General features: G+C 37.6%; 2 long non-coding RNA genes and 1 pseudogene across 2 annotated transcripts; 2 read left to right on the plus strand and 1 right to left on the minus strand.

Annotated features, from left to right (window-relative positions):
• Positions 1 to 11116: 11116 nt before the first annotated feature.
• LOC145736531 (uncharacterized) lies at positions 11117 to 18423 on the plus strand. The gene is made up of 2 exons (XR_014179994.1): positions 11117 to 11415; positions 18108 to 18423. It is a non-coding gene; the product is annotated as an uncharacterized LOC145736531 (long non-coding RNA).
• A 4215-nt stretch (positions 18424 to 22638) lies between these two features.
• Positions 22639 to 24168, minus strand: LOC145736659 (uncharacterized; annotated as a pseudogene).
• A 26790-nt stretch (positions 24169 to 50958) lies between these two features.
• On the plus strand, positions 50959 to 52037 carry LOC145736490 (uncharacterized). The gene is made up of 2 exons (XR_014179974.1): positions 50959 to 51446; positions 51503 to 52037. It is a non-coding gene; the product is annotated as an uncharacterized LOC145736490 (long non-coding RNA).
• The last annotated feature ends 20052 nt before the right edge of the window (positions 52038 to 72089 follow it).

Consider the following 72089-nt stretch of genomic DNA (forward strand, 5'->3'; position numbering starts at 1 on the left):
CAACAAGGAACAACAATGCATACAGGGAGTATGGAACGATAAAATCTTTTCGAAAAAAAATGATTTTTTTTCCAGTTTTTAATAACTTTCGACCAAATTGGTAGACTTACTTAAGCTTCAGGGTACTAAAGACACACCCGTCAAGTTATAGACTTGCAGTTCCAAAATAAAATGGTCTAACATGGGCTTAAAAATTTAACACGTAAAATCCTATGTTGCGCGTTAAACAAAACGCACTGTATAACAACAGGCAATAGTTACTTAACTTTTTACCTTTTAATACTAAATACATTTAGTTTAAGAAGTGCGGCTTAGCATTTCGCTTATGTCAGAAGCTTCAATTCTTTTCTATATTTATAAATTCTTAATAGTTATTAAGGACCTAAAAAAATTATATTTTTAAGTCTAACCTGATTTTTTGTTAAATTAACTTCCAGGTTCTGATGTTGGTGGATTATTAGATTTTGGTGTAAAAGTAGGACTCCCTTGAGAGTTACATTTTCTTTTGGCTGTAATTTTAGTTTCATTCTGTTAAAATAAAATTCTGTTTAACATGAAATACTAAACTTATACAGGGTGTCCCACGACGAAAGACATCGATTGATATTGGAAAAAGTATAAATAGGAGGGATTTCAAAAATTTGGCAGGATACTGATGTGGGCATGCCCGATCTAACTAAAATATTTTCAAGATGGTTGCACTTCCGTTTATACCGGAAGTCGATCACAACTTTCTTATTTAAAATAGAACACCCTATATATTATTACATATTTGGATTCCTCACAAAATTCTGACCAACTTTTGTGTACAATGCCGTATGTCTATCTGTAGCCGTTTTCGAAATATTTGATGTTTTTCCAAAAAAGTGACAGTTGCAACGCTCAACATATTTTTGTACTTTGTCAAAACCGTATTTCATTTTGCAATTAAACTTTGGGTTATTGTAAATAAAGGATCGTTTTATTAAACTGAGGGTGCGTAATGACTCATTTGTATACAGGGTCGTTAAAAAAAAATTATAAACCTGCCACTAAAAAAAATAAAAAATTTCAAGTTTTTTAAATAGAAACCCACATTTTTTATGACGGAATCATTTTGAGCATTAAAAATTACTATACGTTTCAATTTACTTGCCTATACCTAAATCCAACCCATTTAGTTTTATTTGAGAATAAAGATTTTTTATTATTAAAACTCTAGATTTCTTCAAAATTTCTCTCTCAAATTACGTGTGGATTTATGTCACACCAGTAGTGTGAATTATGTCTATTGAACATTTGGCCTCGTCGCTCTAAATAATATTATTCAAAAATAATTCTTCTCCATAGTGACTAGTCAGCAAAAACTCACTAAAAAACACTCTCTTCGGAAAGTCAACCCCTTTTAAGTGTTGCACTAATTTAAATGAAAAAGGGTGAAATTTATTGTTGCGAAGCGAACTTTTGATTATTAGTTAGGATTTCTTTAGTTATTCGTTGTTACCACTGTATGTTACGTTGCTTTGTTTACGTTCTATTCATCACATTCTTTTGTCTGTGTTCTAGAAAATTCTGGCTCCGTTGCTTATATAGAGAGAGATTTATGTTATAGCTTAATGAGTGTGAGAGAGAAAGTCAATTTCATGAATATTTGGGAACTTTCTAGAAACCATGGAAGCCTATATAAGCAGCTGAACCAGGCTTGGTTAGTTAGTTGCTGAGTTGATGGTTGTAGTGAAGTCGAAGTTGTCAGATAACTAGGTTAGAAGTCAGTGTCAGTTTATTGTTTGTAAACAATATACAGTGTTGTACAAGAAGTGTGTTATTAAGGAGTACGACGGTACAGTTGGTGTCAGAAGTGGGATGGGAGAATCGAAGAAGAGATCGAGAGGAAGACAGAATAAGCCGACAAAAGCAGAAGGTGTGTTGAATGCCTGTGAGTACACGACAACAAAGCGCCAAAATGGATGAAGGAATGAAACAACTTATGGAGATGATTCAAGCTATGAAAGCAAGCCAAATAAGTCAAGAGCAGTTCGAGGAGTTAAAAGCAAGTCAGGACCAAAAGTTCGAAGAAATGAAAGCAAGCCAAGACCAAATTAAAGATCAGTTTAATATAAAAGGAGAAATGGACAACAGGATGGAAATTTTGGAAGAAAAGGTAAATGAGAGGATAAGCGGTATGGAGGAGACCGTTCAGACCTTGCGAGAGGAATTTGACAAACTACAGGAAAAGTCTTCAAAGCCCACCGTAGTCGCGAGTTCTAGTGTCTGCTGAAATATTAAGCCACCAGTTTTCGACGGTAAGACCTCATGGCAGGTTTACAAAAAACTGTTTGAGGCTGCTGCAGAGGCCAACAATTGGACATCAAGTGACAAAGCCACTGCCTTGATTTTGTCACTCTGAGAAGAAGCACTGGAGGTTTTGCAGACTTTGGACGAGAGCCAGTACAAAAACTACGACGACTTAATCCAACATTTGGAGATGAGATTTGGAAATAAGCACCTAGAAGAAGTATACGAAGCTCAGTTGTCTAGTAGGACCCAAAGAAGCACGGAAACACTTCAACAGTATGAAGCCGACATTGCTCGATTAGTTTGTCTGGCCTATCCAACGGCCTCTCACGACATTAGAGAGCGAATGGCAGTACGGGCTTTTGTACGAGGTCTTAAAGATTGTGACACAGAGCAAGCAATACGATTAGCGAGATGCCAAACATTGCATGATGCTCTTACCTACGCTTTGGAGTTTGAGGCGGTCAAGCAAGTATCACGAGGACATACTCGAGTGCGTCAAGTCAGAAGCCTTACACCGGAACCGAGAAACCGATATTCCAATTCAGATCACACAATCACTCAGTCAGACTTGAATCGTCAGCTGGAGACATTTCGAAAAGAACTAATGGGAGCGTTAAATAGAAGAACCGAAACGCTCAAACCACCACGTTTACTCGGTCATTGGAATGATGGAACTGTGGAGAAAAGGGGCACATTCAATCGCAGTGCCGCAAACCTAGAAGAATGCAGAACCAGGAAAACGAAGAGTAGCCAGTTTTCCGGGGCAAAAGCTGGCTACGCAACACTGTCAAGCCCCACCAACCATAATTAAAGTAGCCCGTCTTCAGCACAAAAACACCAGCTTAATAGTGACCGGTAAGATTTGCGGCCGGGATTGTCAAATGGTTGTTGATACCGGTTCTTGCCATACTATCGTAAGGCCGGACATGGTGAAACACTGCAGGATTAGCGCCACTGGTACAAAGTTTATATTGGAAACTGCCGCTGGTGAGTCAATGCCTGTTCTGGGAATCCATGAAGCTGAAGTGAAGCTTGGGCGACATGTCTTCAACCATACCGTTTTTGTGGCCAACATAACTGATGACGTCTTAATGGGCTTAGATCTTATGGAGCAACACAAGTTCCAGCTGGATTTGGAGAATAGACTGATCAAGACTGGACAAGACGAGATTGTTATGATGACACCCGAACAAGATATGCGTGTGAGGAAAGTCACGTTGCAGGAAGATGTCAACTTACCTGCAAGATCAGAGACCATCGTTAAAGTTAATTTGGACAGAAAAACGGAATTGAGCAAACTTCAGCTGATAGAACCGAGTTATGAAGAGGAAGATGATGCTGTGAAGAAGGGAGTTCTTGTAGCCCGCACCCTAGTCCAGCAGAAAAACGGCCAAGCATACGTAAAAGTCGCCAATTTGAAAGAATGTGGTCAAAGATTAAAAAAAGGCGATATAATAGCCAAATCCGAACCAGTACTTATGGTGACTAAGGAGTCGCACGAAACAAAACCAAACCCCGACAGTGACCTTCCTGAGTGTTTGGTGCACTTAATGAAAAAGACGAGCTCAATTTTGACTGATCAAGAAAAACAGACTTTTGGCCGTTTGCTTCACGACTACAAGGACGTGTTCGCCTTAAATGAAACGGATTTGGGAAGAACTCATTTAGTGAGGCATAAAATTGAAACAGGGGATTATTTGCCCATTAAGCAAAGACCCAGACGACTCCCATTGGCTAAGCAGGCAGAAGTGGAAAATCTTATACAGGACATGGCGGATCGCAGCGTCATTGAGCCATCCACCAGCCCTTGGAGTTCTCCTGTGGTACTTGTTACTAAGAAAGATGGGTCGTTAAGATTCTGCGTGGACTATAGAAAACTAAATGAAGTTACTAAGAAAGACAGTTATCCCTTGCCCAGAATAGATGACACCATAGACACTCTGGCTAACGCAAAGTGGTTTTCCACCTTGGATCTAAAAAGTGGATACTGGCAAGTGGAGATGGATCAACGGGACAAAGAGAAAACTGCCTTCTCAACTGGAAATGGCTTGTGGCATTTTAACGTCATGCCTTTTGGACTTTGCAATGCTCCGGCAACCTTCGAAAGATTAATGGAAACTGTTCTACGAGGATTGACTTGGAAAACCTGTCTTGTTTATTTAGACGACATCATTATTATGGGCAAAACATTTGAAGAACACCTGCAAAACGTTGAAGAAATCTTCAAGAAGTTCAGAGGGGCAAACCTGAAATTAAATCCGAAGAAGTGCAGCTTTTTCCAAGAAGAAGTCGAATACTTGGGACACGTTATATCGTCAAAAGGAGTAAAAACCGACCCGAAGAAAACTGAAGCTGTAAAAAATTGGCCTGTTCCGAAAGACAAGCACGAATTAAGAAGTTTTCTGGGATTGTGTTTCTATTACAGAAGGTTTGTTCGTGGATTTGCTGATATAGCCAGACCCCTACACAAATTGACGGAGAATAACCAGCCCTTCGAATGGACTACAACATGTCAGGAAGCCAAGGAAGAACTGAAAGTAACCCTTTGTTCTCCACCAGTTTTGGCTTTTCCACGACCTGGGGAAGAGTTTATTGTGGACGCAGATGCTAGTAATATTGGTTTAGGCGGAGTTTTATCTCAAATCCAAGATAGTGAAGAACGAGTGACCGCCTATTTCAGCAAATCACTATCAAAGCCAGAGAGAAATTATTGCGTAACCAAGAAGGAGCTGTTAGCCGTAGTGAAAACAGTCGAGCAGTTTCACAAATACCTGTACGGACAACGATTCAGACTAAGGACGGACCATGCCTCTCTGAAATGGCTATTTCAATTCAAAAATCCAGAAGGACAAATAGCTCGATGGTTGCAAAGACTTCAAGAATATGACTTCCAGATTGAACACAGAAAGGGACGTTTGCACGGAAACGCGGACGCAGTGTCACGAAGACCTTGTGTGGAAGGTTGCAATCACTGTAAACGCCTGGAGATAGCTGAATTTGGAAAGCCTTGTCGAAGGATCGCTCTGAAAAATGACATCGCATGGGATCGGGAAAACTTGGCTGCCGATCAACGAGAAGACCCCGATTTAGGACAGATAATTAACTGGAAAGAGCGTGGAGAAAGACCAAATTGGGAGGAGATTTCCGCTAAGTCTCCAACATTAAAGGGATATTGGGCATTATGAGAGTCCCTTATTATTGATGGAGATTTACTAAAAAGAAAATGGGAAAGTCCGGATGGGAAAGAAGAATGGCTACAGGTAGTTCTGTCAAGAAACCGAGTTAGTGACGTACTGAAAGAAGCCCATAGTGGAATTGGTGGAGGGCACTTTGGCATCAACAAAACGTTAAATAAAGTTAGGGAAAGGTTCTATTTTCTACAAAGCCGCTCAGATGTAGAAGATTGGTGTCGGCGTTGCGCAGACTGTTTCAGTAGCAAGGGTCCCAAAACTCGGAGCCGATGATGTATGAAGCAATATAATGTCGGAGCTCCGTTTGAGAGGATTGCCGTTGATGTAGCAAGGACAGTCGTCGATAACAATCAGACAGATTGGGATCAGCACATTCCGTTGTTCCTGATGGCTTATCGATCGGCAGTACATGATTCCACTGGCAAAACACCACAGTGTTGTCTTTGGAAGGGAGCTTCGTTTGCCAATGGATCTTCTTTTTGGACGACCGGAAGAACCCCCATCCTCTTGTGATAGCTATTCAGAAAAATTGGCGCAACGCTTGCACGTGATCCATGAGGAAGTCCGGCAGAAGTTGAAATTTGCAAGCGACCGACTAAAGACAAGATATGACATAAGGGCCAACAGCAGCGGATTCCAAGCCGGTGATCAGGTCTGGTTATACAATCCTGCTCGAAAGAAAGGAAAGTCACCGAAGCTACAGAGGTCATGGGAGGGACCCTACGACGTTATAAAGCGTCTGAACGACGTCGTCTACAGAATACAGCGAGGACATCGGGCGAAAATGAAAATAGTTCACCTGGATCGACTTGCACCTTACCGACCACCCAAAGCTGGTGAAGTTGATGATCGGGACGATCAACTCTAGGAGGGGGGCAGTGTTGCGAAGCGAACTTTTGATTATTAGTTAGGATTACTTTAGTTATTTGTTGTTACCCCTGTATGTTACGTAGCTTTGATTACGTTCTACATTCTTTTGTCTGTGTTCTAGAAAATCCTGGCTCCGTTGCTTATATAGAGAGAGATTTATGTTATAGCTTAATGAGTGTGAGAGAGAAAGTCAATTTCATGAATATTTGGGAACTTTCTAGAAACCATGGAAGCCTATATAAGCAGCTGAACCAGGCCTGGTTAGTTAGTTGTTGAGTTGATGGTTGTAGTAAAGTCGAAGTTGTCAGATAACGAGGTTAAAAGTCAGTTTCAGTTTATTGTTTGTAAACAATATACAGTGTTGTACAAGAAGTGTGTTATTAAGGAGTACGACGGTACAATAATAAGATAATATTATAGAAAATATCAGTAAATAATGTGCGTCCTCTTTTTGTATATTATCTTAGTATTATTTGTCAGACCTGACAATTTTGAAATAAGTGTGTTGTAAAGGTATCTATTTCTTTTCTCTTTATGTGTGGTTTTACATAATATAATAAAATAGAGTGTATAACAATAAGAATATACCGGTAAATAATCTTTGAATGAGTCAGCTGTATGGCGACTTTCCAATTTGCGGTTTCAAGAACTACAGTTCTGAGTGCTCTTTTATGAACAAAATGTCTGTTACTGTTATGTAGCCCTGCGTAGAAACCTAGGTCCAGTGTTCTGTTATAGTAATATGATTAACAGAATTAAATATTTTCGTCATACGAGCAGTCAATTCGTCATATAAGGATATGACTGACTGATTTTATATTTTGAGGTTTGTGATCCTCGATTGTCCACACAACAGTCACAAAAACATTTAGCCAATAAGATATATAGCCATTAAGCTGTTTGATTTTTCAATATGTTTGTTCATTTCAAGATAGCCAAATAATACAGAGCCAAAAAGATGTTTAATAAATCGGTTAGGTTGTAGCGCTTTTCTTACGGATTTCCTCGGTTACGTTGCCTCGGGCGCCACCTTCGTTATTTATAGTGGCTGAAGGTCCACTTTACGGTGCCGGGGTAGGCTTTAGACAGCTGGAGACAGTTCCATGGGGTTCGGGAAATAAATTAAATTAAAACAACTGTTTTCACTAAATGTACTGTATTGCTGCTCTCTGAACTTACAGCATATACTTACGGTAACGGTTACCTAATGTATCGAAAGCTACACTGTTCGGTGGTTCGGGGAAAGCGTGTAACGGTAAAGAAAACTAGCTACGGACCCTTTACTACTTGTTTAGCCTGACTACTGAAAGTTATGACTGTCTAAGACACGGTGTAAGTACGGCGGCACGGTACGGTTTTGTAGAACTGGCTGCTCGGCGCCGGCGTTTGCTCCAAAATCCCAAAGAGCCCCAATTACGTGACCAGCGGTGTTCGCACTCGACCTAATATCTCTATGTCCCTCCGATTCCCCGGGGTTCGAGAAACAGAGCCTCTGTTGCACACTGTTTCCCCAGAATCATGCAACAGAGGTTTCAAGTCTCGTAACGTTGCCAGTCACCCAGCCGCTAATCCCTCTAGTAAGTAAACGAGCTACAGGATTTACATTTCCCGCTTGCTACACCGTTTCCCCGGTGTCAAACAAACAGGAACAGAACCAGAAAGATTACCTAACTGTTTTCAAAAGAAAGTTACTGTAGCCGGCGCCGTCTTACCAGAAATACCCCCAAACGGAAAACCACGGAAAGATATTGAAAATGCCCCAATTTACGGGTTTTAAAATAACTACAGTTAACGGTACGGTTTTAAAACAGCAAACAGAACAAATACCGGCCGGACGATATATGCCTATTTTTTACCTACAGATACGCGGAGATAAGAGATATCCACGGCACGGAACGGCTAGGCTAGTTGGTTTCAATCTTTTAGCGATCGAAGAAACCCCGTTTTCCGGTGCGCGACCGTCTTTTATATAGAAAACCAACGGTGGGGGCTGTTAGTGGCGGTACGGTAGAACGCAACCGAACGTAGTCGGATGACGTCTTTGGTTGGATTGCACCAATTTAGATTTGGAAGTAAACAAACTAATAATATAGAATACATTATTTTGCAAGAAAAACATTAGAAATTGAGATGTTGAGAACAGGATAGTATTTATTTGATTACCATATGTGATCAGTCACTGGATTAGCATAGGTTCATCTAGCATTTTTTTTTATTTTAGTTAAAAAATAACCATTGCGATGTAACCACATTATTGATACTTTATGTGATCGGCCAGTGGATTAGCATAAGTTCACATGAGCATTTTTTTGGTTATTACATTTAAAAAATAACACCTATCTTAAATACGATATGAAATTACTTTGGTGCGGGCAGTCATAAACTAGTCAAGTTAAATAATAACAGTTTTAACAAGGATTTTATAAAAATAGTATTAGAGCTCACATAAGCATTATCATCTATTTTCAATTACTCAGAACAGATCAAACATATTATTTTTCACAATTTGTGCAACTATATTTAGTTGATCTATTCTTTTTTTGGTCACAGTAACTACAACGGCCTCTTTTTAGAACAGTGTCTGTAGTTGTTGCTGGTTGTGTGGGCCTTTCATAGTCAATAATTTCCTTTATTCGTAATGAAGTACTTGCGGCAAACAACTAAGCTCAGACCTTTGATGTAGATGATTATTGACTAGCTGCAATGCTAGGTTTCGAAGAAATTCCCTTCTTCTGATGGAGTGTGGACTGTTACATTTGTTATACCTTACCGCATAAGGCCCATCCGGCTGCTTCCCGACATAAACTTCCAAATTAGAGGTAAAATAACATTTAGAGTCTACTAAAGCAAATATCTTTATTCTATATTTGTTTGGTTTGTTGGGAATATATTGCCTAAACGAGCATCGTCCTCTAAAAACCTCTAATTTTACATCCACCGTAACGTAGTGAAAGGGTGAGTACGCATTTTTGCAGTTTGTGACAAATGCATCAAATACGTCTCTAATAGGTTGCCTATTTCTTTCTTTCATTACTGGTTTCAGCATTATCAAACCTCAGATGTTGAAGAATGATCTAGAATCTGTTTACTGACATTACCAGGCGAAAAAGTTCTACGGCCGTTCCTTGCATACTCTCTCGCTTACATGCAAGCGACTTGATTTTAGAACTCCAGCCATGTATGTACAGCAAACCAAATAATGCTTTAACCTCAGATTTACTTGTAAGAGCAGCATCTATTTCTCGAGAATAATTTGTAGCTGTTTTTCTAATGTCTTCGTTTTTGGTTGTTCGTTTTATGACGACAGGGTGGTCCAGTTTTAAATGTCAATAATTCACCATTCGATAGCCCATCAAAAAAAATAAGTTGACATGCATTATGTAATTTTTGTAAAAAATGCTTCCTAAAAAAGATACAGTCTCCCAAATTTCAGTTTAAAAAAGTTTTTTGGTCATAATTGTCAGACCGTTGGAGCGATTTTGATCAAATTTGGAACAAGCACTATTGAAATTAATACTCATTATGTGATGGTAATGACGTTTATCAAAATTGTTCAGTTGCGTAGATACAGGGAAATGATTTTCATTTTCCCGTCTTATTTTCTACTGTCACTGGACATTTTTCAAAAATTACACTAATTTTTTAATTTATGGTTCAAGTTCAAAAATGAAGTATTTCTTGTAACATTGTAATTTGAAACTTCGTCTACGAGATAATTCAGTTATTACGTTTAAAAACCCAAAAAAAAACTGATATCTGGCCGGGCAAAAATTGTATAGTTTGTTTTATAATCAATGAACTGTCAGTGGTTCGTTCTTCAAAAAATAAGCAGACATGCATGTTTTCCTTTTTTAAAAGAACTCGGTCCCAGGAAGATACAGCCTTCCAAAATTCAGCTTCAAAAATCGTTTTTTTTTTTGTAACCGTAGAAGCAATTTAGATCAACTTTGGTTCAAGTATTTATAAAGCTAATACTCATTATTGAACGAAAGTAACTTTGGTCTAAGCTGTCCATGTAGATACAAAATAATTGGTTCACTTATTTTGAGCTACATTAATTTTTATACCTCTGGACTTCAAAGGGATCATAATTGATTATAATGAAGGGTTTTTTGTAGGTGGCTTTAACACCCGGTAATAAGCATCAGTTTCAAGTCCCTGTACCAAATTTGATCGGTTTTTACTTTCAACGGTCTGAGACTATAACAAAAGACAACGATTTTTCAGAAATTTAGAGGGCTGTATTTCTCCTAGGATGAGGTCTTTTATAAAATGACAAAAAACATAACAACTCATTTTTTGAAGAAGAATCCACTTCTTGTAGATTTATTTTTATAAAATAAAATTTTACAATTTTTTGCTGCCCGGATATGACCCTTTGATGAATTTTGAATAAAAATTTTACAGCAGATACATCATCTCTCTAAAACACTGTCATTTTTGTGAAATATCCAGTCAGCGTATGAAATATAGTGGAAAAATTAATCTTTCGGTATCTACGCCACTTAACAAGCTTGACAAAACTTCATTCACATCACATAATGAGCATTACATTCATAAGTACTTGTTCAAAATTTGATCAAAATTGCTCCAACGGTCTGACAGTTATAGCAAAAAACGATTTTTTAAACTAAATTTTGGAGAACTGTATCTTTCTTAGGAGCAAAATGACATAATGTATGGTATGTCAACTTATTTTTTGATGGTACTATCGAATAGTGGATTATTGACATTTAAAACTGGACCACCATGTATATGTAAAATTTATTCTGGTATAATTAATTGATGCTAATGTGGAAGGGTAGACAGAGCGTTTCAGGTTTTATCTGAGGAATGTTGTTAATATAAACAAATTTTGGTTCCAACAAATAGACTGTTCAGTTTGAGCCTGCTGAATTTCAAGGCTACTGACAATATGGCCAAAATGTTTAATTAAAACCCCTTTGTAAAATATAACCCTTCAAAATAAATTATTTAAAACAAATAAAAATTAATATGACGTCATATTTTGCTGCCTGCATGGTCAAAATTTTGTTGTCACTTTTATGTGTTTTTGTGTGCTGCTTTTTGTCGATAGGTAAGTCTATTTATAAAAACCTTTTTATAGTTTTTTTATTGAAATGTACAACCTTCTAGCTATTGTTCACCCGTAATCTTGTGTTGAAGAAGGATTTAAATAAAGTCCAAAACGTTAACATTAAAAAAAAATTGACTTGAATGCTGTTTCATGAACTGAATGAAGTAAACTGGCCTGAAAAGTTGACCAAGAAAACATAACGAAATATTACATATAATTGGTCAAAGAAATTCAAGTTTAAAAAATTTATTTTTTTTTGCTCTTTTTAACTAATTAGTCTTTATTATACTACTTATAGTCGGTTCACGACCTTGGCTCTACTCTATGCTTTGAATTTTGAACTTTTGCCCCCTGTATATTTTTAACAACGATTTTTATTTGAGGTTATAGGAAAATATTTCTTTCAATTTCATTACCGTGTTGCCAACTAACAATGAGATGTTCGATAATACAAGTGTCTTCCTCTTAGAGTTAAACAAGATTCATAAATTAATATATATTAAGTAACTTGTTTTATTTTGTGTGTATGATAGACATCTATTACTTATTAATTAATCCGTACTAAAATTGTTCTTTAATCTGTTGGTTTTTATACAGCCAAATAATGACAATTCTTTACTTAAATGTGACAACGTTCAGTGTTTTGAACTCTTTGAATAATAAACCAAAAAATTTCTTCCTCGGCGTTTTAAAAATTGTTGTCGTTTCATTATACAGGAAAAAATCTATTTATAGGATAGATATCCAAAAAGATCGTGAGCAGTCTATATGCAGTATATTTCATTTTCTTCTAAGCTAACAATTTATACTACTTAAGAAATGTAGACACCGCTAATAAAACACAACATGTTAAATACACATATTTCACAGGTTTAGATTCAAAGCTTATCTTTCTAACCGCGTTTTTGGTGTTTTATACAATACAACATACATTCTTATACTTATACAGGGTGTTTCAGGTTTTAATACGCAAACTTAAACCGTGCAATCTATGTCTAAAAATAACTATTGTTTGTAAAGTAAACTATATTCCAAAGATGCTCTGTTAAAGAAATACAGGATGTTAAAATTCTCTACCAATTTGCATTATAAAATTCAGATGTTTATTTCTGAAAATAAAATTAAAAAAAATTGTTTGAACGGTTACAGATACGGAATCAATAAATGATATAAAAAAGTTTCTAAATCGAATAAGAACTTTGAATTTTTAAGAAAAAAGCATTATTGGCTCACTAGAAAACAATTTGGGGAGCTACAACTACAAGAAAATTAAAACTTCAACATTGTATTTCTTTAACGAAGCATTTAACAGCTTTAACCTAAACTAAAAAAGTGTGAATTCATACGATATAATATTATTAAATATTTTATCTATACTTTGTATCCTGAATATTTTATATCATCAGTTGCAGCAGTTTGCAAAAAAAAATATTAATGTTTCCAGTATGTTTATTATAAAATTTTTGGCAATACATACTAATGAGTTTCATTTTAATTTTGATATGATTTTTTTATCGAATATAATTATAATTCTTTAGGACAAGTCTGAATGCTGAAAGATTTTCTAAACTTTTACATACACGAAACGTATTTTGTGGACTATATCCCGAATAAAAATCTACTGTCATTTCTATAATATAACCTCTTTTAGTTTAAATTGACAGATTTTATTAGATATGCCGGCAATTGGTTACATAGTAGCTATGATTTGAATAATTTGGTCACCAGAAGGATGGAATTTTAAAATGGGAAATAATTTATTGAATTTAATGGTCAATCTAACACCATTTGCAACCAAAACCATTCATCATTCATTTCTGTTTCGTTCTTGAGTTATTTTCAAAAAATCATAAACGAGCATTTTGAAAAAAGTGTTGTGTTGCAATGATTAAGCTAATTTGAAAATTTTTAAAATTTAACTTGAACATTGTTAGAGCAACTTTTTAAGGACTATTTTCCTGAGTATTTGCTTTTCAGTTCCCTCGTTTCGGTTTTGCAAGATATTATAAGATCAACTTTTTTTTCTTATGAACGAAATTCGAAAAGCTCGTTTTTTGCTTTGAAAGTATACAGGGTGATTCACGATGATGGAATATTAGAAATATCTAGAAAACGACTCAACATTTTACGATGAAATTTTGAGCGTAGCCTAGGTTGAGTTCAAACTCTCTTTCCAAAATATCTTGGACTTTGCTATGTTGCCAGATCAGTCGGAAAGGACACCAACTTTTGATTTTCAAATGGAGCACCCTGCTTCTAATCTTATTTTTGAGTTCCTCGTAAGAAGGTTAGTAATTAATGGTAATATTTCCCTATACCTATCTTGCACCGTTTCTTAGATATTTCATAAAAAATGGTCGATTTTTCAGCAAAACGGTAGTCTAAACATTAATTAAACTCTCAAGTCCTGAAAGGTTTGCTAATATGACCTTTTGTCCTCAGTTGGACAATACTACATAATTGAAAAGCCCAGAGAGAGAAAATGAAAAAAAAACCTACAGGGTGGTCAGTATTTACCTTTTAGTCGGACAGAAAGAAAAACTGCCAAACGTCCGTTTTTTTATTGGATACATCGGTGTTTTATAGTTTGTATTAAAAGAATATCGTATATATATATATCGTTCAATCGTAATCCATACTACTCTGAATACAGACACCTGCTTCGGCTTAATGACTAGTTGTCATTCCTATAACCACAACATGTTCCGACAGATATTTGTGAAATTCAACTTGGTTTAAACTGAGCACAAGCAGGTGTCCGTATTCAGATTAGTATGGATCACGATTTTATAGGCACTTTATGGAAAAACTTTTAATAAGTCAGAAACAGCTGAAGTTAGGTATAGGAAGAATATACATAGATTTGTTCTAAATTTAATGTTCTTTTATTACAAACCATAATACATTATAGGATCCATTTAAAAAAACGAATTTCTGGTAGTTTCTCTATCTGTCCGACTTAAAGGTAAATATTGACCACCCTGTAGGTTTTCTCATTTTCGGTCTCTGGGCTTTTCAACCATGTGGTATTGTCTGACTGAAGACAAAATGTCACATAAGCAAACCTTTCAGGACTTGAGAGTTTAATTAATGTTTAGACTACAGTTTTGCTGACAAATCCACCATCAATGTCTTGAAATCAATTGATTTGATGAATGAGATTGGAAACAGTGGGTCCCATTTGAAAATCAAAAGTTTCTGTTCTTTCCGAATGATCTGACAACACCGCAAAGTCCAAAATATTTTAGATAGTAGTACCCAACTGTAGCGCTTTTCTCGCGGTTTTCTTCGGTTACGTTGCCTCGGGCGCCACCTTCGTTATTTATAGTGGCTGAAGGTCCACTTTGCGGTACCTGGGTAGCCTTTAGACAGCTGGAGAAAAGTTCCAAAGGGTTCGGGAAGAAAACAAAATTAAAACAACTGTTTTCACTAATTGCACTGTATTACGGCTCTCAATACTTACAGTAAATACTCACGGTAACGAACACCCAATGAAACGGAAATTACCTTATACGGTGGTACGGGGAAAGCGTGTAACGATAATGAAAACTACCTACGGACCCTTCACTACTGATTAGCCTGACTACTGTAGATTAAGACTGACTGTGACACGGTGAAAGAACAGCGGTACGGTACGGTTATGTAAAACTGACTATTCGGCGCCGGAATTCGTTCCAAAACCCAAAGAGGCCCAATTACGTGACCAGCGGTGTTCCCGTCACTCGACCTAACCTCTAGGCGCCGCCCCGATTCCCCGGGGTAAGACAAATAGAGCCTCCGTTGCTCGCTGTTTCCCCAAGCACGCAACAGAGGTTTTCCAGTCTCGCGACGCTGCCAGTCACACAGCCGCTAATCCCTCCAGTATCCCCAAACCCGTTTACTACTCCGTTTCCCCGGAGCTAAGCAAACGAGTCACAGGTTTCACCGTTCCCGCTTGCTACACCGTTTCCCCGGTGTTCAACAAACAGGAACAGGACCAGAAGGATTACCTAACTGTTTTCACAAAAAAAAGTAACTGAAGCCGGCGCCGTTTCACCAGAAATACCCTCAAACGGAAAACCCCGGAAAAATATAGCAAATGCCCCAAATGAAAATCCCGGACAAATATAGTGAATGCCCCAAATGAAAATCCCCGGACAAATATAGTAAATGCCCCAAATGAAAATCCCCGGACAAATATAGTAAATGCCCCAAATGAAAATCCCCGGAGAAATACTGAAAATGCCCCAAACGGAAACCCCGGGAAAATACTGAAAATGCCCCCAATTTACAGTCTATTAAAATAACTACAGTTAACGGTACGGGTTTAAACAGCAAACAGAACAAATACCGGACGGTCGGTATGTGCCTATTTTTTACTTACAAATTCGCGGAGATAAGAGATAACGGTCGGCACGGATCGGCTTAGCTGGCTGGTTTCGATCTTTTGATGATCGAAGAATCCCCATTTTCCGGTTCGGGGCCTTCTTTTATACACAAAACCCACGGTGGGGGCTGTTAGTGGCGGTACCCACTCTCAGCGCTCACCGAACCATTTCGAACGGCCCCGGACGGCCCCGATAGAATCGACGCCACGACGGCCGCGGTCTAGCACCCTGCAGTGAAGGTCACGCGTATTTAAATTAAATCAGCGAAAAATTAGTAACTTCGTTACACAACCTAGGCTATACTTCAAATTTACACAAAAAATATGGAGGCGTTCTCTAGATACTTCTAATATACCATCAGCGTAAATCACTCTGTATAACATGTTAGGAAAAACTTTGTATTTATGTAAAAAAAAATAAATAAAAAGCTATTTTTAAGGTGGCATTGACTTGCAAATAGTACTTAAGCAATGTCGTTTTTGTCAAAACATCCAAAATAATTTTTAAAAATCATCTAAATAAGTGAGCTAAAAATTGCGAAACCTATCGACAAGCGAACGGGGCAATATTTGAGAATTTACCAGATTAGGACTAAATGGCGTTTATTTGCATTGATAGTCAGTTAAGTTTAGACCTTTATTTCATATTACATTTTTCATCATTTAGTTTATAGTTCATCCCACATAACGTCAAACTGCGTTTGAATACATATAAATCGGAAAGCTGAGTCTGAAATGTCGGAATTTTGTAGTTTATTTCGAAAAAAATGTCTTTTGGTTAAAAAATAAACATACACTGTGAGTAAAAAGTCCGGAACCCCTTAACTATTTCGAAAAATATTCTACATATTGAAAAACATCGAATATAAAAATTTTCGCATTTTAAACGTTTTACCGTTATGTGATTAATGAATTTACAGGGTGTCACAAGATGGCAATGAAATGATGTTAAGTTTTTTCTTATGGAATGACATTTTCTGATTCCGTCTCTCATTCTGATATATCATGAAATATGTTGTATGGTTAACTTGTACAGTTGCAATCATCCATAATTATTATTTTTAAATCATCTAAATTTGACGATTTTTTAGCATATACCTTATTTTTTACGTGGCTCCATGGAAATAATTGTAGAAGCGTCAAATCTGGTTATCGAGATGGTAACTCATTTCAAGCAAACGAACAACACAAAATACAATTTAACCATACAAAATGTCAAATATGCACAAGAATATCTCTAGGAAATAAGACGCTATTTACAAAGTGTGGTATTCACTGTATTTTTTAATCTCTCAAAGTAACAATCAATTAATTAACCACCGGATGAGAACAAAATTTAAACTGGAAACTCGTCCTCCGATTCATCTGTAATAAACTGTAAAGCTTAAAGTCCTTACACCTTTTCAATACTTTAGTAACATATGCCTGTAGTTATACACCACCAACTTCTTTAAAAAAACGTATTTAGCTACTTAACTGTAGATAATAAAAATTTTTAGTTGTGTCACATAGATTCCCAGATTTACCACCGTGCGTCGCGTGTAATGGGTATTATTTACAATTTAACGTGGCATTTCCATCCAATCAAATCAATTTACTATTGAATAAACTGTTGTTCACATCGATGAAATCCCAGTTTTTACCGCGGTAAAATTCTTGATTTTCAGATCAGTGTTGTTAGGGAAATATAACCAGTTACATTGTTACCTACCACGTTTTTGATCACACATTAAACGTCAAATATTTAGTTACGTATACGCAAAAAACATCGTTTTGAAAGTGAGTTTAAGCTGACTCCTTTAAAAAACTTGATCAAAAAAACTACACAATTTAGGGTTTTTGAAGCGGCAAGCAATTCTGTCTTCACCAACTAGATAGCGCCAGGTTAGTTCTTTTTGTTTGCAACAGACTAGAACTTACATCTTGGTTAAAACCAATCTACCTCAAACATTAGTTTGTCGAGCAGAATATAACTCTACGTCATATGTTTATGATATTTTTTTCCTGTATTTATACTCATTCAGTGTTTTCTTAAGCAAAAGGGCTTAACACCAGCTCAAAAATTATTATATTTATATTAACGTGGCTGAAATGCTTTAATTTGTTTAATACCAGAGTTGAGGTTTATTTAAAATGTGCGTAGCCATCGATCTTTTGGTTACCATATCTATTGCAAAAACAGGTCAAAAAAGGTTTTTTAAGACTTTATCAAATTTTGGACATTGACACACTATAATAAATGTACATAAAGTCATAGCTATTCTGTACTTTCACAAATTACATTTACGTTGGTTGAGAATTGATAGTAAGCTATTTTTTATTTCAGGCACAAGTTGCTGTGTACACAATTCCAATTTCCAAATGTGGATCATGAAGCAAAATAACCTTACTACAAATGTTTGACGCGCCTAGAACCACAAAAGGAACGTCATGCCGTCAAATTTCATCAAAATCAACAATCCTGCAAGTACTTCTGTGGGCAACTTGATACCCGAATTAGCAATTGTGATTTATACCAAGTATACCACGAATACTATTGCCTTGAAAAAGGTTCAATGCATCTGATAAAATATAAATAAATGTATGGGATTTCAAAGCATGGAATTCTTATTTATTTTAATAATAAACTAAAGATGGTCGGGTGAGTTGGGTGTAGTTTTATTTTTTATTTTGCTTTTCTATTACTGTACTTTTACTGTTTTGCCATATGCAGCATTTATTATGTGCGTTACTTATTATTTCGTCAGGTCAACAGTATTTGGCCTTATTTGGAGTTCTTATTTAATGTCGGTAATGTGTATTAGCGAAAGTGTCATTCCTTTTAATGTCAATCTACGCATGGCGAACTGAGTAACTGTGCAAAAGTTGACATTGGGAGTGAACAAAGACCAGCAATCAGCCATTCATATCTATCAAACTTATTTACTGAATTTATTTATTCTTTACCGACCTCCTTGACTTGTTCGGTGTTCTTATTTTGCCCGGTTGTAGTGGCGCTTAAACTTAGAAAGAACTATGCAAAAACAACATTTTCCAAACTTAAAAACTTCCTATTAGCTTGCAGTCTGTCGCTAGCACTTAGACTACGGGTAGTAAAGTGTTACATATGGCCCATCTTACTGTACGGCGCAGAAACGTGGCCTCTCAAAGCTGGAACCCTGAACGGCATCGAAGCGTTTGAAATGTGGACCCACCGGAGACTCTTGAGCGTGCTGTGGACCGCAAATGCCACGAATGAAGAAATTTTTAGAACTGCAGGCTACGAACGAGAAATACTTAGCATCGTTAAAGAAAGAAAAGTTTCCTACCTCGACCATATCCTTAGAGGTGGCAAATATCACATTCCTACACTAATTCTACAAGGAAAAATATAGGGGCATCGAGGTCGAGGAAGAAAGCAACACTCCTGGCTAAAAAACATACCGGACTGCTGTAACATCAGCGACGCAGTCACCATATTTGGAAGAGCCGAGAACGGCACTTGGCACATTGTATGAAGAGTACAGACAATCGCTAACGTGCGGATAAGCAAAGGGCACAAGAAGAAGCAGTCGCGCAATTAAGTACGCGTATGTGACATAATGCTGCACGGTCTATATCGGACCTCGTCCTGCCTTACCAGATCAAGGACATTTTTTTTTTCTTTCTCCATGGGTCTGTCGGCTGTCAGCTCCAGATAGCACGTAAGCCTAATGGCTTATTGTACTGTCCCCATGTTTGTCAAGGACAAGGACATACAAAATATTTCTCTCAATTTTTTTACATTTCATGTCATCCTCCTGATCGGGGTCACTTTTAATTGGGTTTCGTAGCACTGGTGCACTAACCAGGTTCTTTTTTTCTTCTGTTGAAGTAACCTAATCAAGTCATGAGGGGTCGAAAGGGAACAATTTTAAAACTTGATAAGTTAGATGGCAGAAGGTTGTGTATATAGCAACTTTGAGTTTTTAAATGTAAAAATTTTAAAAACCAAGAAGACACCTTATTATGTTTTCCAGATATTTAATAATAATTAGAAAGTATACTTAATGTCAATATAAAAAAACTCGACATAACACCAATGAGAAGGTAATTGGAAGCATCAACTGAGAGAGGTTGAGGTGCTTTTCTTAACTTTAATATTGCTCTCTCAACTGAATCGTTAACTTTCAGGATCTTTTCTTCACATAGAAAGTACTGTTACATCTAGTATACACTTCCTGTAATAATTTGTACTCCTTATAAGTAGCATTTCCATCAATGTTTTGCTTTTTCATGAAAAGGATCCATAATAAAAAAAGTCATTCATCGAGTAGAATTAATAATACATTTTTTACATCTTTTTAAAAACACTTAAAGGTCGTTATTCTTTTAATGTGATCTGGTAGGAGATTAAAGCATTTTAAGGACATGTATACAGGACTTTTTTTTAACAAAGTGTGTTGATGGTAATTTACATCTGCTGTTCTGGTGCTGTAAGTCTGAAACGTTTCCAGATTAAATCTACTCTTATTTTTAAAAAAGAATGACACATTCATATACATACAGTCCAAAAACTGTTAATAGACGATTTTCCCTAAATTTACTTCTGCAAGAATCCCTAAAGCCCATCTTTAGTATAACTCTTATAGCGCGGTTTTGAGCAACAAATACTTTGTTCATTGAACCGTTTCAACCCCAGAAAATAATCCCATATTTAATAACGGACTCGAAGTTTGCACAGTACAAAATTTTCAAGCTATTTGTATCCTGCAGATACCTAGATGTAACCCTTATTCCGTAACATATTGAAGCAAGTCTATGTATCAACCCTTGCACATGTTCATCCCAGTTCAGAAATTCATCCATAGCAAGTCCCAAAGCGACAAAAACTGCTGTCTTTCTGTTTTTGATTGTGAACTGTCTATTCCCTACAAGAAGATTAGTGTCATCTGCATAACAAGTAATACCCTCATCCGGACTAGTTGCCATAGACGCTGAGCAATATTTTTTCCACATGTGGACTCTCTAACAATCTGCCTTCTCCCAGTTAAGTATGATTAAACAGACTTAGGGCATTTCCCCTGACCCCATACAATTCAAGTTTGTCTAGAAGAAGATGTGGATCTACACAGTCGTATGTTTTAGATAGGTCTAAGAATATTCTCATTGCTAAACAGCCTTTTTCCAAGGTCTATTATTTTTCTTGTAAATTCAAACACAGCAGTGTATGTTGATGATCCAGCCAAATATGCATGTTGAATGGGTTGTATTAAATTAGACCTATTCATAAAGTGTAAAAGTCTATCACCCATTACCATTTCAAATAATTTTGCAAAGGAAGGCAGAATACTAATAGGTCTGTAGTTGTCCAAAACTGTTGGATCGCCTTTCTTAAAGATCGGTCTAATTACTGCTGTTTTTAACTGGCCAGGAAAAACATCCTGCTCCAAAGCATTGTTTATCAGAAATGACAAAACATGGCAAATGTATGGAACTGTCATCTTTACAATACTAGCAGGAATCTGATCCACACCAGCATTGTACTTATTCTTGTACTCTTCATTTTGGTAGCAATTCCACATACCTCGGCCTCAGACACTGGCCTTAATAACATAGACCGGCTATTAGGATTAATTTGAACATCAGTCTTAACATTGTTTAATATTTTTATTATATCTGGAATTTTATTCAACAAAAATTTATTATAAAGAGTAGGCAACTGCTCTATGTTCTCACCAATACCAATATCCGAGTGTTCTTCTTTGCCTATATTTTCCCTATATATTGCCCACATACATTTAGATTTGTTATCAGATGTCAAAATACATTTTTGATACCGCTCAGACCTAGTAATTTGCAAAAGATTGTCATATTCTTTTTTTACTACTTTGTACTGAGTTTTATATTTACTGTCCAATCTACATAACATAGGAGGAATGTCCAATCTATTTTTGCAATCTTGTACCTTCGGGTTCGATTTGTCGTGTTGACTTGTTTTTATTACTTAATTTTAAAGGAAAACTATAATTAAAGATGTTAATAAAATCTCGAATAAAAATATTCCATTGTGAATCAATGTTTTCATTTCCGTTATTATAGTCTAAAGACCAATAATCATTTTTCAAGTAATTGACAAAATACAACTTATTTTCCTTACTATAGAATCGCCTATAAGATGCCATATTTATACTAGGTGCCTCTAATTACAAAACAATAATTTGAACCATATGATCGGAAATACACGTTTCCAGAGTATCGCTATCTAGATAGTCTAAACTACTATTTACAAAAATATTTTCAATGCATGTTGCAGAGTTATTGTTTTCTCCAGTATTCAAGATAGTTTGTCTAAATCCTTGTGATTCCAGCATTGATAGCATATTCAATTTAAGCTTATTATCTTTTAGCAATTCAACATTAAAGTCTCCTGCTATGCAAATTGTTTTGGGTTTTTGTCCCATACCGGCATTCAGTTTTTCAATTACTTTTCAAAAAAAACGAAATCACCCGAAGGTGGCCTATAAATACAAACTACCCTAACCCCTTGTTACCCCCTGAAAATGACAGACCACTACAGCACACTCTATTTTACGTGCAATTGAAAGTTTACTTACATCTTTTCTGGTATTAAACTCCACAGTTTTATGTACCGGGTCTTCCACTAACAGAGGTCATCGGCGATATCTCAAAAACTATGAAAGACAACTTTGAAAAAAAAATATATATAACTAATGTGGCAAAGAGAAAATGCTGAGAATATTTTTTTTAACAACTCTTCTGCTAAGTGGCGCAACTTACATAATAAACGCAAAAAAAGTGAAATAACTGTGAAAATCTAAATGAAAAGCTATGTTTAAAATAACACACTTACGTTTTCGAAGCAATTCTACACATTTTTTGTATAAGAAAGTTTTCTCTAACTTCACGCGTTTTCCGTTGAGGGCGCTGCGAATCTCGTCACAGAAAAATTTAAATATCTTGATAACGGATAATTATTGTTTAATGAAGTAATAGCTCGTTAGAAAGGTATTGGTTTGCTCTATTTAATGGTCTAACACAATTTATTGTAGTTAACTAACTAACTGCTAGAGGGCGCTTTTTCAAAAAATCGCAATTTCTTGCGGTTATCTCAGAAAACTTAAATGAAATGGTACCTTTTTTATATTTTAGATAGAAAGAGCATACAATTTTGATTACGTCCTGAAAGTTTCAAGTCGCTATCAATATTCGTTTCATAAATATGCATGTTTAAAATCGATGCGCCGTAAACATATTAAATTAAAAAACTATGCCTATAGTTATTAGGTTATAAAATGAACGGGCTTCATACCTTAATATTAATAACGAGTTAAACTTAAAAATAGTGTTTAACGTATGCACTTAAATTATATAACAGGAATGATTGAAAAAAGCAGATAAATAAATGAAAAAAGTCCTCTAGTGCCGTCCTAAATGTTCAAATTGACGCCCGTCGTTCTCGATGCACATAAGTAGCCTGTCTCTAGTTGATGTGACAGCAGATTTTATTTCTACTTCAGGAATTCTACCTATGCATTAAACTATTGCTTGCATCATATCTTCCCTTGTAGCGGGTTTGGACGAATAAACCTCATGCTTTACTTTTCCCCAAAGGTAAAAATCTAAGCAGGTTAACTCCGGAGACCTTTAAACAGGTAGGTATACTTAAGTGATGATTAAAATACAATTTGAATTTGAAAATAATACCTAAGAGGCCACCGAAATAAACTGCCTTTTCCAATCCAGCGGTTAGGAAAAGAAACATCTAAATGGCGCCGAACATTTTGCGTATAATGTGCAGGACATCATCATCCACCATCATGCTGAAAAAACATGTTCTGACGGGTGTCCAGACATCTTCTAACAGAAGAGGTAAATTATTTTCGAGGAAATGTAAGTACCTCTCGCCATTCAGCGTTTGTTCGAAAAAAAACGGTCCTATAATTTGACCGCTCAAAATTCCACACCATACGTTTAAAAGCCATCGACCTTGGGCTTGAACCTCATGTAACCATCGAGGGTTGGTACGTGACCAATACCTAGTACTACGCTGATTTACTGTTCCATCAATGTGAAACGTTGCTTCGTCGGTCCATAATATTCGGTATAAGAATCTATGGTCTTGCGCAAGCATGTTTAGCATCCAATGGCAATGGATTAGACGACGGTCAAAATCTTCTATATAAAGAACTTGATGGCGAACCATATGATACGGATGTAGTCTAAATATGAATCATTCAATGTATTATAATTTTGGAGTAATTGTTATTATTTTATTTAATAAGTAATTCTAGCTAATGGGTCCAAATAAACATCACAAAAACACCTCGAATAACTTCAATAAAGTGAAACGTGGACAAACCGGGTATAATTGTGGTTTAACTGTTATATACCATAAACAATGCCAAAAAAAAGGAAAAGCCGAAAAAGTGATAAAATCTGTATTTTTAGGAAACTATCAACAAAACGCCATTTAAATTTGTTTATGACAAAAAACTCCGCTTCTTTTGTTTCCGCAGCCTACTACATATTTTTAATCAAGATACCTAGGCACTGCAAAATTCTTACCGTAGGTCAGATGTAATAACATGCATATTTATTAAACGAATATTGATAGTGACTTGAAACTTTCAGGACGTAATCAAAATTGTATGCTCTTTCTATCTAAAATATAAAAAAGGTACAATTTCATTTAAGTTTTCTGAGATAATTGCAAAAAAATTGCGATTTTTTTGAAAAAGTGCCCTCTAGCAGTTAGTTAGTTAAAAAAAATATTTTCAGAATTTTCTCTTAGCCACATTAGTTATAAAAATTTTTTTTCCAAACTTGTATCTTTCATAATTTTCGAGATATGGCCGATGACCTCTGTTAGGGGAACACCCGGTACAATATAGCGATAATTGTTGATCTATCTTGCAATCCATACTGTGTACCAGAGAGTAATTGGCAGTGATATGAAAAAATATTAATTCTAAACATTATAATCACAAAATTATAAACACTCCAAATTTTTATGCATTGTTTATGATAAAACTGATAACAGCAGCAAGTGCCTCAATGAGATATTTTAAAATACTCGTGGGAATCACATCTTTCCCAAAACTGTTTTTTTTTTAAGTTTTTTCTGCAATTACAATACAGAATCTCATGACATGTGCGCTTGCTTTTATTAATAGGCTACATTTCTAAGTTAGTATATGATTGAATTCTTTGAGAAACCAGTAAGTTATCCTGTTCTTTTTGGTATTGTTATATTTTTGTTTATAATAGATATTTTATGTCTATATTTAGACGACATAAGCAAGTTGTTTCGCTTCTCTTTACTCTTAATTACTTCAACTTTATTTAGATATTGACATTTGTTTAATATTTATATCCGCTATTAAATATCCTTTTTGGAAAGTGTTGATTAAACATACCATTAAATTTGAACATAAAGACTCGCCATTGCTCATTTACGTCTTCACACTGAACGGTATACACATTGAGCCATTGACGCGGCATCGACGACGGTTGTGACATAGCCAAAGGGCGTGGCACTTCCTCTTGATGAGGGGGCGTGTCGTCTTCTTCAGGGTATCTCAACTCCTGAATGCGGTTTTTGGGTATAGTAGCTAGGGGTGTACGCTGTAAGGTTTCTCGATGGGTTTTGTCGCGTATTATAGGGGTGCGTGTTACGCCGAGGGACGCTCATCGTGCTTTCGTGCTTTCGTTGAATTAAAGGTAACGGGCGAGTCCGACGGTCACTCCGCCAAGACACGAGTCACCGCTACAAACACCTCGGACCGTGCACGCTAACACGCGCCAATCGGAAAATTAATAACTTCTGCCCTTCTGGGTTTGCGATGGGTAACCCACCCAGTGAAAAAACGTTTAAATATGTTGAACCAAGTCAATTAAAACGGGATGCCAGCTAGTCACTCCGGGAATAACAGAAAGTTGCACAAGGCGCTACCCTTTCATTCAAGAAGTGCCAGGCTATCTCCCTGAGGAGCCCCGGCACTCCATCCTCTTCCATCCTCTGGTCAAAGTACGGTGGCCACGCAATGTTGAAGGCGTTTTTCAGGTCCAGCGTGACCACCAGTACGTGCCAGTTTGCCTCCTTGTGTTCCCTCAATTTCTCTCTCATCCTCTCTATTGCCATTAATGTATCTCTAGACCTCCGGAAACCGAACTGCCTCTCATTGAGACAGCCCGCCCCTTCATACCAGTTGACTATCCTGGCGTTGACCAGCCGGTCAAGCAACTTACCGAGCGTCGGTAACAGACTGATTGGACTGTGCCCTCCGCTCTTCTTTGGCAGCCACCTGACCCTAACCACCTTCCACACCTGCGGAAAAACTCCCCTTGATAAACACGCCCCATACACTCTCATCATTCCCTCTCTCCAGACTTCCCAGACATGCTTCACGCACTCGTTGGGGATCCTATCGTCCCCATACGCCTTTTTCCTTTTCAAACCGGCAATCACCCCTTCCAGTTCTTCCACCCTGAGGTCAACGTCGAAGTTGACATTGGCCCTCCCCTTTTTTCTCGTACGTTGGTAGGTTTCCCATTCTCATCCAGAGTCAGATCCGGGTGATATTTCTCAATCATCTCTCTAACCCACTCTTCCCCTGTCCCTATCTCCCTACCGTCCCTAGTCCTAAGTGCGGACTCCCCCCTGCGAACCCCCCATTTATTTATTAACTCCCACACTCTGTCCCACGAGTTGTCGGTGGTCAACTTCTCTATCTGCTCCCTTCTCGTTTCCCTCTTTTTTATCATAATGGCCCTCTGTAGTTCTTTCCGTTTTGCGTAATATTCGCGTTTTATAACTCCCTCATTCATACTCCCCCTACTACCCTGATACTGTCTCCTCATTCTCTCCACTTCTCTCTTTCTGCCGCTCAAGTCGTCGTCCCACCAACTGTTAGCGGCTCTCCCAATCATCCTTTTCCTTTTAATCAACTTACACGCATCCTTGCAAAAGTGTTGCATCCTTCCGGCTTCCTCCTCGAGATCTTCCACGGCCTCGATATTTCCCCACCTAAACCCACTCAGATACTTTCGAAACCGTTCCCAATCCGTCGAATTAAAGTCATACTCCCATTCACCCTCTTTCCCTCCAAATGTCACGTATTTGTGATCACTTAGAGTTTCCGTGTCTCTCACCTTCCATTCCCCTATCTCAAAATCTCTTGCCCACGTCACATCCACCCAACTGCCATTCGCGCTCTCGAACGTCGGACCCTGGTTCCGATCGTTTGCGTGCTCCCATCCATACAAAACTGCCATCTCCATAAGTTCTTCTCCCCTTTCATCCGTCGTCTCTCCTCCCCATGCTTGGTTTTTGGCGTTAAAGTCCCCAACCAGAAGCATGGGTTCTTTAACTCTCCTCCACATTCTCTCCCTCTCTCTCATTCTATGGTTTGTACGACTGCCTGCCGTTGGCTCGTCGTACACACCAACCACTCTCACCTCTTTATCTAAGACTCTCTCTCACCCATATGACCGATTTAGCATTTGGTTTGCCAAACCTCTTAAACCCCTTCCACTCCGCCTCGCGTTTGAACGGTTCCGAAAGCAAAACCACATCCACTCCGTTCGCCCGTACGAACTCCTTCATACACTCAGTCGCCTCTATTCCCCTGCCCAAATTTGTCCAGCCCGCCATTAGTGGTAATTAGTGTTCTGCAACCTCTGTTCAATTTTCCGCCTACACACGGGACATTTCTTGTCAGAGGCACTTCTCCTTCCTTGCCACACCAACCTTCTTGCAATTTGGGCAGTCCCACTCATCCTTCACCAAACACTCCCTAACCTCATGATCCCCGCCGCACCTGTTGCAACACCTCCCATCCGTACATAGGGCGCCAGTGTGGCCAAATTTGCTACACCTGTAGCACACCGCCATATCCGCAAACTCCTCGACCACATACACCATCATACTCACCGTCACTCTCTCTTTCTTGACTAAGCGTCTAAAAGGGTCCCCTTTTAGTTCTACAACCACATTCTCAAACACCTCTCGCCTGCAAGGCGTCCTGAAGAGGACCCTTGCCCCATTCATACAGCCCCATACCTCTCCCTTCCCACAGTTCCGCATTTTCCTCGTAGAGGGCCATTATGATTTCCTCATCCTTTAGTCCTTTTTCAACCCCCGTTATTTTAAGTTTCGGGTTAACCCCCCTACTCTCATTAACCCTCACCTCTGCCCTACCCTGCAAGTTGGCTCTTACCCTTTCCTTTTCCGTGTCATTGTCAAAGACCGCCATTACTCTGCCCTCTCTAACCACCTTCACGCTTTTGACCACCGATACTCCCGCCCCGCTTATCATGCTTTTCACTTCCCTCACTAGCTCTTGCCCCTTTTTCCCTTCCCTTTCTATGGTGAGCTCATACCTCTCAATTTTCCTCTTTGGTGGAGTTTTCCACCCCTCTTTGTTTCCCCTCCCTTTATTTGCTCCCTTCCCCAGCGTCTCCGCATAGGTTTTTTTCCTCTGGACCCTTGTCTATTCCCCCCCCCCCCTCTTTCCTCTCCCTGTCATCCGCCCACGCCCCTCCATCCCCTGACGTATCGGTTCACTTTCCCTCTTTTCTAGTGCCCTATCTCTCTTTTCTAATTCCTTATCATAAATGTCCCTAATCAATTCCTGTTTTTCCCTTTCCTTTTCGCAGTCTTTTTGTAAACCTAAAACCTTCCTGTCCATTCTCCCATATCAAAGGAGAATCTCGCCCATCACCCTGCTGACTGTTGTACTGTCTTTAACATTGAATTTTTTTTTTCAGCTAGTTTATATGTAAATTCGAAATTATTCTACTACCCTAAATATACGCTAATTCTAATATAGTCTGTAATTGTTCGGCCCTGTTACATACCGCGAGCTGTCGCTTCCTGACCCTTATTAGGGCTTAAGCCTATTCCGTTACCCACCATCACACAAAACCACTCTCAAGGGAACCCACCAGCCTCCGCTTCACCTAAAATTCCCGGGGAAAGCTAAACCCTGTTTCTTTTTCCTTTTTTCCTCTTTCTCTTTTTTATCTTTTTTCCCTTCTTTCCTTCTTTTTGTCTTCTTTTTTTCCGCTCTTTCTCTGTTATTTTTCCCCCTCTTTTTTTTTTTTTTTACTTGTGTTTTTTTGTTTTGCCTTCTTTTTTTTTTTTTTTTTTTTTTTCTCTCTTTTTCTTACCCCCCCCTTTTTTTTTTTTTCTGTTTTCTTTTTTTTTCCCCTTTTAACAACATAAGACTCTATCTCTTTTTTTTTTTTTTTTCTTTTTCCCATATTGTACATATCACTAAAATAATCTTAACCTATACAAAGCTTATACAAATCTTACACCTAGCTTAACCTCTACAGTCCTATACATATGTTCAACAGATCAAACAAATAGCTAGTCCTTTCCCATTTTTGCAACGATTTTTATCTCTTTTTCTGGCCGTTTTCCGTGTGTACATATGACCTATATAATATTAACATAATCAATTCTTATACCTATCTTAACCTATACAGTTTTGTACATATTTTCAACAGCCTACGCCTATCAGACCACCCTCGTCGTCTCACCCCAGATCCACGATACCCGGCTCTCCTCACCCTTTCAACCTCTCCCATCCACTCGCCCCCAGTCTCTCCGAAACCCTTTCTCTCCCCTCCCTAATCGTAGTTCGTGTTTCGTACCTTCAAGTCTACCTTACTCCTATACACAGGACACCTTCTATCCGACGCCCTGTGGCATCTGTCCCCTCTAAAAACTCCCATTCTCCTACAGTTTGGACAATCCCAATCCCCCGTTTCCTTACAATCCCTAACCTCATGCGCACCCCCACATTTATTACAACATTTACTCTCCATGCACCTTACACCCGTGTGGCCGAACTTGCTGCACCTATAGCACACTGCCAGGTCAGCAAATTCTTCCACGGAATACCCTATCATACCCATCGTAACTCTTCCTTTCGTGATGAGGAGCCTGAAGGTTTCCCCTCTTAGCTCCACCACCACGTTTTCTACTCCCTCCCTCCTGCAGGGTCTCCTAAAGAGTACCCTTGCCCCTCTCATACACTCCTCATACTCTCTTTCCCCCCACAAATCCTTATTTTCCCCGTACATAGCCTCTAATATCTCTTCGTCCTTAAAACCCTTTTCCACCCCAGTAATCTTCAATTTGGGGTTTATTGCCCCGTTTTCCCCAACCCTAACTTCCCTCTTTCCTTGTAGAACCTGTTTTGCCTTCTCCATATCCTTATCACTCTCAAAAGTTACTACAACCTTCCCCTCCTTCACCTCCCTAACCCCCCTGACAACCGATACCCCTGCTTCCTTAATCAAATCTTTGACCTCCCTTACTAGTTCCTGCCCTTTTTTTCCTATCCTTTCTACTGCTAAGGACCATTTTACTTCTCCCCCTTTTGGCGGCATTTTCCAACCTACTTTTGTTTCCACATTTTCTCTTTTTTCTCTACCCAACGCCTCTGCAAAAGTTTTCTTTCTCTCCACTTTGCTCCACCCTTGGTTAACTTCAACCCTGTACCCTCCCACACTTGACTCCTCGTCTCCAGATGTATCCCTAACTGTTAATATCTTTAACTCCTCTATCTCTTGCCCCTTAGTCACCCCCTTAATTTGCTTAACCCCTTTCCCTACCCTTGCTACACTTACCCTATCTTCGTTTTCCCCCTCTACCCGCCCCAATAACTCCATTTTCCCCTGAAAGTCCTCCAACAATTTACCCAACTTGTCCACGTCGAACCCCACACTCCCCTTATTCCTAAATTCTTCCAGCTCCAGTTCTCTTTTCTCGAGCTCCTTCTCCAGTTTACCAATGTCCCTATCATAGACCTTACGCATTATTTCCATGTCCTCCCTATCTTTCTCGCTATCCTTTGCTAATTCTAGCACCCTTTTTTCCATACATCCATGCCTGAGGAGAACCTCAACCAAGACCATATTAATCACCGTCCCCTCGTACCGAGTGAGCCTGGTTTTTGCATTTGAGATCTCGCTAATCTTTCCCGATATCAACCCAACCAGTTCCACGAAGGTGGCCTCGGCCATCACATCTTCCAGCTGTTCCCTTTGTAAACCATTTCTTACTCTATCTCTAAGCGCTTTTCCCGGCGGGGAAAACTCCCCCTCTTCATCAGAAGACATTCCTACTTGTTCCTAACTATGTATATACCACGACTTTACAAACTTTTTACCGAAATGACTAACCTTTGTTACCTGCCGGTTTCAAGTGTTCGCCCAGTCCGCTTTCCCCCCACTGCGCAGAGTTAAAACTACTGCGCACGCGCAAAACGACAAAAAATCCAATTACTGTCTTATTCAGTTCCCAGTAACCCCATTAGCCCTTTACAACGCACTGCGCATAGGTAAAACCTACTGCGCATGTCCAAATTCTCAAAAAACCCAATGAACCTTCCAGTGTATCCCCCTTGACCCCCGTAACAATATTTAACCCACTGCGCAGATGTAAAACCTACTGCGCATGTCAAAACTGAACAAAAACCTAATGACCCCCGGAACCTATTCCTAATGGCCCAAAGAACCAAATGTATACAACTGCGCAGAGGTAAAACCTACTGCGCATGTCAAAAACGAAAAGAAACCTAATGACGCGCGGACCCTATTCCTAATGACCCCAAGAACAAAATGTATACAACTGCGCAGCGGTGGAACCTACTGCGCATGCCCAAATATACAAAAAACAAACTGACCCCCCCAAACGCTGCTACTCAATGTCCGTAACGTAATCTACACCACTGCGCATAAGCAGGACCCACTGCGCATGACGAAAACCGTCAAAAACCAGCTGACACTTATGATCGATTCTCCTTAACCTCAATAACAAAATGCATACAACTGCGCAGCGGTGGAACCTACTGCGCATGCCCAGACTGTTACAGTTCAACGTCGCGTTATATTTCCACGTCCCCTTGTATTCCTAACTCTGTTGTCGTGATGCTATTAAGAGAGTTATAGTGAGTCCCGCTATTTACCCGCATAACCTTACGTTACCTTTCTACGTGCCGTTACAGTTCCCCCTAGCGTTACCTTTCTACGTTCCGTCACAATTCTAGCTCATGTCTGAAAAAAATTTGTGCACCGAACGGACCGATAGTGGCCAGCCGGGTCGAACAAAACTCGGCGCGCTTAGATTTCGGCCTGCAGTAGGTACAGTCGACGAAAATCGAAGCGAGAACCGAATTAGCCTTAAGCGACGTAGTGAATGACGAATCAAGGACCCGTTACATTTTCAGTTATATTTGCATTTCAATGTCCAGTTACATTTGTACGTCCCCTTAATTTTCCCCGCGTTAAATTTTCGCACCCGTTAGATTCCTTGCTGTTATGGGTTGTATTGTTATTGAAAACGAATTTTCTTTTATATATTTGTTTTGTGGCTTTTAAAAAAGCCGTTTTTTGCCGATCGACGAGACAACACGATCAACGACTGAATAAATTATTTTTTGAATGAAAATAATTTGTTCAGTGGTTTCGGGCGCTGAAGAGACGTGTCTTCGCCGAACATAGTACGGTTAGAACGCCTCTCGTAGCGTCATCCGTCGCCCGCAACTGCCCCAACAGTTGAAAATACTCCTCGCGTTGCCTGGTCAAGCGGTCTTCTTCTTTTTCGATAATGCGTTGCCGGCGTTTAGTCAGCTCTTTCAACAAGTTCAGGTCAGCCTTAATTTCTTTGACCTGTTGTTCGACGCGCCATTATAAATGACAGGTAGAATGGTTTCAGATAAGCGGGTTAAACAAGACTACTGCTTTTTACCCTCCCATTGCTGTAGACCAAAAAAACAAAAAACTCCCATTGTGTGCCCTAACAAATGCTTATTATAGTACCGCGTGGAGAGCGCGGTACTATAATAAGAGTAAAGAGTTATTAAAAGCAACTCCCTTAGTTGCGTTAGAGTCTTCCAAATATAAGCGCAATAATTACAACAGCAACTAATCTAATGACCTGGTTAAAGGACTGTATGTATTGACTAACTCTCGTTAATTTCAGTTATTTATATTAATTAATTTTAGTTATTAATAGTTTAAACAGAAAATTCGTAGTACAAACCGTACTTTCGATTTATAATTATTGATAAGTACATATTCCGCTGGATCAGAAAATTAAGAATCCAGAAGGACGATTACCGCGATATGTAGAGAAACGTCAAGCTTTTCATTGTGACTTACGGCACCGGAACGGAAAAATTCATGATGTTTAGAGTATTGATCAAATCGCGGAAGTGATAGACAAAGAAGCTACAAAGAGAACTGCAGTGAATAACAGCGTTTCTAAAAAGGACATAATAAATGGTCTACACTCAGACCCTAATTTGAAAGTAATCAGAAAATGGTTGAAGAAGAATTTGTTACCAGATTGGCAACAGATTTCCAGATATGAACTGGTTACTGGTTGCAGTGGAATTCGCTTCGACTGCGAGATAACTTAATTACTCGCAAATGGGTCCAGACTACAAACGCTCTGTTTACCAAACAATAGTGCCCAATTCCTGCAAAGATAGTGTGCTGCGAGAACTACATGACAGTCGGGAAGGAGGACACTTTGGAGTAAACCAGACTTTGGCTAGAATAAGAGATCGATTTTACTGAATTAAGGAATGGTTTAAACGGTGTGACCGGTGTTCATTAAAGAAGCAATCAAGTACAATTCATTAATTTGAGAGAGATAAGTTTAAACTAAACAACGACCGAATGAAGATGAGATTAGACCATAGGCCAGCTGTTGCCGGTTATAAGGAATGGCTGTATTAATCTAGGAGAAACATTGAAGTCAAAAATTGCAACGACCCTGGGAAGGACCATACAAGATAGTGAAGAAAATAAACCTAGTCTACCGAACTCTACTGTCATCACGATCCAAACCGAAGGTAGTTCATGTGGAGAGACTAAGTCCATACAGAGGAAGAAATCCGCCATCTTGGAATGTTCAGAATGACGCTATCCGGGAGCTTTTAAAGAGGGGGGCACTGTTACAAAGGCCACAAAACCAGATAAAGATTTCCTGAAATTTAGGGAAAAACTAGGGGTCACCATATAGGATTTCCCTAAATTTAAGGAAAAAGTGAACAACTTGGCTCCCAGGGGAGTCCAAAGCTTACCCCCTAATACGAAGTTTCCACCCTCTAGGGCTAAAAATAAGGGAGTTATCCATATAACCATGTGAACTACAAGTCCCCAAACATCTACTTATGGACACATCCCGGTATCATTAAGGAAATGTTGGCTAGAGCATTCGCGACTTCATAAACGTTTAGTGGTCGTTTAAGAAGGACATTTTAGACTTTCACTTTCTGCCGAGCGGACGGAGAGTTCAGTTCAGTAGTGAACGAGTTGTGGAATTACAGCGGTGCGAAGCGAAGCAAAAGAGCGAAGTAGTGACAACTGGTAAGACTTTAGTGGTTTAAAACTGATTTCTAGTGTTGTAAATTGTTGTGTAATTATTGAATAAAGTTTTTTGAGTTTATTCAAAGTCTCACGTCTCTAAAAGAACGCCGTAAAGTGTAACAATATCAAATGGTGAAGCAACAGATAAGATAAGTTCGGGTAAAAAAATAAATGTGTTCTTTAGAGATTTTAAAATTTGCTACGCTTGAAAGAAATTTTGCTGAACCCTAAAAAATTGTTCTTAGTATCTATCTGGCATTGGTTAATATATTTTTGGACTTCTACTAACGATCTAAAATAGTTTCATCATTGCTACTTTGCCGCTTGTATTAAAAAGTATCATCACATCACCCTTTTTATTTTAAATAAAAAATCCTGTAGGTATATTCTTATAAAGTTAGAATCGCAATCTGTTTCTAACCATTTTTCATATATATATATATATATATATATATATATATATATATATATATATATATATATATATATATATATACAGTGCGTTTTTTTTAACGCGCAACATAGGATTTCACGTGTTAAATTTTTAAGCCCATGTTAGACCATGTTATTTTGGAACTACAAGTATAAAACTTGACGGGTGGCTATTTCGTACCCTGAAGCTTAAGTAAATTTACCAATTCGGCCTAAAAAGTGTTAAAAAACTTGCAAAAAATCATCTTTTTTCGAAAAGGTTTTATCGTTTCATACTCCCTGTATGCATTGTTGTTCTTTGTTGTTTTTGATACTGGCACGGCAGGTAGCAGGTAAAATTTGGCGTAGAAAGTAAAACAGGGTGATCATTAACTTTATATCAAGAAAGTTAAGAACAAAAGAAGTATTTTTATAAGTGAATTGTTCAAATTGACCTCCGTTTGAAGCCAAACAGTATATTCCAAACAATCATAAAATGCCCTTTTGACGTTCAAAAGATATCGGGTCGTGATGCAGTCAAAATAAGTCACTTTACCTGCTACCTGCCCTGCCAGTATCAAAAACAACAATGCATACAGGGAGTATGAAAGGATAAAATCTTTTCGAAAAAAAATGATTTTTTTCCAGTTTTAAATCACTTTTTAGCCCAAATTGGTAGACTTACTTAAGATTCAGTGTACTAAAGACACACCCGTCAAGTTTTATACTTGTAGTTCAAAAATAACATGGTCTAACATGGGCTTAAAAATTTAACACGTAAAATCCTATGTTGCGCGTTAAAAAAAACGCACTGTATATATATATATATAAACAATCTTTATTTTCCAACAAGAAAAAACGGCTATCGACCATTACGGTCTTTCTGCCTATACCATTTTTTATTAATACGACTTTACGTCTATTTTTTACCGTTTCCGAGATTTTGCTACATTTAATGTGTTTTTTTAACACTGAATCAATGAGGTTATATAGTCCTCATTTTGAGCAATTGCTAAAGTAAATTAATTAAGATAATGTATTTGAGTTTTTATAATTATTGTTTTAACAGTCTTCATCCGGCTCACTTTGTGTTCCGATCAGCATACCTGACAACGAGAATTCATTTCATTTGTTATAATTGGTTTTACTACTAAACCTTTTTATTTAACCTTCTTTTTTAAATTGACACTGTTGACAAACTAATAAATGAACTTCAATTGTTTGTCGTGTGATGTTACAATATTTTCTTTTTAGGTCACAGTCCATAACTGAAATGAATAAAAGGATAAGTGTTAGTAGTTTTAACACTTACGGTATCTTTAAATAAAAAGTACATAAACTCACATGCCGATAATAGTTTTTACGACTTTTCTTTGTAATTATTAGTTATTAACCAAGCGAAAGAGGTTTTGGCAATAACGATGATGATAATAATTACCTTTTTTAAGTAGCAGGAATTTTATTGATTTTAAATTGACATGACATACAAGCTTTGAACAAAAAAATAAAATTTCAATTTTAAAACCACTATTTGAAAAACTGAAAAATGTTTAACGGTATAAACATTTTGAACATATAATAAATTATTTTTTTGTGGTGAAATTTGCAAACCATTTTTTGCACTGTTGACAAGTAATGTTAACTTAAGTCTTGTGTGCGTTTGCGGCGTTTGGAATTTTAGGTCGCAGTCTTGCTTTGTTTCTTAATTTGTTCTCTTAGTGTTTTATGGATCTCATTTAGTTCGGTCATATTTTTGCTTATTATTTATTTTTTTGGTATCTTCCAGTTTTAGATGCTGGTTCCGAATTATGTTAGACAAATATTTTCTTTATGCTCGTGTTCTTGTATTATGGCGTCTACGGACTGCTGCAGCTACTGTCGTTCACAATTTAGGAAGTCACTCTTGATATTAGTGATACTAGTTTAACCCTGGATTGCTACCCTTATTTTCAGAACTCAATCTGCTACATGGGGTACAGGCGTACCCCAAATACAAAATTAAATATAAATAACTTATTTGAAAAAAATTAGGTATATAACAGAAAAACCACCTAGAATAGTATTCCAAATATTTGATTTATTTAACAAAAACGGTTTTTATATCATTCCGCACAAAGTCAGAGTTTCCAAGCGATGTTGCATTTGAGGTTTCACTAAATCAAGTGCCAGTTTTTTCTAAAATACTTATTTAGAGAAGCCATTTTATGTGTAGGTATTCTAAAAAATTATATTCAACTAGAAAACAATGTAATTCAACAACTTATATTGATAATAGTAAATTAGCAAAAATAAATACTTACATGGAAACACGAGCAGATATGCTACGCTGGGGTACACCTGTAACCCGGATAACAAATATCTCCTAAATAAGCACACAAACACGCTGCACGAATATCACGCATAAACAACCGACCCGTAAAATGAAACTACTCAGAAGGTCATGACCAAAGCGCCATCTGTTTTCCACTAGCAGGATATTTAGATAAGGCTGGGGTACGAGTGTACCCCAAGTAGCATTCCAGGGTTAAGGTCGTGCAGATGAACTACTCTTCCTTGTGCCTCCAGTAAATTTTTAGTCATAAATAGGCTTACGTATAACTCATGACCGCTTCAGAATCAAATCGCTGTTACGTTCATCGTATTGTTCCTTCTGGTTTATAAATCGGACTTTAATAGTGTAATGTATTAGTGAAATAAACCCACGGTTTGTGGTGCATTTTCAATGCATCCTGCTTGTTTGGTGTCTTTTTTATGTATTCTTTGCATTAAAGATGTTAGTAAAAAAGCAAGCTAAGGCTACAGGATAATATTACGGCCTTTTCTGGTGAACAGCCAACTGCTGTGGTAGAATCAGCGATAAACTGACATCGACTGACCGAGTAATCACTTAAATTTGTTAACCGGACGTAGCAGTATGTGGAACTGCGATCCGGCACTCCTCGTCCCTTGAGTCTCGTGAGAGGGCGCTAGTGTGAGGAGACCTGATGTTGTGTGTTAGTCCGCCTGTGTATTATACTCTGCTCATAAATGTCCGATGAAGAAGTTGCTTTCAGCGGTCACTTAATGTCGAGCTTTGGCCTGACGTTACTTCTGGGCAATATGATCCTGGCGCGACCGTTAATGGCTCTATCACCAAGTTCCGGCCGCGCTGTTGCGACGCAGCTGCCTCTCTGAAGCTCTCGCGTGCACAGCCTTCTTGCATCGTCCATCATCCTCATCCTTTAGCTCTCGCGTGTTTTTTTTTTTTTGATGATGATCTTTTCAGCAATTTGTTGTGACGGTGTACACTCTCACTGTGCACAACGGAGCAATTTTGCATAATATGCAGAATGCTCTCGAGTTCGAGACACGATACCTCAGGAGCCGTGAGTATGGTAAACCTTGACGGAAGGTTGTTGGTGTGAAGCTGCACCGCTCTGACGTAGTCTCGTCGTGACCAGCCATTGGGCTTGGCTATCCGACCTCCTCTCTCCTTGCTTGCCGCTCTTTCCAGACAACGAGAATAAGACCCAGCTTCCTCCATACTTGGGACGCTGGACAATTGCCCACTAATTTTGAAATGCGTTCTATATTACCCTTAAACACGTCTGAGCCCACAGCTCTCGAGACGACTGGATCCTCTACGATATTCAGGATCCTATTTAAGCGAGCCAGAAGTTTCTCTTATTTATTTCTTGCTATTTGGGTCTTCTGTCTCACCACACAGAAAAGGTTTGTTGATACCTAAAAACTACCTCCTTTTAAGAAAAGAGCCAAGAGCCACTGAGATATTACCCTCCTCAAATCCGGCACATCCAAACCTCCATCTCTCACTCCGCGTGGATCACATAGTCCGACGTATGCACCGAGAGATGGAGGATTCTCTTGATACATTTATTTAGTCGGCGTCCTTTAGAGCACCCCGGGTCACATCGGTGTTTTAAAGCCCGAACAACAGTCTCGAGATTTAGGTGGGTTATACAAATTAGTAGAGCAGATGTAAATATGTGTTACCGGTATGTTGTTATACAGCATTAAACCTGTAGCTAGTGACAGTTGTCTTCCAACCATAGCGATAAATCCAACCTTTTTGTAGTACTTCGGAGTGACGTAGTCTGCATGGGAAAAACAATTTAAATTTTGATCCAACACTTGATTTTTGGTTCGTATTTAATTTCCGAACAAGGCCCAGATATTTTGATCTATATTTAGTTCCGAACACACAGAACTTAGATTGTTCTTACTTAGCCATTGGAATAAATTATTCATGTCGTTGTTTATAACAGACTTTTATTTCGCTAAATTTACTTCCACAACATTGCGGGCGGGTGTTAGTATATTATTAATGGTGATTAATCATTGTTAATGGCGTAAATGCAAAAGTAAATAATTAAGTGAATAAGTCACTACAAACTTAAAAGTAATTAAAAAATGAAAGAGCATGCATCAAAGCCGGTATAATGTTCTGTAAATTTAACAGAGTAGGAACTTATGAATAGTTTGGTGTGGTTAATGTGTACTATCAATTATTACTAAAAAAATAGCGATGGCTACATGCAACTTATATACAAAAATGTGTAAGTAAACAAAATAAAAGTATTTTAAGCCGACTTAAGAGAATGAATAAACAATAAAAAAAACATCGTTTTCTTACAACACTTTAACATTACAATTCTTGACGACCCGCACTATATTATTTATATAGATCAGAAAAAGTTAGGGACCTAAAACAATTCCCTGAGGGATCCCATGTTGAACAAGCAATAAATTTGATATAGCGGTTTTAAATTTTGCTTTTTGTTTTCTGTTATTGAAGATTCGTTCGAAACGTCTCGAACACTCAGATCCGTCATCAAAAATTGCATTTGATCGTTGTCGTTTATGTTGATATCGATGTTGTCGAATCCGTTTTCGTTGCTCTTGATTATCGATTCCGTTATCGAAAATGGGCGCAACTTGGTTGGATTACCTGTTTCTTCTTATAATTTTCAATTATAAAAGGAAATCAAATAGTCAAGTGCCAAGAAAGATGCTCTCCGATTTTTATGGATTCTGTCAACATTCGATAACTTTATAACCTTTATTTTTATTAGGATAAGTTAAATGTATATAAGTTGTTGTTACGTAACTTTAATCTGACATGTAAATTCTGTTTTGTGTCTGTAAATAAACGTAAATGACTGATAATATTCTCATTATAAGTATCAACATGGTTGAGGGGTGGTCACATGGGTGATTGATCTGCAAAAAGTTTATAAAAAACTTATATTTATACAAAAAATGTCTGGCTTCAATTGCCGATTACCTCAGCTGGCACAAATCTTTCTTCGGGAAAAAATTTAACAATGTCCTTATGTTGTTTATTATGTTCAATTTTCTTTTGTGTTCGTCTTATTTCTTTACGAGCGTGTTGTTGGAATTCAGTGTTCGTGCGGTTGTTGGAATTTGCTTGATGGTAGCCACTTTGAGTTTTTCTATTAGCCGGCTTAATTTTGAACTGAATCTTCTTAATGTTTCTCAGTTTACAGCACGATGATTTAGAGTTCGTGGTGTGGCATTTTGATGATTTTAGCACTAAAAATTTGGTCCATTTTATTCAGATGTTTTGACTTGTTTTGTAAATGTCACTTTCAGAGGTGACAATTCGTTTAAGGTAATGGTGACTTGTATAGGTACGAAAAATACAAGACTAAATAATATGTGATAGTATCTTTAATCGGTATTTTTTTATTATATACTGACAGTATTGCTGATAATGCGTGTGAGGGCCGCTTTAGTAAGTCAAACAAAATTTGGATGACGTCACAAATTTTCATAGTTTGTGCCAACTTGCCAACATAAAACAAATATTGTTTGCAAGAAAATCAATTTGATTTGACCATCGTTGAGTATGAGCGCTGCTGCCAAAGGTATAGCTGAAATTATTTAGTTTTGTTGCCCACAGTTGCCATTGTTGATTTTTTGTCAAATTTAAGACAACGAAGCTTGTGGCAATTGTAAAAAATTTTTGGGACTCTCCAGACGTTTTTAAAGAAATTTTCAAAATGATTCTGGCGCCATTCGGAATTTTTAGTATTAGTATTTCAGTTTGTAGAAGTCTCCGCCATTTACAAAATAAACCTAAAGGGAACTAGAACGGTTTTAAAATAATTTTTTTCAGTGATTAGAGGCGTCTGACATTTCCAGAATATCCTTTAAAGACATCTCTGATATTTTTAACAAATTCTTGACTGATTCTTCCTTTTTCAAAGGTATCCTGCATTTCTAGGATAATCGTATATTACATAAGACGTTTTTTTAAATGATTTTAGTGGCATCTGGCATTTTTAAAATGCCTTGCGCGTCAAACAAACGTTCTTCCTGCGTAGTAACCTACATTTTGTTACTAGTACAAAAATAAATTTCAATATTGTACTAGTAAAGAAATAATGTCATTTTGGATGAAACAATGAATGGGTTTGCTTGACATTGACATAAGTTGGTTGATGTTTAGGAGAAGAAAGATAAATGAGGTTATAGTGCTGATGTATACAGTGGTAGTCACAGTAGATACGTCGATATTCGGCAATTTAAAATGAAGAACGCTTGGAAACAAATATAGTATATGTTACACGGGAGAAGAGTGCGATAGCTTTGGACCGCTGTCGACCTCAACTTCGCTTCTGTCAGACAATCTTCTGCGCTCAGCAAAATAATTGCCTCTTCTATTTTTAGTAACATAATGTACTATTAGTAAATAAAACTACATAAGTATCTATATATCGTCGCCTCAAATGCAAAAGCGTGACACTCCGAAAATTTCAGAAATTAAGATTTATACGTTATTTAACTTGGAATACAAAACTCCCTTTATCTTCCGAATCTTGTGCTATTGAGTTAAACAGTTTTGACGCTAAAGACAGATGTCAAAACCACCTTTTTAATATCTGCTACCAAAACCATGTATCTCCATGGTATCCCTCAGTGGCCATTATGAAATAAGATTAGTGTTTACCGGCGCAGTTCTGTAATAAATCGTAAGTATTATACTGTTTTACGTAAGCGTTAATTAAAATAAAGTATTTTAGGGAAACATCTTAGCCCTATTTTTTGAATAGCACTAACTAGTTTTGAATTTAGCATAGTTAATACAGGAAAAAAAAGTAATGAAATTTTATATTGACTTACACGCTTTTGACACCTGGTTTGGCAACATGATTCTTGATTTACACAGTTTTGAGGGGGTATAGTTGCATAAATAGTTATTTATAGTCTTTAATTATAATTACTTACACTTGATCATCAGTCACTTCCGAACGCACTAATTTTTCAAAGCATTTGTAGGTTAAAATTTGTGATTTAATTCTAGACATGCGTCTTTTTTCACCTGCTTGACGTCATTCTCAAAGTGTAAAATTTTGACTATACATTTGTAAAATGTTTAAAAAATTTATAAATTATTCATTTTGTCAATAAAAGGTAGGTTTTCGTATGGTAAGAATAAAACCTCAGACCAGAAGAAACAAGTAGTCATAGTGGCTAGGCACAGGCAGAATTTTTGGAAGTTTTTAGGGCTATTAAAACCTAATAATGTTGAAACATTTATCCAGCGAATGAAATTTCTCATCATCTTTTTTTTTCAGGTAATGAACGACAGATTGTCAGACATTGATTTAGATGCACTGCTAAACTCATCACAGACTGATTTTTGGAATGACAAAGAAAATGTTGAACATAATAATATTACAAATAATAATGTTCAAGTTGGGGACATTATTGATATCGCTAATATTGATAAAACTGTCGCTACCTCGGATATTATTATACTAACTCTGGAAGATCATAAAAATGAGAACTTCTATTATGAAACTCGGATAACAGCTTATAGATGAATACTTGCCAAGAAATGAGGAATTTGAATCGGATTGCACCTATACTGTGGAACTCGGAGAGCAGCTTCTAAATGAACATCTACCTGGAAATGAAGAATCTGACTCGGGTGTCACTTCTTCTACCAATTCTGAGGAACAGCAATATGAAAACTCAAATCAAATAGATGCCGTTACACAAAATATTAACGAAAACAAAAATGCTGAAATTACAAGTAGTTCTGTGCAAAAGTCGCAGATGTTACGAAGAATGCACGGAAAAGATTATAGAGGTATGAAGAAAGATCAGGAGACAAACAAATGGAAATAAGTTGTGAATAAAAGTGAAAGGAAAATGAAACCATTCTGTAACTCAGGATTCTATAAAAAAGTTACAACAAGATATAGTCAATCATTTAGTGAAGAAACAAGAAAAGGTATATTTACCAATTTTTGGGAAATGTCCTAGGATATGAAGAAAGTGTATGTGTCTTGTCTCTCTCCGTAAAAGTAATATAAGTTATATTTAAAGGAAATTCAAGATTGAAGGTATGCAAAAAAACCTTTTTAAATACATTGCGCATAAATTAGTGGATGACGATTCATTTTGAAAAATTTGGCAAAATGGCCGGTTATCGACAATATAAACTAGTTTGTCATGCAGCAAATAAAATAGTTTTTACAAACTTTTACGACGAAATAGCTTCTCAAAAAATTGCAATTTTCAAACCTAAGAGATCAATGCGATCTATGTATTGAGTATACCTTGAGGCATAAAACAGAAGAAAATTACAATCTACATCAAAAAAAGAAAGAGGCAGCTAGAGAAGAAAAACACAAAGATAAAGAACTTGCTAAATAGAATAAAGATATTATACTGGTTTTAACAGTAGACATGCAGGCAGTACGTTTAGCTCCAATGCTTCAGGCTAGCGGAATGTATTGTAAAACCAAATTGTGCGTCCATAATTATAGAGTGTTTGATTTGATCTCCCGGAACGTAACCTGCTTTTTATGGCATGAAGCTAATGGGGAATTAGAAGCCAGTGTTTTTGCTTCCATGCTTGTCAGTTTCATTGAAGAGCACCTTAAGAATAATCCTTCTCTTAAAACTATAATAATTTATTCAAACAGATGCGGTTATCAAAACAAGAATAACACCATAGCTAATGCTCTTCTTTGGCTAAGTCGACGAAATTTGATCACTATCATACAATAGTTTTTGGAGAAAGGACATACACAAATGGAAGTTGATGGGGCCCACTCACTGATAGAAAGGAAACTTAAATCCGGTCTTTTTATCTACCTTCAGATTATGTCAATGTGTGTGTGGAAGCTAGAAGAGAGAATCCATTTAAGGTACGCTATTTCAATTTCGACTTTTTTAGAAATTTTCGAGATCTTAAGTACTTAGGAACAAGACGGGGTGATCCAACAATTGCAGAATTAGTTGCAGTAAAATACCAGCAAGACATCGAGTATAAACTTAACGACTACCGAAAAAAATCAATACTTTTGGTGAACCAAATGAGCGTTCCCATCTTTACAAAAAGAGTCTAAAAATTAAAAAGAAAAAATATCAACATTTGCAAGAGTTAAAAGCTGTGATTCCTGATCATGGGTGGCAATTTTATAATAACCTAGATATATAGAGACTGTCCAAGGGGTGGTGGTATAGCTAGGGTTAAGATAGCCAACCCAAACGTCAACCTCGCCTGCCCGAGTGGTGGCCAAGTCATCCGGTGCACCCTGCTAGATAACTAAAGAGGCTCTGGCGACCGAGTCGCGGTGGTATAACCGTTCAACCTAGAACTGTCTAGAAAATGAAATGTCGTTCTAACTAAATTTAACCCCTTATCAACCCGCATTGGCCAACGTGATAGGTAACGGCTAAAAACTCTAACAGAAATGGAAAGTAAGGATCATGGATGGCCCTCAGTCCCCGGCAGGTCGTTTATCCCCGGCCAAGGCGGCGGTCGATTGGAGGGTGCTAAAAATCACCGGGTTGGACCAGACTGCCAAGGAAAACGAGAACGAGAAAACCTACTGCTCCAATTTCTTCTCCATCACCAACTGGCGGCTATGAATACTTTCTTCAGAAAAGCAGAACATCGAAAGTGGACATGGATCCAGTCCAGATGGCAGAACAAAGAATGAAATAGACTTTATTATCACAGACAAAAAGCAAATAGTCACGGATGTAACCATACTAAATAAACTATCGGTGAGGAGTGACCATAGAATGGTGAGAGCAAAGAGAGTATTAAACCTGAGGACGGAACGAAATAAGTTTGTAAATACGAACAGCAGTAAAAAGTGGACAAATGTGGATGTGGAAAAATACCAAAGAACGATAAATGAAAATCTAAAGGAATCTCATGCACGTAATCTCGAGGATCTAAATAAAAACATTGTGGATTCAATCAATGCCGCCCAAAAGAAACAAACAGAAAATGAGTATAAACTTTCTATAAACACCAAAAATTTGATGAAACAGAGGAGAAAACTACTGGGAACCCACTACAGAAAGATGAGCTAAGACAATTGAATAAAGATATAACAAAAGCCGTAAGGACTGATCAGAAACTACAACAATAAATGGGTGACTCAAGTTATAGAAGAGAATAAAAGTATGAGGGTACTACACAACAAATTAAGTAAGGGTAAAGCTGAAATAACTAAACTGGAAAAAGAGAGAGGACAAATAACAAACAACAGAGAAGAAATACTAAAGATTGTCGAGGACTTTTACAGCAAACTATATAGAAACCAGAGTCAAGCACCAGAAAATATACTTCACATACTGAACCAAGGATCGGAAGAGATGCCAACGATGACTGAGGAAGAGGTCCTAAAGTCATTGTCAGAAATGAAGAATAACAAAGCACCTAGCGAAAACGGTGTTGTTGTAGAAGTCATCAAACTAGGAGGGAGTGTGAACACAAAGCAACAACCAAACTCTTTAATAAATGCCTAGACGAAGGAACAACCCCACAAACATGGAAAAATGCCACTACTATTATTATGCACAAGAAGGGCAGCATCACAGACCTACAGAACTATATACTGATAAGCCTGTTGACGCACCTATATAAATTATTCACCAAAATCATTATCGATCTAATCTCGATATCGTGCTAATCTCGGACCAGCTCGTCGAGGCAAATGAAGTGGTCTCAGAATTATCCGCAGCTTCCCAAAATGTAGGCTTAAAAATCAACATTGCCAAGACCCAATTTATGACGAACTTAGTCCCAAGCTGTAACTTAATGCTAGAAGGAAAAGAAATTCAATACGTAACATCTTACAAATAGCTGGGACACGAGATCCGAATGGAAAGAGACAATCAGACCTGCGAACTAAACAGAAGGATAGGACTGACCTGGGCTGCCTTCGGCAGGCTGAGACATATACTCAAATCGGATATACCGACATGTCTCAAACAAAAGGTGTTTGACCAATGCGTCCTCCCGGTATTGACATATGGCTCGGAAACACTTACACTAACACAAAAAACTATCAATAAAATGAGAATAACTCAACGAGCCATGGAGAGGTCCATGTTGGGAGTGTCAATACGAGATGAAAAGGTTACGGACGCAATCGAAAGAGTCACACACCTAAAATGCAACTGGGCTGGCCACGTCGCAAGAATGTCAGACAATAGATGGACGAAGAGAATAATAGAATGGTGTCCCAGAGACGAAGCACACAGAAACGTGGGACGACCGCTGACTCGTTGGACGGACGATTTGAAGAGGATATCTTTAAACTGGACCCAAGATGCACAAGACCGAGCAAAATGGTTTATGTTAAGAGAGGCTTATGTCCAGCAGTGGACGACAAGCTGCTATATGATGATAGAGACTGTCTGGGGCTGTTTGTTGTGTTCATAATGTATGCATTTATGACTTGATTATTACTATATAAATCTGTCTTTGAGTTTATTTTGATAACAGGTTTAACTTTATGATTTTACTACTTTGATATTGGTAAGAAAAATAATTCCAACTGTTTGATCAACTTATTTCGATCAGTCTGAGTCTTGTCCAGTCAATAGTAGTTAATTTAGTAGGTACTGCTTAGAAATTAGTTTTATTTTTAAATAAATAAAAACTAATTATGTTTTGTTACAAAAGAATTTAGTTATCAATCCAATGTATGGTTTTATTTAAAAAAATGTTCAGAACTATGTATCTCTATGATTTAAGTTTAATTTTTTTTAAGAAGGTTGTTGGTGCATGTTCATAATATTGTTACAAAGGCCTCATAGCCAGATTAAGATTTCCTGAAATTTAGGGAAAAACGAGGGGTTACTATATATAATTTCCCTAAATGTAGGGAAAAAGTGCACAACTTGGCAACACCGCATTCCAGGGGTGTCCCAAACTTACCCCCCTAATACGAAGTTTCAACCCTCTAGGCCTTAAAATAAGGGAGTTACCCATTTAGCCCCATGTAAAATGCAAATCTACAAAACAACTACTTTTGGACCGGTATCTTTTAAAACTTGGATCGGCGCATCGGATGGAATGTTCGCGATGCAAAAAACTTTTACTGGACGTATAGCGGGAACATTCTGTGCATACAGGAACATTCGAGAATCGATTGCCCACACATATATAAACCGACCGAGCCGACGGACAGTCAGTTGTGAAATAACAGTGGCGCGATAAAGCAAAGTACGAAGTAGTGAAGTGGTAAAAGTGATTTTAGTGGTTTAACAAGTAATCTCTAGTATTGTAAATTGTTGTGTAATTAGTAAATAAAGTTTGTTGAGTTAATTCAAAGTCTCACTTATCAAAAAGAACCCAGTAAAGTGTAACATTTGGTGTCAGAAGAACGACGACGAAAAAGAGGAGCAAGAGAGACGCTACCAACAGGATGAGGAACGACGCCGGGAAGAAAAACAGGAAGAGGAAGAACGCAGACACAAAGAACAGCAAACTACACTTCAAGCTCTCGAGACAAATCGATCGTAGTTGCAAGCCTATATCAATGAACAACTACAGATGGTAGACGATAAAGTAGAAAAGGTAGACCATAAAGTCGACGAGGTGCAAACTGAGTTTGGTTACAAACTTAGACAAATGGATAATAAACTTGGACAAATGGAGGCCCAATTTGGACAAGAAATTGCAACTTTACGGAAGGAAATCGTGAGCGTTCGCGAGGAATCGCGGAACTTAGTCGGGATTTCTCCGATAGGAAACTACCCGAAAGTTCGACCGGATGCGACAATGAATTGTAAGGTGCCAAAGTTTGAGGCTGCCGCCGTGGCTAATGGGTGGACCGAACATCAAAAAGCCACCGAGTTGGTTCTGGCACTACGTGGTAAAGCTCTCGTAATACTCCAGAATATCCCGGAGTGTAAACAAGGAGATTACTATTCCCTTGCAAACGCGCTGGAACTAAGATACGGGAATAAATACTTGACCCAGGTATACCAGAGCCAATTGAAGAGTAGAGCCCAAGGGTCATCAGAGACTCTGCAAGAATTTGGAGCTGGGATTGAGCGATTAATCCGACTGGCGTATCCACAAGCACCGGAAGAGTTTCTGAACCAGATCGCTGTCCAAAATTTTACCGATGGTGTCAGAGGAGCAGATCTACAGCAGGCGCTTCACCTTGGCCTTTTTAGGAACTTGACTGATCCGTAGTATACAGTTTAGAGTTTGAAGCCGCAAAGAATATCTCCTACAAAAAGAAAAGAGTGCGGAAAGTAAAATTTTCGGATGACCGAGACCAAACAGATTCAACCATGAATTTGACTGTAAAGATGCTGGATCAAATTCTGCAAAAAGGAGACAATAACAGAAGAAGCCACTCATTATCTAGAGAAGATGTAAAATGTTACAACTGTCGCCTATTTTGGAGACAGCGAACGGCGATCGAATAGTTGTACATGGCGAAGCAGTTGTACAGATAACAATTGGCAGCTTTAAACATCAAGCCAAAGTCCTTGTAGCTGATATCGTCGACACATTCATTTTGGGACTAGACCTAATGGACGAACTGGACGTGAAAATCGACTTGAAGAACAAGCTTTTGAGGATTGGAAATGAAGAAATCTCGGCTGAAGAAACACGGGTGGGACGACGTGAACAGATTAAGCTGATTTTGGATCAAGATACAGCTATGCCAGCGAATTCAGAGATTATTGTAAAAGCCCACTTGGAAAGGGAGACAGACTTGGGTTTGGTCATCGTAGAACCCCTTGAACATGAAATGATCTTTTAACAGCAAGATGCTTAGTAGATTCGAGCGATGCTTCACATACACGGACAACCGGATTAGTTTAATGCAAGGAAAAGTCATTTTCACCTGTAAACCAATTGTACGTGTGGCACGCTGCAGCGAGGATGTACAAACGACAGCATCACGTCATCCTACCACAGAGGAACTGTCAACCTTCAAGAAGACCTGGACGCATCTCGACCAACATCAAATGGCAAAGGCTGTTGAATTTATTTATTCTGAAGCAGACGTCTTTGCATGGCAGAAAATTGAAGAACGAACAAGTTTTGTACAACATTGCATCAATACTGGACTAGAGCAACCCATTCGACAACGACCCAGACGACTTCCTTTTATGCGACAGAAATAAGTAGACTCCATGATAAAGGACATGCTTGATAACGGGATCATTGAAGAATCTAGCAGTCCATGGTCATCTCCAGTCGTACTTGTGACAAAGAAGGATGGTACAACTCGCTTATGTGTTGACTATAGGAAGCTTAATGACATCACGAAAAAATACAGCTACCCACTGCCGCGTATCGATGACACATTAAACACACTGGCTGGTTCCAGATGGTTTTCTACCTTTGACCTGAAGAGCGGCTATTGGCAGGTGGAAGTTCATAAGGACAACAAAGAGAAGACAGCCTTTACCACCCACAGCGGCTTATATCATTTCAACGTTATGCCATTTGGGTTGTGTAACGCACCGGACACTTTTGAACGACTAATGTAACTTGAAAAGACTTTGATGACCACATGAAGAACCTTAAAGGAGTGATCTCAAGACTCAGGAAAGCTCATTTACAATTAAATCCAAAAAAACGTTCATTTTTTCCAAGAAAAAGATTGAAGATTCTGTGAAGAATTGGCCCATACCCAAGACTAAAGGAGATATCAGAAGCTTTCTTGGATTGTGTAGCTATTAACGAAGATTTGTAAAGGGTTTTTGGACAGATTGCGAAACCTCTTCATCGACATTTTCCTGGACAACAGATTGTCAGCAAGCTTTCACGGAATTGAAGAAACGTCTTATCACAGCCCCTATTCTGGCTTACCCATCGCAAGAAGGGACGTTTGTCAGACACAGATGCTTCGCAGTATGGTTTAGGAGCTGTTCTTTCTCAGATCCAAAATGGCCAAAAAGTGGTCATTGGCTATTACTCGGCTATTACAGCAAGTCGTTGGGAAAATTTGAGAGAAACTACTGCGTCAGTCGTAAAGAACTCTTGGCAGTTGTGAAAGCTGTAGAATATTACCACAGCTTATACGGGAGGAAATTTCATTTCTTATCCGACCAGACCATGCAGCACTACAATGGCTGTTAAATTTCAAGAACTCGGAAGGACAATTAGCACGTTGGTTGGAGAAACTTCAAGCCTACGATTTTGACTTAAAACAGCGGAGTGGACGATCTCATGCCAACACTGATAGCTTGTCGAGGAGGCCGTGCTGTGAAAAGCATTACAAGTTCTGCGAACGGCAGGAAACTAAAAATGAAGCTGAGACCATTAATCAGATCCGGAATGTGACCAACGAAGAGGCTACAGTAACACCAGTAGCGCAGAACGGCGTCTCTCGGGAACTGCTAGTATCCCGATTTAAAAATAATGAGAGAATGCTTGGAGAAGAACTCAAATCCAGAATGGAAACACATATCGAGACATGGACCAACGGTTAAGGGTCTCTGGCTTCAATGGGATTCGCTTCAACTGCGAGATGACTTAATCACTCGCAAATGGGAAAGTCGTTCTCGTTTACCAAACCATAGTGCCCAATTCCTGCAAGAAGTGTGTTGCAAGAACTACATGACAGTCGTGGAGGAGTACATTTTGGAGTGAACCGGACCTTAGCCAGAGTGAGAGACCGCTTTTACTGGATCAACTGTAGAAAGGACGTCGAGGAATAGTGTAAGCGGTGTGACCTGTGTTCATCAAAGAAAAGTCCAAGAACACGATCGAAAGGAGCAATAATGCAGTATATCTCCGGCAGTCCATGGGAAAGAGTGGCAGCGGACATAGCAGGTCCATTTCCCCGAAATGAATCGGGCAACAAACATCTGATGCTAGGCTAAGGACTACTTCTCAAAATGGCCAGAATGTCCATAACAGGACATAACAGGACCATCACTAAACATTTTCCATGTTTGTGAGCGATAATCAAAGAAATTGGGACAAGTTGATACCGTTATTCCACTTGGCTTATTGGAGTTCACAGCATAAGTCTACAGAACAGCAAATCTACAAAACAACTACTTTTGGACATGTCCCGGTATCTTTTAAAACTCAGATCGGCACATCGGCTGGAATGTTCGCGATACAATAAACGTTTACTGGACGTATAGCGGGAACATTCTGTGCATACAGGAACATTCGAGAATCGATTACCCACACATATACCAGGTGTCCAAGAGCACCCTGGACATAGGAGATTAACATGGGAAAATGGTTTTGATTTTTTTGCGCCTGTAGAGTTCATTTAATGGAAAAACGCTTTAGATAAAAGTTGTAGATCACATTTTCGGCTATCAACTCGTAATTTTTTCAATACCGTAGATTTGACCATTAAGACGAAAAACGGATCTAAAATTCGGAAATTTTAAATCTCCCGCCAAGCGGTCGTTAAGGAAAGTTTATATCCGGCCGTGCTACCAACCTTTCAAAATCATAACAAATCGCTGTCAGTCATTCTGTAATCAAAACATTCAAAACAAGTTTATTTAGTAATAATTTTGAGTTACTACCCACATACTGCGAAGAAAATACAAATAAATCGTGATAAAAACACTTTATCAGTAGCCACAGCCCAAAAATCTGGTAAGTTGCGTTTATAACTTCATTCAATGTCTCTACTCAACTTATTTACTTTGTAGCAAAATTCTTTAAGAAAACACTGGTTTTGCTTGCAAATATTTAATGAGGATGACCGACTCACCTATCTCAAGCTTCTTCATAACACTACCAAACGATTTAAAGTGATGAAAACAGTGGACAATGAAGCCAGATCTTTGAAGATAAGTTTCCTACTGTTCAGGGACAACAACAACAATGTACTTAACTTCATGGACTATCATCAGCGAGGATTTTCATCAGTGTTGCAACTAAAACTTAAAATAATTCAGTGTTGATATCTGACTTAAATCTCAAAATTTGATGTCTGTGAATAATCTTAAACTGGCTATAAAACCTCTGAGAAACCCCTTCTAGGAACAGAATATGGACTTACACAGTCAAATTATCAGTCAGGTGACAAAAGTTTTTGTATTTCGGTAGGTATTGTCGAAAAAACAACTTTTCAATTGACCTATCTACATGAGCTGTTCTATTCTAGGTTTAGGTATTAACATTATAATTGTGTTCTTTTTTTCCACACACTCAATTGTTCCAAATAAAATTTTGTACACTGAACGTTTGTATTAATTATTTATTCACAGTTCAAGGTACAGTATACATTTTCTTCAAGTGAAAAGTTTAGGTACAATAGGTGGCAAAGAAAACTGATCTTACCACATAAACAGTGATTGTTCCACAGATTGAGTGTGAGTGGGTGAACCTTTCACCATACAAGCTATGCTAAAAATAACTTTGTCTTACTAACCTAATGTTTGTTTGGATAATAGTGGAGTTCCAAATTAGCAAAGGTAGGTGAAATGTAGTGATTGAAAGTCTCTAAAGAGAAACAATTTGCTTCTAATTCAATACCCCATTTCACAGGACATATCTTTACTAATCAAATGTGAACTCGAGTTACACATGCTTACACGCATACACTTACGTTACTTGCAAATAAACTATTTTTGGTTAGTAGACATTTTACAAGTATCCTTGTAGGTGAATGATGTTCAAGTTAACTAATGGAGCTAATTAATTAAATATCAGTACTTACCTTACCCTGTAGAGCTAAGAAAAAAACATTGACAATCAGTTATAAAAAAATGCCTTTTTATTAACATCATACAATGTAAAACCACTTAAACACTATGGTGTGTTGATAACACTACAAAACAGAAGGATACAATAAAACTCAGTCACATAGGTCACTAAATTGCATCACTTTTGAGGGAAGTATTTGCCCTCTTTTGTGGTCCCTGTATAGTAAAGCAACTTATCTTCAAACATCTGCAGGCCTTCCTAGTCCATTGTTTTTATCACTTTAAATCGTTTGGTAGTGTTATGAAGAGGCTTGATTTTCCCAAATGAATGTAACAAAATAGTATTTGCGTTTTAATGTTAACTTAAAGTCGAACATTTTTTGAAAAAAACATTTTTCTCTATCTTTCGAAATAAAGTGGTGGGGGGTATTTGAATGTTGTTTTAAATAAATGCCTGTACCTTCGAAACATCTTTAATACATTTGGATAAATTTGGTATCATTGAAAAGAGCATTTCTTGGGCTTTTAGGTTTCTTCTGATAATGACAGTTGTGACCTAAACGGCCGCCGATAGAGGGCGTTATTTGATATTATAACCAAAATAATGGATTTTCTCAAAAAATTTAAATGCAATGATATGACTTTTTGTAGACTAGAAAATACAAATGACAAAAAAAGAAAAAAAATAAATAAAAAAAAAAAATATTAAAATGCGGTTTGCGCAGGCTTATTGGTTAGTCATTTGTCTATTTTCTAGTCTACAAAAAATCATATCATTACATTTAAATTTTTTGAGAAAATCCATTATTTTGGTTATAATATCAAATAACGCCCTCTATCGGCGGCCGTTTAGGTCACAACTGTCATTATCAGAAGAAACCTAAAAGCCCAAGATTAATGCTCTTTTCAATGATACCAAATTTATCCAAATGTATTAAAGACGTTTCGAAGTTACAGGCATTTATTTAAAACAACATTCAAATACCCTCCACCACTTTATTTCGAAAGATAGAGAAAAATGTTTTTTTCAAAAAATGTTCGACTTTAAGTTAACATTAAAACGCAAATACTTATTTGTTACATTCATTGGGGAAAATCACAAGAAACGTAACTTTATGTAATTCAAGATGGCGCAAACGCCCTCTGGTAGCAATCTTGGAAACTTGAAAATAATTTCCAGCATTTTCCCTTGCCTACTTAACCTATAAATTTTTTTACCGTAACTCTCTACGATCATTAGTTTCGGAGGTACAGCCGCTTACCTCGCTTATTTGCCCACCCTGTATATTTATAATTATTTCGTCTTAATAAAGGAAATATACCGTCTTTCGTCTTAACTCTATGCGTCGTCCTTTTTACTTCTTTCTTAATTCCTTCGTACTAACTTCTACCATGTTGCCGCGTCTTACATTACTAGTCATTTGATTATGCAACCACATATACGGTTAACTTATTCTTAATTAAATAACATACAAGAAAACACTTATCTTACAATATGTATATCTTCCTTTCGTACTTACATTCCGACAATCCTGACACGGTACTGCAAAGATTTACTCTTCTCCACATCGTAACTTGCTCCAAGTTATTTGGAATTTCAGTCTGAACACTTCCTATTTCCTTACTACTACTACAATTGATAATGACACCTCCCTGTTTTGTCACCCGTCCCATCACCCCTACTCCCATGTCCGTTGGATCAACATTCTTGCGTATATATTCTTTCACTTCTTTAATTCTCCTTTGTGTTTCTTTTTGTTTCACAATGAGTACGTTGTTCGATTTTTTTTCAACAGCCAAATAGGTTAACTGCAAGTCAAGTTTTCTAGGTACCTGGGATTGTAAATCTTTAAGATATGCTATTTCTGTTTTGAGGCAAAAGTTTTCTTCGATAAGCAAGTCCATTTTTCCATTAGAACATTATTGTTCAACGTAATGAATAAAGTAAGTACAATAAAGTAAAAATATTTACAGGGTGTCCCGCGAGATAAGGGACAAAATTTCACTACATGTTCTTTAGGTGAATTCGAGTCGAAAATGTCCTATAAACATGGGTCCGCAAATGCTTCCTTGCCAAAATATAATTTTTTAAAATTTAATATTGTTTTTGTACTTACAATAATTCCGAAAAAATAATTTTATTTAACAAAAAAATTACTACTACTGTGAAAATACCTGTTTACAATAATTGTCCAAAGTGTCCACATTCCCATTGTAAGCATGGTTTAGCCTTTTTAATGATGTGGCGATACCTTTCCCATTTTTTCCCAACACGGTGGTTATTTTAGGTCGTCAGCGATATTATTAATTTCGCGAAGCAGTTCAGCCCTAGTATGTGATTTCTCTAGATACACTAAACCTTTCATATGTGCTTATTATAATTCTTAATATATTGTCACACCCGTGTTAGTAGTTACGGTGCACACCCAGTAACCACCATAGTCAGCAAGGTTAGCGTAATGAGGTCGCTGACGAGTATGAAAGATATCATGTAGCCGAGTTACGGTGCGGCTAAGGCACTGAACTCTGGGGTCATCCCCAGAGGGAGGTCACTGGTCTCCGGGTCGGTCGGCGAGCAACAGTCTGTAACTTGAAGTGGTGGGACGGCTCGCTACCCTTTTAGGATCCCAGGCTGAAAAGAGAAGGGTTCTCTCGCAACTTGAAGTGACCGTTAGAACCCTTAACCCTATCAGTTGACTACTTGGTCCTTGGGTTATAGCGTACAAGAACACCCTGCGTGTCCCCCTTTACGGTGTAGCTGAAGGGCTGAACTAGACTCACCCTCCCCGTACTTCCATGAAGACGTCCGTGATTACGGCACTAGTGGCCCTTCTAATCTGGGGGTAAGATTAACCCCACTGTATTCCTTATTCTAGTCATTTTTATAATAAACGGGGCTTGCCTGTGACCTGAGTAGTTTCTCTACCTCACTACGCACCCCTAAACGTGACATGGTGGAGGCGCTTCGTTCAATCCCCTTCTATTAATCTTCATATTGATAGACACACCCTCGCAAATTGAAGCCAATTAAGTCACAGGAAAAAGATGAAGGAATAACAGAGAAGAAAGAAGAGAGGCAAAGACCAGAAGAAAGAAGAGAGACAAAGAGAGAGAAAGAAAGAGACATCAGAATCAAGACGAGTTTTGAAGGACCACCCTGCAGGTCCGCAGTTGCTTGAACTGAGTAGGGAAATGTCAAGAGCGGCCTGTAGGTTGCTCTAAACATTTTAGTGCATAGGAGCACATATTAGTTTTGTATTTTATGAGGTAAGATAAAACTAAATTTTTTGATGACTAGGTTTCATAAAATAAGTGTATGTATAGTTAATGAAATAACAATATCTCGATTTCTAAGCCAGTGACGCAATTTCCGACCTAAGTACTTTGCTGAGGTGGCAAAATCGCGCAAGTATCCGGTGTTTTGTTTATAATAAGGTAGATGCGAATACATGTTATGTCTGTTTATGTTATTGGAGTCGGGCTTGTTTGCTAAATGTAAAGAAATTGTTGACTTTAGGGGCCACCTGATGACCTCGTTGCGTCTATCGACAAATTGACCTGATTAAAGAAGCGAGAACAAGAGGAGCAAGCCTTGGAGAAACTAGCATCTTCGGATGGGTTCCGCACCGTTGGTTCTACACTTGCGTGCACCCAGAGTCCCTTAAATGACGGACTGAAGAAGGTTCTCCAGATGGGCTTAGAAATAACGATGTATAGTAGTCCAAAGCAACGTGTGCTAAAAAGAGAGCACGCAATGGACCAAAGATGTCGAAGCTAAGCGATGGATTTTCGCTTAGACATTGTAGTGCCGAGAGAAGGTACTAGAAGATGGTGCCCGATGTAGGGGACAATTTACGTGAATTTCGCTTAAATTATAAGGCAAGAAGATGGACGCAACAACAGGGTTGAAAAGTGACCCAATGAAAGGAATAATTGTTTTTTGAGTATGCAAACATGGCAACGTCTAAAAATCGAGAAGTAGTTAAGATATTTTTTCAATAAAGCTTTCCCCACACCTTTTCTAGCAAATAAGTAACATGTGTTAGTTAAGAAGTAATAATTCTTGGTTTGAATAAAGTACATCCACACCTGCTTTAAAGTAAGAATAGACAATACGTAAGTTGCTCTTGTAAACATAGACTTTTAGTGTTCGGGGCGAACACTTGTTGGAAGGGGGAGATGTCACACCCGTGTTAGTAGTTACGGTGCACACTCAGTAACCACCATAGTCAGCAAGGTTAGCGTAATGAGGGTCGCTGACGAGTGTAAAAGGTGCACCGTAGCTCGGCTAAGGCACCGAACTCTGGGGTCATCCCTAGAGGAAGGTCACTGGTCTCCGGGTCGGTCGGCGAGCAACAGTCTCTAACTTGAAGTGGTGGGACGGCTCGCTACCCTCTTAGGATCCCAGGCTGAAAAGAGAAGGGTTCTCTCGCAACTTGAAGTGACCGTTAGAACCCTTAACCCTATCAGTTGACTAATTGGTCCTTTGGTCACACCGTACAAGAACACCCTGCGTGTCCCCCTTTACCGTGCAGCTGAAGGGCTGAACTAGACTCATCCTCCCCGTACTTCCATAAAGACGTCCGTGATTACGGCACTAGTGGCCCTTCTAATCTAGGGGTAAAATTAACCCCACTGTATTCCTTATTCTACCCATTTTTATAATAAACGAGGCTTGCCTATGACCTGAGTAGTTTCTCTACCTTATCACGCACCCCTAAACGTGACAATAAAGACTGAAAGATTGAAGATTGTGGAATTTTTATTTTGCTAACATTTAAGGTGACACGAGGTAAGTTATTTTGTCCAAAACAGTACAAGGTACTTGAATTCTAAATTTTTCAGGAGTACACGATAGTATTTCAAAATCAGCTAGTTCATGAGTTTTAGTAAGTTGATGAGAAATTGTCATGAATTGCATTGTTCTTTTACTAACACCGCAATTCAGTTTGTCAACCAACTGCTTGGTGACAAAAGATGTCTGACTCCCATTATCTAGTAAAGCTTGTGCGATTATTTTTTCCGCATTACTACAATAAGGAGTGACCAAGGCGGTGGCCAAAAGATTCTCGCGTTCTATGCAGCCCAATGCTGAGCATGATGGGATCGGCTGTGAAGATATCTGGGTTTGAGTAGCTAGGGGATCTTGATAAGGTTGAGGAGTTGAGTCAGAATGCACATGAGTACTTTGTCGAATACACGAGCATTTGAATTAGTTCTATTAGAAGTCATTTGTAAGTGAATCAGAGTGCGGTGTCTTTTATTACAGACCAGACAACTTTTCGAGGAATTACATTTATCTACAGCATGTGTTGAAGATAGACAGTTACGACAAAGATGATTTTCTCTTTGGAATGTTATACGTTGATCGGGAGTTGATTTCTTAAATGAGTCACACTGTGAAATGAAATGGCCATTCAACTTGCAGAACTGACACTTAAGCTTTGCACTATGACTCGGCTCTGGGTTTGAATCTACCTTAAGTTAAGAAACATTTGTACTAGTAAAACGAGGACTTGATCTAGGTACATGTTGTGACGTCTTTTAAGCGACTACCGATTCAACAATAGCACACCTCTTGTCCAAAAACTCAAAATACTCCTCCAACCTAGGGCGCTTAGTAGGGTCTCTTTCAGTCTCAAAATCTCGCTTGGTATTGAAATCCAATTTTTGAAGGTCAATCCATTCTTCTTTCGGTATATGCATACCTTCTAGGGATCTAAGACATTGTGTAGTTTGACCGGCTTCTTTTTTTATTCAAAATATTTTTAAGTTCATCCCATGTTGTTACATTTTGGGTTCCTAATACTAATTTTTCATTTCCGGTAATTTACCAATAATACGATTTAGTAGGTAAATATTTTGAAAATCATTAGGTCGATTAGGTTTATAAAATGCATCATTCACACTTTGACAAACTGCTAGAAATCTTTGGAGATCATTAGGTTTGCACTTCAAAAGTAGGAATGAAGTTCAAGTATTCAGCTTTGAATTCAGGCATTTTGACTTCATTAGTTTTTAGTATTTTATTAGTATTAGTTTGAATTTCTTGTACTTTTTGGAAATGTCAATTAGAAGCAGAGCCAGTTGAAGATGCAGATAAACGCAAATTATCAAAAAATATTCTTAAATCGTCATCTTCAGACATGAACAAATGGTTAATTACACTTACATAAAAACGAGTATGGACTTAATCACCATCTATAAGGGCTGGCGGTTGGTAATGTGGGCCCTTCCAAAAATGCTGGTTCTTGCGAGAGTTGGGCAAAGTTGGTCCAATCTCCTTGTTGAAGAGGTTTTGCAGTGACGCTCCATGACAAACACTTAAACGTAAGTTCTTTATTTCTCAGTGAGTTCGATACCGTCGATTTGCTAAGGAGCCCGAAAATTATCGACTAAGACTGCGCCAGTTAACTAGTCAAAAGCCGATATTGCTTTTTCAAAAAAAAAAAATTTAATTACTAAAAGTTACAAATAAGTATGTCTTACAACTATCTTCAACTGACCAACCCTAATTAAACCGAAAGCGCAACTAAATAAAGTAAAACAAGAAGCTAAGCATTTATAAATGTATAGTCGGCACTTATAAATATATAGTCGGCACTTTAGGGTGACTTAACTCATGTCTCTACTGACATCTCAGTACAGGGTGATTTATTCAATTTTGACCACCCCTTAACTTCCATAATTTTCATTTTAGCAAAAAACGTTAAATACAAAACTAGTAGATATTTAGGTCTTGGATAAACAGTTTTTATACAGGGTGTCCCAAATTTGAGTAACTAACCAAACTTATGTTTTTTTAAATACAATGACCAACTTTTTATACGTTATTTGAATTCTAGGCCTAATTGATGTAGAATGTCTGTATCGATATTCAACGGTTTCCGCAGCAGCATCCTTGATTGATTCAATTTTGACCTCCTCCTTAACTTCCTTATTTTTGATTTTAGCGAAAAACGTTAAATACAAAACTAGTAGATATTTAGGTCTACCTTAGTTTAAAATAAACATTTATTATACAGGGTGTCCCAAATTTGAGTAACGAACCAATCTTATGTTTTTTTTTTTTAAATACAATGACTAACTTTCTATCTAATATTTTAATTTTACGTCAAATTAGGGTAACTAGGCCTAACTGACGTAAAATGTCTGTATCGATATTCAACTGTTTCCGAAGCAGCATCTGTTACTTTAGCAATGTTGCGTCGACTATGTGATCAAGGATTAATTTAGTTATTCAAATTTGGGACACCCTGTATAATAACTGCTTATCTAAGAATAAAGTAGACCTAAATATCTACATCTAAATTGATACAACAAGTTTTTTTACTAAAATCAAAAATAAGGAAGTTAAAGGGGTGGTCAGAATTCAATCAATCAAGGACGCTGCTGCGGAAACAGTTGAATATCGATATAGACATTTTTCATCAGATAGGCCTAGAATTTGACGTAGAATTCAAATATCGATTAAAAAGTTGGCCATTGCATTTAAAAAAACATAAGTTTGGTTTGTTACTTAAATTTGGGACACCCTGTATAATAACTGTTTATCTAGGAATAAAGTAGACCTAAATATCTACTAGTTTTGTATTTAAGGTTTTTTGCTAAAATCAAAATTAAGGAAGTTAATGGAGTGGGGAACCTATAAATTCCCGATATGGCCATTATCAATTGGTGTCAAATCATCTGAGAATTTAATAGTTTTATCTAGTGGTATACCTACTGGTTTTGACTCTTCTTCTGGAGTTTTACCTGGTAATTTCTTAGTAGGACTATGATTTATCAAATAAACAGCAGTGTTAGTCTCTTAAGCCCACATTTTGTCATCATATTTCAGCCAACTTCTCTTCCTCACTCTTCCTCATCTTACCTTTTTCATGATGGTACTATTTATTTGTTCTGGCACGCCATTTTGGTGACTACATTGGTTGCTGGATTTCCCTCGTTCGTGGTCAATTTGTGCCAAATTGTATTATTTCGTCTCAAAACCGGCATAAATCGATTCCGCTAATGTTCTAGTCTTCATATTTGTTACTTTTGAGCTATTCTACGTCTGTTGGGACTACATTGGTCGCTGGATTTCACTCGTTCGTGGTCAATCTGTGCCAAATTGTATTATTTCGTCTCAAAACCGGCATAGATCGATTCCGCTGATGTTCTAGTCTGCATATTTGTTACTTTTGAGCCATTCGACGTCTGTTGGGACTACATTGGATGCTGAATTTGGCTCGTTCGTGGTCAATCTGTGCCAAATTGAATTATTTCGTCTCAAAACCGGCATAGATCGATTCCGCTGATGTTCTAGTATGCATATTTGTTACTTTTGAGCCATTCTACGTCTGTTGGCACGTACTACGTACTACGTACATTGGACGCTGAATTTGGCTCCTTCGTGGTCAATCTGTGCTAAGTTGTATTATTTCGTCTCAAAACCGGCATAGATCGATTCCGCTAATGTTCTAGTCTGCATATTTGTTACTTTTGAGCTATTCTACGTCTGTTGGGACTACATTGGTCGCTGGATTTCACTCGTTCGTGGACAATCTGTGCCAAATTGTATTATTTCGTCTCAAAACCGGCCTAGATCGATTCCGCTAATGTTCTGGTATGCATATTTGTTACTTTTGTTTTGAGACATTCTACGTCTGTTGGGAACACAGAAATCTGAGTGTACAAAATCAAGTATATTTTTTGACAATACTTTATTTTTAAAGTTGTTGCTTTCTGTGTTCTGCGGTTGTTTTCTTTTTTAGATTCTCCGAAGACTGTAGAGTTTCCACCGAAACTGACGTTTCTGTTTTTTACGTATCGATACAGAGCCTAAGTCAGTGGTCTTGTGTTGGGACGGCTTGGTTAATCTTATTTTAAACTTAGTTGAAAATAGTGTGATTCTATTTAATCAGTAAACCTTTTTTGTGTGATAAAACAGAAGACTCAAATAGCAAAAAAGAAATATACGATTATAACAAACTGTACCTGGAAATTGTGGTATTCCTTGAAATGGCTGATACTGGAGAGTTGCACGAACTTCCGAAACCACCAGTCAATGTGGCCAAACTTGAACCTCTATGCCGCTGATAACTGGACGTGTGGGTGGCCTCGTGCTGGAAATGGGCTTATTGGGCCTTACCGTTTGGCGCAAAAGTACGAATTTGAGGTGAAAAAACGTCTATTTGTATTAGCATAAAATATTTACAATCCTTTACCAACATAACTCACAGGTTCTAAGGTGCTACTATCCAAACTGCTTTGACTGAACGCACTCGGTGTTCTGCATAAAAGTGGAGGTCGCCCAGGACACGAACGGGATTGGTGTTGTAAGGTGTGAGTTTCCATCGAGGAGGAGCATAAAATCAACGGGTTCTTGATATCCGTCTACATTGATTCGAAGAAGGGTTGAGGCGGTTGTACGTTTGGTTGCTCTTTTGATACATTGAAATCCTATTAAAAAATCTTAATGACTTACCTGAAACCTGCAAATCCTTATAACTCGGAAGGTTTCCCTCAAACTAGGCAGCTGTACAAAATATTTACTTACTTATAGTTTAGTTAAATGTACACTGATAAAACTAGAAAACTATATCACAAATCATTGCTGTAGACAAAGATCACAAGTTTTTAATTTTAAGTAGTCACGTGATCGATCAACTGTAAAATTTAGTACACTGACATATGTCACTTACAAAATGTAACGCGATTTTTGTCTCGAGCATTAGGTAACTAGAGGTTTCCATGTATATTGCATTATGTCAAAATTAACAGGCTTGCAGCATAACTATTGTATCTGAGACGAGGACAAAATTTATTAATAGATTAACTTAGGCGTTTGTTATTAAAATAGCAACTCCATTTTTGTTCTTTGTGGTTCTATCGCCAGAATAATAGACTCTTGTGTGCTTTATTATTACAGTGCTGTTCCTGTATTGGACCTGACTTCGATGCATACCAATATGTCTATCTTTAGCAATTCCATTTCTCTTATCAATTTTTCTACCTTTCCAGCCTCATAAAGGCTCCTTGCATTCCAGGTGCAGATTCTTTATTTTCACTAAAGACGTGCCCGGAACTGAGGGCCGTATCCGCATCTATTCATGAGCTTCGTGATTTTACTAAGGAGAGTTAATGAGGTGGTTTTCCCTTACCTTCCTCATCGCTGTATAAATGTCATTTCTGTGGATAACACTATGACTTGCTGCATTTCTCGTCTTAAGTTAGTTTTGGGAAGCAAGCTGTCCCTGCTCAGTATTAGTTTTAGCCCACCCGGTTATTTCATTTCACCGGTACCATCCATATCTGGAAAGCATTCCTCTATGCGCCACCTAGGGAGTCCTCAATGGGAGACTAGCAACCCCACACTTTAATTATTGAGAACGACAATCAAAGAATTTGGGTGCACCTGTATAATGGAAACAAATTTAGAAAAAAATAGATTTGGAACTCAATAAAATATATATACCAGGTGTCCAAGAGCACCGGAGATAACATAGGAGATTAACATGGGAAACGGTTTTGATTTTTTTGCGCCTGTACGGTTGATTTGATTGAAAAATCGTATTAATGAAAGTTGTAGTACCTATCACGGACTAGTTTTCTGTATTTTTTTCGGATCTCTAACTTGAGCCCTTTCGTCGTAAAACACGAACAAAAATGAGAAAATTTAAACTTTTGGCCTGCACTGTATAGGCGGTTGTTGGAATTATCTCTTTTAGCTTATTTTCTACCCTTTCTTGAATTAACGATAATATTTTAATGTAATTAAGCGTTTCTATTCTATATTCTATGTGTCCGTCTATTAAAGCGGTTATGTTTATAGACCTATTCTGTAACTTATTTAATTCTATAATTACTGGATTTAAGTCGTAGAAATTGAAAAGTGTAAAGGAGTACTCTTCTAATTTTGCGTGCCCTAGGTTAACTGGACTTAGTCCAGGGTTATCCGATAACGTCTTGAATGTATTTTTGTAGTCGACTGCACGGGTCTTTTGCAGAATTCTGAAAAATAATTTTATTATTTAAAACTATGTTTTTTCTTAATTAAAGAGCGTTTAATATTAGAGAGATGTACTTTTCCTTGTTTTTCCGTAACACCTGTTTTCTTTTTCGTATTTATACTAATTAGTTTAGTCGGTTGTGTAAATTTGTCTGTGTGTTTTTGACGAGTGTGTTTCTTTAAGTACACGGTTTGGTCAGGTTGGAATATTTCAGGGTCGTCTGTATTTTTATTCCTTTTTTCAGCCAAATATTCTTTCTTTTTAATTAATTTATCATTAATTTGAGAATAGAGAATATTTGCTTTTTCTTTATGTGAATTGACATAATCATTGACAAGGATTTGATCTAATTTTAGGTCGAAAGTGTCATTTGAGGTTACGTGTCCTTGTATAATATCAATTGGTTTTAGATTGATTGGTTTTTATGGTATGATTATACGCAAGTATGGCATAAATCATTTTTTGTTCCATCGGAGCGGCTGAATAATTTTGATTATTAAGTAATCTAATGTGTTCAGCAAGAGTTGAATGTAATCTTTCTATAACTCCATTGGATTCTGGGTGATGTGGGGAACAAAAATGTACTTTAATCTTGTGCAAGGTTAATAATTTTGTCACCACTGAATTTTTAAATTCGGTGTCATTGTCGACAATTATTTGTTTGGGTATTCCATGGTGAAAAAAGAATATTAAAAGCTTATTAACAATTTCCACAGAAGCAAGTGAATTTAAATGATATGCTTGTGCATATTTCGAGAAACTGTCAATAATTGTCAGAAATTTGTTTTTTTCAAAAGTATAGGTGTCAAGGTGAATAATTTCAAAAGGTCTTGATGCAGTTGGAGTCACATTCATTGGGATTTTGACTGAGGTTACTTCTTATACAAATCTCGCAATCATTTATATAAGTTTGAACAGATTGTTTTAATTCGGGCCAGTAATACCTTTCTCTTAAAAGTTTAATCGTTTCTTCGATGCCGCGGTGGTTAGATTTACTTTTATGATAATTTTGAATTATCTCTTTGATGTCGTTTTTATCCGTAACATCAATTAATTTTTTGAGACAACGTAAGAATTTAAGAGATGGCCACTTAAAGGTTTTTCTTATTACTTCAGCGAATGGTTCAAAAATATCTGGATTTTCAAAATACAGGTGTTAGGGAGGAATCCGAGTGGGCTCCTCACTTGTGTACGCGGGGGTTTTAAACCTTTGCTTAAGGGGCAGCAGTATTTTCCCTCACGAGTAGGTTCGAAGGCCAACAAGGTTGCGATGCGGATACTCGAAGTAAAAGTCTCACTGTACACACTGGGGTTTATTTCTAATTAAACTGGCAAGGAAAACATTAGTTTTACTTAAGTTTAATAAAAAAAAGACAATGAAAACTATGAACTTGTGTGACGACGTTTTTTACGATGTGTTCTCTCTGAAGAGCAAACTGTGACTCTCGGATTTTGGTCAGCACGCCCTCTATATGCGGTGTTGCCAACGTTGCCAACAATTGGGTGTAACACAGGTAATAAAGTTTATTTGGTACAACAGCTTCCTTAATGAATGTTATGACACTTTTTTCAAAATCGTTTCCAGAGAATTGTACAGTAATTCGACGTTTCTTGTCAAACAAATTTGTAATTCTGTGTTTCGCGGGTGAATGAAATACCTTTTGGATTATTATTTGGTTTGCACCATAATTAACAGCAGTTTCTGAAATCGGAATACCAACTACAGGATCTTGATCAGCATTTGTATGAACGGTGTTATTATCATCGTCAGGGATAATACACGGGCTGCTCGTCGTCCGGTTGAGCAATAACAGAAATCCGATCCAAATCGTAACTTGTACTAGGTGCCATATGATTGTTGTAAACATCATTTACATACTTGTCGATATCAAATGCTTCAGTGTCTTGGGTTTCTTTAACATGAATTTCTATCCGTGACAAGGCGTCAGCGTTAGTATTCAGTTTACCCTTTTTATAGATAACGTGATAATCAAATTCTTCTAACTTGATTCGCCAACGTAGTAATTTTGAAGATGGATCTTTTAGCGAAAATAACCATTGTAATGGTTTGTGGTCGGTTATTATATTAAACTTCCTACCAAATAAATATGGCCTGAAATATTTAGTTGCCCAAACTAAGCATAAACACTCTTTTTCTATGGTGGAATAATTTAATTCAGAGTCATTTAGAGTCCTAAATGCGTACGCGATTGGTAAATCTTGACCTATCGGCCCTTGTGATAATACTGCTCCCAACGCGACGTTACTTGCATCCGTTGTTAAATTGAATGGCTTACTAAAGTCGGGGTACTGCAATATTGGTTCATTAATTAGAAGGTTTTTACAGGTCTCGAAACAATTGACAAATTCATCGTTATGCTCAATTTTGGCTCCCTTTTTTAGACATTTTGTTAATGGTTTAGTTAATTTGGAAAAATTATTAATGAATCTACCATAATATCCCAAAAATCCTTTTAATTGTTTGGTTGTTTTTGGAATTGGAAATCGTTTTATGGCCAAAATTTTATCTGGGTTTGGTTTTACACCAGAAGGAGTGACAACATGTCCTAGATAAGCTACTTCATGTCGTAAGAATTCACTTTTATCTGTCTGTATTTTAAAATTTGAATCTCGTAATCTCTGAAAAACTAATTTTAAATTTTCCATATGTTCTTGCAAGGATGTTGAGTACACAATAATGTCATCTAAATAGACTAAGCACTTTTCGTTCTGAATTCCACGTAATATAGAGTCCATAACCTGCTGGAAGGTTGCTGGCGCATTTTTCAGACCGAAAGGCATTCTAAGAAATTCGCAATGACCGTTTTCTGCGTTAAAAGTGGTTTTCGGAATATCATCATGCATCTCGATTTGATGGAAACCTGATGCTAAGTCTAGAGTCGAAAAATACTGATATTTACCTAATTTATCTAAAATGTCGGTAATTTGAGGCAGTGGATACTTTTTATCGATGGTTCTTTCATTCAGTTTTCTATAATCGATTATGACGCGCCACTTTTGTTTACCAGACGCATCTAATTTTTTTGGTACAACCTAAAAAATGGGTGACGACCAAGGAGAATCAGATGGTCTAATGATATTTTGTTCTAACATCTTTTTAATTTGGCGGTCTTCTTGTCGATGAATAAAAGGATACCTGTACGATTTTGTGTAAACAGGGGTTTCGTCACTAGTTTTGATAGTATATGTTTAATTTTATTTGTAAACGATAAAGGCACATTTTCGTTATAGAAAATATCTGAAAATTCTTGACATAATTTTAAGATTTTACTTTTTTCTTCGGAGTTTAGATGGTCAACACGTATTTTAGAAATATCAAAGTTTGAGTCATGTGATGGACAGTCATTAAAGTTGTTAGTCAATGTTCTCAAAATATGATCAAAATTTTCTACTTCGATTGGGTCTGAGAAGTCGATAGTTATTGGTGAATTTCCATTATTTAAAATTGTTGTTATTGCGCAACCGTTTTTTGCTAAACTTAAGGATTCTGGAATTTCACATTTCTGAATTTTAGTGTGTGGAATAATTACTTCTCCATTTTTAATTGACGTTTTAACTTTTATTACTTGTTCTGTTCGTGGTTGAACCGTGATTAAATTTAAATCAGAATTAGTTTTATAAAATTGCAAAGGAATTTTTGCATAAGGTATTATTATGTGATTAGTGTCTAGATTTACGTTTGCTTGTAGAAGTTTAAGGTTATCAAGTCCTAACAAGCCGTCAAAAATTGAATGAAATTTAAATAAGAAAAATTTTAAATCTTGCGGATCTGGTAATTTAAACAATTTCGAAGCTGGAATTAATGCACTATGGTCATGTGCTGATTGTTGAAAAGTTGAACTTACAACAAATGGTTCATACATTATTCGCGTTGGAAATAACCTCTGAACTAGATCTGGATTCATAAACGATCTACTAGATCCTGAATCGATTAAAATTTTTAAATTTTGTTCTGGAAATATCACATAAGCAAGTTCACTAGACGAGTTTAGGTTAAGATTAAAAATTAGTGGATTGTCTGTTATGTGATCGAATTGTGGTGGTTGGAATTGTTGGAAATTGCCCTGTGAAGGAAGGTGTGTTGTCCCGGAAATTGATTTGATCTATTAGTTCTAAATGTTTGTTGGGTGCACACCGACATAGGTGTTGGAGTAGGTAAAAAAAACACTTGAGAATTGGTTGGAAATTTTTGAGGTCGGAAACTGGATTGCTTACGTATCAGTCTCAATGTGAAGTACCTAAAGAGTTTTCTGAAAAACTGAATGTTTGAACCACAGATTTCGTTGAGACACCTCACGATCAGATATTAATATTATGGTAGACTAAAACTATACATTGAACTTTAAACGTCAATGAAAAGTATTTTAGAAGATAACATCTATTGTTGTGACTTTCTACAACAAAGCTATACATTTGGGGTTTTACAATTATCAGTGTTTTAATAATATTTGACATTTATTAAGCGTATCTTTAAATTTACCACCACAAGCTGCGGAAAATTGATCCGTCCACTTTGTGTGTTCGTCCAAGTTGTTGTTTTTAGCTATATTTAATCAAATCACATTTTCATAATTTTTGTCAGTGCTAATTAACAATCCTTTTTGTCGCAATATTTATCATTAATTTTCAGTCAATTTTCCGAACGTATCACTTTGTTTGCACGATCGTGCCTCGGCTCAACAATAAAAAATACCATTAAGGAATGTCACCTATCCGAAGGGCCTCACCGAAGTAGCAATCGTTTTCTGTTCGCCGCTTCGATCATACAATTAATCGCGTGTTTTAGCGCAAATTAGTTGTAAGGCACCATCGTCGTGAGTGACTGATATTAATCCACATCACCACGTAATGATCAGGATCAAGGGAGCCTCCAAGAATTGGACCAGATTTAACAAAAGGTAAGATTTTTCTTAAAGGTACGTCCACTTATCTCACGAGCCGAGAAAACAAAGTTAATTAACTAATAGGCCGAAAGGCAACAAAAATAGATGATAAATAAGTTGTGAAATAAAATAAATACATTTACCTTCGTCATGCCATTAAACTGAGAAAACCCAAACAAAAGCTGGAAATATCCCGACGAGTAAGTCTAACCTGCCGCTTTTGGTAAACTAAAACACATTCTAAAAAACCCTGATATTCCAATAAACTTGAAACGCAAAGTCTACGACACGTGCATACTGCCAGTGGCAACGTACGGCCTCGAAACAATGACTATCACAAAGCACAGCGCAAACCGTCTCAGAACAACGCAGAGGGCGATGGGACGCGCAATGTTTGTAATCTTGTTGAGAGACAGGATCCGAAATGAGGACATAAGAAGACGAACAAAAGTAACCGACATTATCCAACGCAAGACGAAAAGGCCATTGGGTGGATAACATAAGAGAAGTCGCCGGCAGGAGCTGGGTACGACAAGCCCAAAACCGACAAGATTGGAAGAGACCCGGAGAGGCCAATATTCAGAAGTGAACGGAGAAGGGCTGACGAAGAAGAAGAAGATGTGGAATCGTCATACGAATATGTTTACTATATGAGAATATTTTTTAGGGGAAGCTCAGAGGGAAGAATACTCGGTCCATAGGTAACTCGCTTTATTGTACTAAAACATACAGAGTGCGCGGAGGGCGAACGCTTAGCGGGGATGAATAGAATCCTAGACTAAGGTCTGAGAACATTCTCTGAGCCGCTGGGGGAGAACCCCAGGGTTCGGTGATTTAGTCGAGTTACGGTACATTTTTTATACTCGTTAGCGACCTCATTATGCTAACCTTGTTGACTATGCTGGGTACTGGGTGTATAAAAACAATTTTTTGAAAACGCACTCCGCACAGCATCAGCATTTTTTATATGTCTTCTTAAAGGAAAACATCTGAAGATTTTTCGACAGTGCTTACATTCGTATGCTTTTTTTTATTGTAGTCAAGTACTAGTGGTTCTTTTTTTTTGTGTCCATAGTAAAGTGTCTTCAAGTTTGCTCTACGCTGTCAATATCATCCAAAATGCTTTCAAATTCAATAAAAAAATTGAGGTTTTTTGATTCAAGTTTGGGGTCTAGGAATAACACCGCAAAATTTCTTGACTAAACACAATGAACAGTTGAACACAGCAACTACAGTCCAGTTTCCCGTAATCGTTGAAGATGTGGTTTGAATGAATGAATGAATGAATATTATTAGATGGGCTCCCTTTGGAGAAGACACTTAGGCCGCCAGCCGGGCCCATTGTGACCCATCATAAGCTAGTACCCCTCCAGTTCGGTGGCTCTTTTCTGATCATGGCAAGTACCGGGCACTGTGTGAGAACGTGTGTACTATTTAGCTTGTGTCTTCTCATCTGACAGTGTCCCGTGAGAAGTCCTGTTACACATCTGAGGTCTTTTCTGGATAATTCCATCAGCGACTTAGACTTGTTTCTTGGAAAGAAGCCCATGAGACATCGCGAGTTCCGCATGCCTCCGGCCTCCTCCCAAGCAATATCGGAAATTTGTCAGAAGATACGGTCCACAATGGCGGATCTTAATACTGCAGTGTGCTCCTCTGCGCACCTCCTCACGAGACACTCAAGTTCGACCGGTGGACACACCGAGTCTCCCGGGAAATATGCCGAACAGACGACATAGTCCCTAATTGTGCCCTTGATGGTCAATGGTACCCTCACTGCGACCAAGTCCCTGGTGCAAGCACCAGTTATTGGCAGCGTCTGGATGCTGCGGGTGACAATGCAGGCACAAAGTTTCGGTGATGAAAAACAGTAATAAACAGTCTCACCATCGCGCCGAGCCCTGTGATCTGGCCTCGAAACAAGTAAGGTTTCTGGACCAGTGCCACCAAGATGTGGTTTATGAAAGGAGATGAATTAGTATCAATTTCTTCTAAAAATGTGGAATTTCAGACCGGAAATTCATTGCATTGTTTGGTCAAGGTTGGCGGACAAATTACGGAAAATTGTTTGCCTTTAATGCCTGAAACCATTCCATTTTTGGCGGAATTATTGAAAGGGTGGAAGATTCGTGGTGGAGAATTAGTTAGCCTAATTGCTTTAATTCAGAAGTAGAAGAACTCACGCTTTCTCTTGAAACCATAGTTGCACTAATTTGATTCGCGTCTTTTTTAGTGGGAGGTAGTAAAAATCCCAATTCGATAATAGATTACGCTTTCTTAATATCATTTAATAAAAAAGTCACTTGTACGTTAAAAAAATATTTAACTCTAATACGTACAATAAAATCCTACTCAAAAATCTTAATAATTGCCTTATTTCGACTCGACAATGTACCTATTTTTCTAAATTGAACTCTGACTTCTTTAGATATTCTTATAGATGAAAATGTACCATCGAAATACCGTCACCGAAAAGCAGCCTAATATGTTTCAGATCCAAAACCACTCACTTCTTCCAGTTTTCCCTTTAGTGTAATATTTTTAGGCCACTATGACTACACAGTAACGTCTTCTATAGCAGCTTCAGGTCTGCCGCAGTTTTTCATTATAAAGTGAATAACCATCTTGTATAGATCTATGATTTAAACCTGATTCGCTTTTCACGTTTCGTTTGGTTTATGGCATATTTAATGGAGCTTTATTATTTAGAATGTTGGTTTACAGTAATTTATCAATTTTGCCAGCCGATTCAATAGAATCAGCATCCCCAGCGGAAATTATTTGATGATGGACAACATTGAATTCCAACTATTGCAATTCCACAATGCACTGCAGACACCGGTACTTGACCGGGTTAGTGTAATGGGATTAAGCTTTCGGGTTCATTCTGCACATCACTAAGGCCACGGTTGATTTTTATTAGTTAGGATTTTTGGATGGACACGTCGTTATGATCAGAAAGTCCTGTAAAATCTGCTATCCATATATTGTCACGTTTAATTTATGAGCCCTTTCGGATTCATTAATTAAACTGACTCACGACGTTAAACGTCGTGCCGGAATCTCAGTTTTAAGGATGGAATCAAACACTGAGTTTTCTATTAAACACTTAAATCTATTAACCAAACAATACAGTCCTAAACACACTAAAAGTTGACAATTTAACAATTGTACTTACATAGACTCATAAGCTGAGGACTTAGCATTTTCTGGCGGCTGGCTTAGTTACTTTCGTGTTGGAACAGTTCTGGAGAATGGACTACTTAACTTGATCTTCTTTTCCGAGGAGAGTCGACATCTCGACTTCCTGGTTCAGCTGGTCGCACTACTGTCGATTGGTTCACACTCTCTTTATACTGCTGAAATCGGCGTGTTTTATACCCGATTGATCGGCTGGCGTAGTTTGTTATTGTTCGTCGCCTATTTTTCATATTCCTGCAAAGCAGGTGGTGTTGACTCATCACCGATATAATGCACTCGGTGCATCTTGGTGCGACCTTGCCTCGTGCGCTTAATATTTTGCAATCCACGAATATTCTTATGTTTTTAAGTCAATAAGTCCATCTTTTGAATTAATGGATTTTCCATTCGTGACATATGCCTCCGCCCCAGAAAAACTGGTCCCCAGTTTTAAAATAAAGGACACTTATATACTCCCTTTAAAAACAACCATCTTGAAAAAATATCTAA

Source organism: Ips typographus, linkage group LG12, assembly GCF_016097725.1.
Source record: "Ips typographus isolate SLU linkage group LG12, UJ_Ityp_2.0, whole genome shotgun sequence".
Classification (NCBI taxonomy): Eukaryota; Metazoa; Arthropoda; class Insecta; order Coleoptera; family Curculionidae; genus Ips; species Ips typographus.